Source organism: Scomber japonicus, chromosome 3, assembly GCF_027409825.1.
Source record: "Scomber japonicus isolate fScoJap1 chromosome 3, fScoJap1.pri, whole genome shotgun sequence".
Taxonomy (NCBI): Eukaryota; Metazoa; Chordata; class Actinopteri; order Scombriformes; family Scombridae; genus Scomber; species Scomber japonicus.
In genome coordinates, this window is record NC_070580.1 from 32,518,324 (window position 1) to 32,590,412 (window position 72,089).

Below are 72,089 nucleotides of genomic sequence, written 5' to 3' on the forward strand. Positions count from 1 at the left end.
ACTTTGAGGCAAAAACAGAGGGGTTTATTAAATAATAAAAAATACCAACAAAATATAAAAATCCAGAGCGCCCTGTTGGTCGAGTGTTTAGAGCGCACGCCACATAATCAAAGTGTCCTTGGTTCGAATCAAGCTGGGGACCTTGGCTGCAAGTCATACCTCTCTCTTTCTCCCTGTTTCCTGTCGGCATCTCCGAAGCAAAAATCCCCAAATAAATCATTAAAAAATATAAAAATCAAATTTAAAACATACACAATGTTACGTTAGCGCCAATATGCAGAGAAAAAGTATTCCCCATTAGTGTCAGGCTGTCAGCTTTTTGGTATCAGTCTGCTTTTGGGTGCAGCTAAGTGCAAAAAACAAAACAAAAAGCAAACAAAATAACGAAGAAGAAGAAGAAAGAAAAGAAATGAAAAGGAATAGGGAAAACTACACAAAGGGGCTTTACACAAGTTTCTCTCGGGCCATTAAATTTCAAAGCCTACAATCCAGTCTCAATTACCAGATGCAACACCCTCCACACCCCAAGAATAGGTGGCCGAGCAGGTGATTTCAGCCCAAGTGTTACATTAGCAGAGGAGCAGAGGCAGGTCGCAGGTTTGACAGATGAGGAAGATGATTCCTCTGCAATGACACGAAAACAACACTACAAGCAACAAGGAGGGACATAAAGAGGAAGATTATAGTCTTTCCATGGAAACCTCTAGTTTATTTAGGTAATATCCATAATAGTGTCCAAGCACCAAAATAAACCAAACAATGGCAAAATACACAGCTGACAATTTTAATGGTTTAACTTGTTACATTAAGTTTGCAGATAACCAAACCAGTGCCTATATGACCATATTAATAGGACTTACAATGAGCCATGTATAGATGCATTTTGTGTTTGATGTTAAAATGCATTGAGATGCTGTGAATTAATACATGAATTGTCCCAACGCTCCAAGGCTCAAGCTACATATAGATTAGTTGAATGCTTGGATAAACCTTTTTCTTTATGTATTTTAAGTAAAAAAGTACATTTTCTCTCTCCATGACTCACACACTCAAATTCCCCTTTCCTTTCTGACTCTTTTTAACAAGCAGTCGTCTCCCTCTCTTTGTGTCTTTTTTCTGCTCTCTGATAAGCACCCGTGTCTCTCTCACTTTCTCTCAGCTCTTTTATTAGCAGCAGTGTCTTTGATCTGAGTGAAGGAGGCTTTAACTCTACTGTCTCATGGACCGCTTTGAGCCTCTGACCACACAGACACAAAGAACATAACTCCCGTCACACAGCTCTCACTGAATATGTTGTGTGTAAACAGTGTAAAGGGATTTGTTCAGGGAGGGGGAGGACTCTGCAGTTTTATTGGTGTTTTAAGTTGTAAACAGAGTGTGACCTGACCTACCAGCCCAGTCCTAAACATTGTCAGCGTGGCTTGTACATAAGTCAATTGCAAAGGGTCGTTGGCAAGCGGCAACTACCACAACTTGAGTGTGAAGCTAATGTGGAAATACCTTAGTAAGTATAATGCTACTGCCAGCCGCTATACTGTATGCTTCATCTGACTCCCATTCAAAATGCATCAACTTCTCTCTAAAAACACAAAGTCGACACTTTAAGTCAATCACTAAATTCTGGCCCTCTGGGGCTGTGTTCGAAACCGCATACTACATACTACACACTTCTATACTACATACTTCTATACTACATACTTCTATACTACACACTACACACTAAAGGACCAGATAGTAAGCAGACCGTTTACACTGTAATAAACTACACGATAACCCACAATGCATTTGGTTCTTCCCGAGCTGAAATCATCAGGCTGAAGCTGATTTCATTTTAGCTCTAACTCTGTAAATAAACCACTTTATCCACATTTCTAACCTTTTTACAAAGAAAGTAAAGTAGCCCTTTAGATCCACAATGTGACGCTAATTTGTCCAAATAACACCTGTTTAAAGTTTTGTTCCTGTGAATTCAGAGTTAGCCGTAGCGCGTAACGCACTTGCCTTTTATTATTAAGAAAACCATAACGATATAATTGGTGCTTTTATTTTGAAAACAGGAAGCAAACATACCCTTGTTGCATCCTTGGGTAATTTGAGTGTGAGTAGTCAGCTCTTGATGCATACTCTGCATTTCTGGAGACTCTAGTAAACCATCCAGGAACTTCTCACATACTCTAAATCACATACTACGTAGCTGAAACACACTACATACTTCAAATGACGTCAGAGTTAGTACGAGTAGTAGGAAAGTATGAGGTTTTGAACAGACCCAAAGTGTGCTGCTGGTTATTTTTGGAAATGATTGATCCATTAACAAGATTTGATGACTTACAGTAGCTTTGATGTCTGATATGTGGGCGCTGATTGACAGTTTGCTCACCTCCTGCACTCCCCAGTTCTAACCTTAGACCCAAGCGTGCAGTGCTCGATATTCCAGGTAAGCAAACATTAAATTCAGGCTGAGATAGTGAGTTGAATTGAGTGTGAGTGTGAAAGGTAAGAACTTGCACTCCTAATTTGGAAGATCCTGCCTCCAAACAGAAAGGATGGTGCCCACTATAAGCAGCTTTAAACTGACTCCAATGCAAAACAATAAGATGCATCACACGTTTTCAACATTAAAAGAGTAAAGCAACAACTGCCCTAAATAAACTGAAACAACTTGTGTGGAAAAATACATTTATTACAACAAAATAACCTTCAGATTCAACATGATGCATTACTTCAAAGCTTCGAGTAATGTCAGAAAAAACTGTTTAATTCATCAGTGATTAGCTGAGTAGCACCAGGTGTGAAGCACCACTTATCTTAAGCAAAAAACCCAACCCTCATGATTGCTACTCTTACTCTCAACTCAACTCTTTCACATATATTTAAAAGATTTATAACATAATGTGAAAGACTCCTAGCCCACAGTGTAGAGTTATAGTTATCTACAGTATTATGTGTCCACCTTATAGATGTGGATTGGGTTTCTTTGTGTATAGTAAAGGTCACATTTGCTCATCAGTTCAACAAAAACAGACCCTTTTTACAGCAGATATTCTAACTTGTCAAAGCAGGAAAAGCGGTTGTTCAGGAGCTTGTTATGGTAGCTTGTCATCCGTCTGTTTTGTTTTTAGCTTAACAAGGAGGGTCACTAGTTGGAAGTTATCTTTCTGAACACCAAGATTGTTAGTGAAACAGTGAAACTCTCCAAATGTGAACCAAAGAGATAAATAACTTGAATAAAGACAGTAGCCTACTAACAGCCTGCACTCTGTTCAGTACTATTGAATAATAGATGAAATATAAATTCATTAAGAGCAATGTACTGCAGCTAACACTCTATAAACATGACACACCAGGTCTCTCTTTTTGAAGATCTTCCCTCCTTTATCAGTTATCACAGAGCTGGTAAAGGTTCTGAGTCCTGGAGGAGATGGTGCATCTTTAGGGCAGCGAGCGTGGAGGTTGATCGTTGCTGAGCTCCTGCAGAGGTGTGCACACTGAGATGTGAAAAAATCTGGAGTACAGAGAAATACAACTTCAAGGGAGGAGGTCAAACGAGTTGAAGGAGTGAACAGCCTTTTTGAGCCTCAGATGAAGAGAATGCTGAAAAATCTACGTTTCACGCTTTGTACTCGACAGTAGGGCTCGACTTGTGGGAGTAATTAGGACTGCAGCTTTTCTTTTGAAGTGAGCTCGAAGAAACAGTCGAGTAGAGAAGCTGCTGCTGCTTGTGAGGGCTGCGCAGCGATGGAGATATGAGGAGGAGTAAGGATGGGGGGGGGGGGGGGGGGGGAGTGAAGCTTGGAGGTGAGAGCTGGTTTCATGCAATCGTGTAATTTGCCCCCAAACGAATGCATTAAAAAAATAAGCTATATTGACTCTGGGCAGCAGGAGGTTTTCACAGATAAGTTACATCATGAAAGAATAGGATCGTAAGATATCAGAAGGTTATTAGGAATGCTCTGTGTTTTTGATCCAGACTGTGGAGCCCAAAGACTAACAATTAATTGTCCATCACCATAATTGATGATTTCTTTCTCTGTGGGGCGGCTGTGGCTCAGGAGGTTCGAATTGGCAGTTCGATTCCCGGCTCCACCAGTCCACATGTCCTTGGGCAAGATACTTAACCGTGAATTGCTCCCCATGGCTTCGCTGACGATGTGTGAATGTATGAATGTGTGTGAATGAGTGAATGTGACCTTTGAGTGGACAAAAAGACTAGAAAAGCGCTATTCTTCCACCTAAGGAACATTTCCAGACTCCGTCCTTCACTCTCTGACTCAGTCGCTGAGACTCTCATACATGCATCACCTCACGTCTGGACTATTGTAATGCCATCTTGTTTGGGGTCCCCAATAAAACGCTGGACAGGCTCCAACATGTCCAAAACTCAGCTGCCAGGGTTCTCACTCGAACTAAACCCTGGCAGCACATCACCCCCACACTCAAACAGCTGCACTGGCTGCCAATTAAGTTCTGTATCACTTTTAAACTTCTTCTCCTCACCTATAAATCTCTCCATGCCGTTGCACCCCAGTACTTAACAGACCTCCTCCATGTTTACCACCCTCCTGTCCATCCTCCGCACCAGAAGGCAAACCATTGGGAGCATGGCCTTCAGTGTGGTAGCTCCTACACTGTGGAACTTGCTCCCTCCTAACATTAGCCAAGGACCAACTCTGGGCTCTTTTAAATCATTGTTGAAATCATTGTTCCTGCAGGGTTTTGCCAGCTAAATATGTGTTTTGTCTGTGTGTCATTGTGAAGCGACCTTGGGTTTCATGAAAGGCGCTATACAAAATAAAGTTAAAGTTATTATTATGTACTGTAAGGGCAGTCCATTTACCATTCTCTCTCGATTGGTCGGTCAGCTTTTTCATTTTTAATTTCGTAGACATCATGACTGATTCATGCTTTAACACTGAGCTGCTATTAACTTTTTTCTTTAGTTTTTTTAATTGCTATGTTTAGTAGGGTTTTCATATTGTTGCTGTCATATATCATTATATTAACAGGTACTAAAGAAAGTGACCACAATAGTCCAATCCTTACTGCCCTCCACTGTTAGAATGGATTTAAAGATTTTACTGCATTGAATATTCAGGCTCCTTCCTATATTCGTGGAAGTGGAACTCCTTATGAGCCTGACCGCTGCCTGAGATCCTCCAGCAGGACCCAACTTATGGCTCCAAAATCTCAACATATCACTTTGAGGGAAGTGGGCCTTTGTTGTGGGACTCGCTGTCTGGAGATCCCAGGCAGGCAAACTCAGTGTCATCATTAAAATCTCTTCTTAAGGCTCACTTTTTGTTTCGTTTGGCTTTTTCTTAACTGATGGTATTTGTTGTGTTATTTAATGATGATATATCGTCCATATTTTTACCTTGGATCTTTTACTTCATCTGTTTTTTATTGTAAAGCACTTTGTAACTATGTTTTGAAAGATGTCATCTAAATAAAGTTCTTCTTATTACTTTTATTATCATATATTGATAATTTTCTGTTTATATTCAGGAAAAAAAACTTTTGAATATGTATTGGAAATGAATCCCAAACATTTGAGAGAGGTGAGCCAATCATATATATCAGCCACATCTGTGTTGGCAAGGAGGAAAGCTTTCAAGGTTTTTACGAAATTTCCTAAGAAGACGAAGAAGAAATAGAAGAAGGACAAAGATGACGTCCTGTTACACCTTCATCAAAGGAAAATCTTTAAGAGACGTACTTGGAGATATCCTTACTCACCCCCATCAGCTCTGATAAGCTTCCTTCCTCCCCTTTTGCCAGAGTAAAATTTTTTTGGGCTCTAACAGCTGCCAAGATGCCGGCGAGCCGTAAACAGAAGCCCAGCTTTACCGGCGTCCCTTTGGAAACCTGCGAATGATGTCACAGATGCTGCTTCCACGGACACAACTTATTATTTTGGAATGAGTCTCATGTTATTTGTTAGCTGAAAGTCTGCCATGTCTATGTTCTGAGTCCCCAGGATGCCTTCTCGCACAAATAGTAACTCTGGCGAGGTGAAAGCCAATATCCTGGGCTAAATTGGACAGAGACTGGGACAATGTCCAGGTCTGGAGGTGGTATCTGGTGGGGGAATAGGGAGAATATGAGGCTAATTTGCATGTAATGTTCCTAAATCCAATTTGTCTGTCTCATCTGCTTGTGGAAATAACGGGACACACAGATGACTAACGGTGACTGAAATCTGCCAGTTATATCTGAGGTTGTTCTGTCTTTCTTTGACGAGCAGTAACCAAAATCATTTTGTTCTTGGAAGATTATTATGAGGCGACGTTGACAAAAGCAGAGTGAAAATTGCAAGAGAAAATGGTGATAGACACGTGGGAGTTAATGCATGAAGGAGACCAAGTTATACTATATACTTATATACGACGAAGGATGAGTTCTTCAGAAGGATTGACCTTCAAAATAAGAGTTCTCTACTTCCCCTTTTGCCAGCCTGACTGTTGAGAGCCTCATCTAGTTATGAAAATGTATCAATCTTTGAAAATAATATAACAATAATAATAATAAGTTGAGTTACCATAAAGTTAAATTAATGTTAAATATAAAGCATCATATCTATTGTTAAAATTCACAGAATGAGCTTGATTTTATTATCATTAATGCAGTTAAGACAGTGGACGTGCATTAAAGTGTGCAAACTAAAGTGTTGAAGAATAAAATTTTATGGTCTGTAATGCTGGAAAGCTTTTAACATTTTTTTTATTATTATTTTTGATCATTTAAAAACGATAAGTATGGTTTTGCAAATCACATTTCTTTCCAGTCTATGCTCATACTGCTCACATCCAGCTTCAGCCTCTCTTACATACATTCATTTCCTCATAGATGATTGCACCAGAGAGTTGTGCTAACACATTTGACACTTTCATCTTTAGCCTCAGTGTCAGCTCTACTAGACTATTAAAATAGAGAAACTATTACTAGATTCTGGCTATAATTATTATTTTTTTTCTTATCAACAAATCCCATAAAAAGACTAAAACCAACAATGAAAAAATAAATCTGTGCCAAAGTGCTCCATTGTTATACAAAAACTATTAAAAACACATCATTAAGCCACACTGGTGCATGTTCATTCATTATCATAAATACACACACTGTAGCTTTGACTCAATCCCACATATGTTATGCTACCAGAAGATTCCCCAGAGTTCCCAGTGTTCCCATGTCTGTCTCCGTCTGTGTTAATGTTTTGTTTGTGCATGTGTGTGTGTGTGTGTGTGTGTGTGTGTGTGTTGGCTCAGGTGTGATTCCCCCTTCCTCGTTCTCTTGGCTCCCGCCTTTCCTCATCCCTCACACCTGTCTGCAGTCGGCTCATCACCTCTCCCAGTCTGCTAAACCATGCCTCTCATCAGTTCATCAGCTTCTATACCCCAGCTCTTCCCAGATTGTTATTTCAACCACAGGGGTAGCAAAGATGATTTAATATATTCCTACTTATTCAGTTTCCTTGTGTCTCGCGTGCTAAATTGTTTCCCTGGTGTCCCAGGATCGTTACTTGGCTGCCCGTCCTCCTGCTTGTCCGTCTGCCCGTCAACCACTTCGAAGCCTTCAGGATATCCCTGCCTGTCCCTCATTCCTTCCCGCTCTCTCTTCTCCAGCCACAAGCCAATATTTCCTTCCTCATTCCCTGCCACCAGCCTCTCACCCAGATCCTCCTCTATCATAAAAAAAACTATTTTCTTACCACACATTTCTCTCTGTGTCCTGCTGCTGGAAATAGTCACTACATCACTAAATTTAGATTAATCTGCAGCTGAAAATAGTGCACAGTGTGCACCTGTTTTAACCTTTGTGTCGTCCTCCCGGGTCAAATTGACCCCATCTCTTTTGACTGTTCCTTCTTTCCTTCCTTCCTTTCCTTTCCTTTCCTTCCTCCCTCCTTCTCTCCTTCCTCCCTTCTTTCTTTCCTGTGTCCTTCTTTCCTTCCTCCCTCGCTCCTACCTTCCTTCCTTCCTTCCCTTCCTCCTTCCTTTCCTTTCCTTCCTCCCTCCCTTTTTTCCTCTGTCTCTCTTTCCCTTCCTCCCTCCCTCCTACCTTCATTCCTTCCCTCCTTTCCGTCCTCCTTCCCTCTCCCATCCATTCTTCCTTCCTTCCTCCCTTCCTTGTTTCCTTTCCTTCCTTCCCTCCTTTCCTTCCTTCTTCCCTCCTCCCTTCCTGACTCAAGGACAACAGGAGGGTTAATACAATTACTAAGCCTCTTTAGAGAATGAAAACTATATATCTCATTTACATTTAGATGTACTTCCTCAGTAGGAACTTGTGTGCTCATCAGTTAAATAAAACTAGATTTGGCTTAATTAGTCTCATTTTATATAATTTGTTGTTGGTGTTATTCTCATCTCCTTATTTTCTGTAAAGTAATATCAGGATGTTTCTTTGATCAGCTGCTTGTTGCTGCTCAGCATGCCGACCAGATTTCCTTGAAATCATTCAAGCAAATGGAAATAAATTACAGCGACACTTTGAGGCTGATCATGGCCAAACTGATCCCCAGGCTATGGATATGGTGGAAGGGACAGGGAGAGAGAGAGAGAGTGTGTGTGTGTGTGTGTGTGTGTGTGTGTGTGTGTGTGTGTGTGTGTGTGTGTGTGTGTGTGTGTGTGTGTGTGTGTGTGTGTCCGTCTGTCTGTCATTTGTCAGGAGTCTAGTTGGCACAACCAGCAGCCGCCCAGCGACAGGTGTGTCTGTTTAGTGCTTACACACACGCACACACTAATTAAAACCCTGGCTCAACGTCTACTTGGTTTAATCTGCTCCCTGGAAGCTTGCCGTGGCAGCCAGAGACTTCCAAGGTTGTCTGTGTGTCTGTGTGTGTGTGTCTGTGTGTGTGTGTGTGTGTGTGCACGGTGATCACTGATGTGTGCCAGTGTATATACAAATGTGTGTTTCCGCTTGTTTCTGCTGCCCTCTGGATAACATTTGTCACCAGTTTTGACAGTGTTTACAATAACGGAGCTCATTATTTACATTTTTTATGACAGATTTGATTAAGAAACACGACTTTACATTACTGATTTTTATCTTAATGTTTATTATTTATGCTAATTAATAATTACTGTCATATTATTAAATTGCAGGGGAACCCGGAGAGAAAAGGAAAAGGCTGTTTGTGATGCTGCAGACCAACCCGAGTCCCTCCAAGTCTTAACTAAAGAATCATAACATTTTAATTATCATAATTCAATTTTCTCCATGATTAATTTCCTTAAAAGCACACTGACAAATTCCTAATAAGTTCTGAATAATAAAATGTCTCTAAATACATCACTGTCAATTTCATTTCACTCAGGCAGGTTCAATGATATGAACATTCGTCTGTAAAACCGCTGCTGAAGTCTTTTTTTTAAATGACATGTTGATCCTTAATGAGAGAAAAGAGGACATGAAAGAAGAAGACAAAATGCAGGGGAAAGAATCAGGCAGCTGATAGAAGAAGAAAATGAAGGGAGAGGAAAAAGGATTGAAGATACGGTTGAAGTGGAACAAAGAAGAGAGGAAGAAAAGATTGGAAAAACAGGAAAGAGGACGCAAAGAAAATAAGATGGAAGAGGAGATCAAAAGAGACGAGACGAGAGGTGAGAAACAACAGATGAGTCAGGCAGGAGGAAGGAGGAGAGAAGTTTTTAATGTTCCTCGGATGATAGTCTTCCCTGGAAAATTTGAGAGAGAGAGAGAGAGAGAGAGAGCAAGAGAGAGAGAGGGAAGAGTAAGATTTATGAGTGAGAGGGAGCTCCTGATAACACAAACACATAAGCCAATTTGCCACACTGATAGCGGAGAGGGAATTCAATAAAAGCTCCTCACTTAAAATGTGAAGGATGGAGACATATTGGAGAAAAGAAGGGAACATGAAATGAAAGAGGGGGAGAGAAGAAACGAAAAAAAGGTTCAAAAGGGGAGACGATGGGGAGGAGAGGAAAGGATTGCAGCACAAACAACCAACCAAAGCAAAAAAAAACTGAATCACTTTGTGTGCTCTGAATCAACCTGACAGCAAACCTATATGTCAGCAAACAGAGCAAATCCGTCGCTTTGACTTTTTCAACATTTCGTGAACCCCTCCCACCTTTAATCTCTTTTTATTGGCTAAAGTCAACACGGTAAGGTCAGTCCAACTTCACCTGCCAATTCAATCCACTCTAAAATATGTTGGGAGACCCTGAAGGTTGCAAAAACACCTTCACAGCAACTCTCAGACATTGTAAAGTTGGATTCATCAAACATGAAATATCTGATTTTTTTTGACAACTTGAAGAAAGCATAACAGCATTAAGCATAAAGTTTTATATTATCATCACCTCTTGGGTTGATATGTTGAATTTAGGAAGCATCCAGCAGTTACATTATCATTCATTTGGAGTTGTGTTTCCATCAGGGTTATTATAGTTTTGAAATTTTCATGAGGTTATATTGGTATTTGGTTTTTCAGTTTAGTTTTAGTTGGTTTAAAAAGTGTTTTATTTTTCTTTTGAGGAATTGACCAGTTATAGTTTTTTAGTTTTAGATTTTCAGGTATTTGGAGGAAAGCCTTGACTTTTTAAAGAAGCTGAGGATAATAAAAAAAGATGATGCATGACACTAAATATGGTTTAGCAAGTCATTGTTGGTACCATATGTGTGCTAAGCCATTTTATTATTTTATCCTTGCACTTCATTAGAGATGCTCACTAATTATCACCTGGAGCTAAATCAAAAGCAAAACCTTAAATGGTCTCTGCAACAACGAAAACAAATGTATCTGCAAATGTTTAGTTTTAGTTCATTTAGCATTGTTCATTGTTTTTATGTCAGTTAATGAAATAAAAATGCTAATTTCAGTTTTAGTCTTAGCTACCTCTTAACTATACTCTCTCTCTAACTTAAGGCTGGTTTCTGCTTCTGCGTAGGAGCGACGCCGTTGCTAAGCAGTCGTTGTCCTTTCGAAGTTCTGTGTCGAGGGAAAGTGTTGCTACGGGGTGTGACTGTGTGTGTGTGTGACTGTGTGTGTGTGTGTGTGGTTTCAGAGGAGTCTCTATCTGTATCCTTGTTTATCTTCCGGTCACGGTAGCATGTAGCATTGCGCTATGTGCTCTGATAACAGAAAGCACATACCTTTTGTTCATTATTAATAAATAAAGCAACTGCCGGAGGAACTGACGCTTTGACCGGACCAATCACAGCCCTTGTGGTCCGCGTTGCCGTGACGCGTAGTTAGGATTTTTTGGAGGTGCACGTCAGGCTACGGCGTAGGGGTCCGTGTCAACGCAGAGGGCTACACGTAGTAGTCGGTCCGACGCAGAAGCATAAATCAGCCTTTAAGCAGATAAATGCTGCACTGCGTTCACAAGCTAATTGCTAACTGTGTCTATTTTCCATTTGGTGGTGAGCAGGAAGTGTACAATGAGTTGTTAGAGCTTTTTCTCTGAAAACAGCTTCCTGCTCTCAGTGTTAAAACGACACTATGAGAGCGCTGAGAGTGAACCAGAACAGTAAAACACAATACGCTGAGACTCACTATGAAGCTCAGTAAAGCTGAAGGGCAGCTGCTGTCATATTAGTTATTGTCATTAAAGACATTGTTGTTATAGAAAATATTCATTAGAGCTGCTTAAATCTTGTTTTTATGTTATTTTTACACCAACTCACTCAGGGGATTAAGACTCACTCAGATATTCACTTTAAATTGTTAAAGTTTGCAGTTGAATTCATATAACAGTAACTGATTAATCATCTCCACATCTCAGAACAATTACATTCAACAGACAGTAATTATCTTTAATCTATACACCACTAGAAACAAGAAGTACGTTTCCTCCTGAGTACAGTCTGATGTTGGTATTCAGTGCAGCAAAATCAAAAATCAAAAATCCATAATTATACCAATGTTCATCATCAAGACTTTAAGAAGACTCACTCCATACTAAGCAGGTCAACATATTGTTCTTATTGCTTTCTTTCCAATCTTTCTAACCCTAAACAGCACAGTATCGCCCTCTATGTGATGACCAGGCAAGCACAAGATAATGCTATATTTTATTCTTATTTAACCTTTATTTAACCCATTAAGATTGAGGATCAAGCTGAGGGGGCAGCAGCAGCACACGACGTAATATAAATCACAAGATATACAAAAACAACATGGACGAGAACTAAGCAGAGATAAAAAAAAAAGTACTCAAGATAAAATATTACAACATATAAAGGTGCAGATGTTTGGTGATAAAACAGACAACACTGTCCAATGGTTTCACGTTCCTTTAGTAACAGTGGAGGATGAAATGATGTTCCTCTATAAGCACCGTTAAACCAATATGAATCTTAATAGTGTCCATTTCAGATTGTTTAAATAACAATTGTGCCGTATGAATCCTGTCCACTGGGATGCAGATAAAGATGTGCTAATGTGGTGTTTCCATGCTGACTGCACAGAATAGTATTGATTAGGACCGTTCTTTATCAATAAACCATATTTATTGGACACCACTCATCTGGCCACTGCAGGTCTGTTTAAAAGTATAGTCCCTGTTGTCCTTGAAGCCACAACTCAGATCAATTTTTACTGAATTTCTCCTTTTTTTTTAATCTACAGTGTTTTCCACAAAGTTTTTATTTTGTGTTCCCATCCACCCACTCAGAGGCTTGAAGGAACATTTCTGATTTATCTGCAAGGACCTTTTTTTTTTTAAATCTCTTTTCAATTATATAGATTTTAACAATATGTTTGAAAAAAGCCTAAAATACAACATTATTCAAGAAAGAAAGGAAACAATTGGTGCTGATGAGAAAACTACAGTAATTAAGCAAATTCAGATGTTATGCAAGAACTACAATACATTAAAACCATAGACTGTATAAAAGAAATGGACGTAACTTCCGTGACATCACCCATTGGTTTGTGGACTGCTGTTCGGAAGCTAATAGTTTCGAATCTAGGCAGCGCCATCTTGAACATTTCAGGTGCATGCTGGGAAAAATAAAAACACGGATTCTACTTGTATGGGCATGAGGCGGGGCCATGGGGGGAGCAGGGAGGTTGCTATGGTTGCGAGGGCTGGATCTCGAGGACATTGGTCAATCAACCTGTCAATCAGGACGTAGCCACGCCCTAATGCATACCCTGCATTATCGTCAAATATGAAATCAGGGAGGCCAAAATTTCACAAATGAACATCATACTGCATTGAAGAAGGCTTTAAACTAGCGATTGAGACCATAAACACATTTTGAAAACGTTTACTGAGGTTAGAAATCAAGTGAGAAGTTGGTGAATTCTCCATTGACTTGTATAGAGACGGTCGCCCCCTGGTGGCCTTTTGATAGAATGCAGTTCTAAGTTACCTCCGCGTTGGCCTCATTTCAGAGGACCGGAACTCCCCGCCTGATTAAAAACACAAATAATTGTTTAATTATCAGAAACACTGGATCATGTGTTACCAAAGTCTGGCTGAGCTGCATTATAAACGTCGGACGTGCAATAGTCAAAATGCTGCTGAGTTTCTATTTACGTTTTTTCTTTATTTGTTTTCCATGAGGACGAGTACGAAACAGCCTGAGGAGACCATGTGGGACAAAAAGAGAGTTAATGAAGGCAAAGCAGAGGAGGAGGAGGAGGAGAGAAGCTGGGGTGTTACATCGAGTCAGGAGAGGAGGACGAGGGATGTTCTGCGGGAGGAAGATGAGGAGGAAAGCAGCAGAATGGATTAAGGAGAGGATTTGGTGTGTGTGTGTGTGTGTGTGTGTGTGTGTGTGTGTGTGTGTGTGTGTGTGTGTGTGTGTGTGTGTGTGTGTGTGTGTGTGTGTGTGTGTGTGTGTGTGTGTGCTTGTGTGCAACCAAGAGAGAAAAAGAAAAGCTGTTTTCCATTGAGGTAAAGATTCACGCTGTGTTTCCAGGATCCTCATACTCTTTATTTTGTCTAGCTGAGCGGTTGTCACTAAAATCGCCCGTCAATCAAAAAACAAACCTGCTGTCAGGAGAACAAACATGTAGCGTCACTCTTATGCATTTTTTTACAGTTTGTGATCACTCTGAATATTTATTACCTGAATCACACATATGACATCAGAGCTGAGTGCAGAGTGTTTGAAGTGACCAGAAACATAACACACACATCACATTTGGTTACATGGTTGGGTTATCTTTTTAACAGGAAGGCAGCTGACAAGTGGACTGTAGCTGAATTGCTTTATGTGAGTGTTTAAAGCTAAGAAGAACATGAAAGAGGGCTGGAAAGATCGGACGAGAGACGGTAAAATCTCAAACAGAAGAAAACAGACTCTTCCTAGTTCTGCATTCAGCAGGAGCAGCTGTCAAAGAGAAGAGAAGAGAAGAGAAGAGCTGGAGCAGCAAATTATTTTGTTGAAGTGAAAAGTTTGATCGCCTCAAGTCACCTGACTGGAGGTAAAGGTAAAATATAAATAAATAGTGAGAGTACGCCTGAAACATTGTCTTTCTGTTTGAACTGTTGTAAAGCTTCATATCTGAACTTCATTAAAATAATAAATAATAGCTTTTGATGCTTTTTCTGTGGTCCTACATTTTCTTCCAGCTCATTGTTGAGGTTTTGAACTGTGTTGAGTTGGACTCTGTGTGAGAAGCCCCATGGAGTAAATCCTCAGTGGATGAATAATAATTAACCACCATGTCAGGTTATTGCAGTCAGAAAGATCAGTATAGATAACATGAATGATGAAAATCCAGCACTTACATCCTCAGTCCAATCTGTTATCAGACTAATGATCTACTTGAACTATATGCAATGCTCAATTTAATGAAGTTACTGCAGCTTTGTCCCATATCTGTCACTTCTTAGTTATGTTTGTGAATGTATGTTGTTGTTTGTACTTCTGTGAAGACTTGACCTGATTATTTCATGAGGACTTCAGGGGCTCTTACAACACAGATTTGCTTCACATAATTAAACTACAGAGAAATCAGATGCAGTGTTTCTTAAAAATTCATCATTATTTTGTCATGTGGTTTTGAATTATGTTTATGCTGGGAGAATCGACTTTAGCTAACATGGCGGCTAAAAGCATCTTACTAGAAATTCTTTGACTGAATTACACCTAAGTGTGATAAGTCATTATACTATAAGGTCTAAAGTTAGTTGTTCTGGTCTCATAAACAGCTACAGTGAGATGTTTCCTGTTATCTTTATGATATTTACTTGTGTGTCACACAGCTTTTATTCTTTGGATAATATAGATTACAAGGTCCATATATATTTTTATACATATTTAGAGTGGCTGGATACAGAATGCACAATTCTTTTAAAGGACAGGTTCACAGGTCAGGTGTCCATATGAACACTGAACAAGGTTTTCCTCAATGTAATCATTCCTTCTGTTCATACTGGCTATTGAAAGATCCTCTTCAAATGTGCTTTTAATGTAAGTGTAAAATCCAGAGTGTGTTCACTAGAGTGTGACCCTGTCGTCGTCACGGGTCAAATTGACCCCGTCTGTTTTAACTGTTCCTTCTTTCCTCCCTTCCCTCCTTCCTTCCGTCTGTCCTTCCTCCCTCCTTCTCTCTTTCTTTCCGTCCTTCCTCTTTTACTTCCTTCCTCCCTTCCTTCTTTCCTTCATCCTCCCTCCTGTCCTTCTTTCTTCCTTCCTCCTTTCATTCCTTCTTCCTTCCCTCCTTTCCTTCCTTCCTGCCTTCCATCCTTCCTCTCTTCCATCCTTCCTCCCTTCCTTCCTTGACTCGAGGACTCTTTATGTTTCCCTGTGGTGGAAGTATGGTAACAAAAAGAGGGACTTCAGTACTAAAAAGACTGAAACGTTAACAGATATCTACTTGATTTGACTCATTTGGACGGCTGAAGCTTCATATTAGCTTCAGATTAACTTTTATATACATTTTCGCACAGAAGGAGGACTGTGGATTTCGTCTCCCATCACTTACATTGCAAGTGCATTATGAAGGAATCGTCTAAAGGTCAGTATGAACAGGAGGAATGATTACAGCAGGAAAAATCTACTCCCATGTTGATTTGGGGAATTGACTGTTCTTATACATCAGACTTGAAATTATGACCCTGCTTTAAACCTTGTAGCCCCTTCCACACTATGCTCCTCCTAAAAGGATGGGATAAGAGACATTATCGATTGGTGAGTTCGACTGGTCTATTGAAGGTCACTCTGTCTATTTGAACGTCATTATAGTTGTTGCTAGGGAAGTAACTATATGGTAGCTATAGTGTTGCTCCTTTCTATTATGGAGACCCCTTGTCTGCATTTCTGTACAATTGTGCACCTGTTGCTCTCTCTCTGCCTCATCTCTCATCTCCAAAGGAAACAGTTTGTACATATGCTTTCGGGAACCTGAAGGTCTGCATGCTCTCCATTTATTTTCTACCAGTCTGTGCACAGTATGATTAAATGTACAATTTGCTGTCTACTTGTCCTGTAAAAATCATGTATCTCCAAAATGCCAACTTTTTAAGATAATCCAATTTTTTTCAAATGCCTTATTTACCCCAGAAATAGGAGTACTTCTAGTGAATCTAGTAATCTAAAAGACCCACATTTTGGAGACACTCTGTTTTCATTAGATAGCAACAAAGTGATACCAATAGTAAGTTACCCATTTGGGCAGATTGACCAGTATGATACTGATATACCAGACTGATGAGCTGCTTTAACTCCCAAATATTTGCACTGTGTGATTTTTAGGCATTTGTGGTGGATTTGTCCCATATCTGTTACTTCCAAGTTACAGTCTATTCTGCAGTCTGTGTGCATTGACTGGCTTTATTGTAGCGTACTGTACAGAGACCTTGGATGAAAAGAGTGAGTGTGTGCGAGGATGTAAACAGACGTCGGTAGGGCTGATTGTGTAACAACAACAAAAAAAACCCTACACTCTACTCTCTCTATGGAGTTTCTACTAACCCTGACTGTTCTTGTATTTCTATAACAAGTAGAGAAATTGATAAGCATTTAGGTTTAGGAGTAGATTCAGGAACCTAATTTTTGCTGAAGAGGTGACACTAGATTTTCTTTTTTAATTTAAAAAAAAAAAAATGTTTAATGTTATTTTAGTAACTGATAGTCTTTGTACTTACAGAATCTGTCTCTGTGTCCGCTGAGACCTTGAGGGGCAAGCTATGGTTTAGGAGCAGGCGGGGAGTTCCGGTCCTCTGAAATGAGGCCAACGCGGAAGTAACTTAGAACTGCATTCTATCAAAAGGCCACCAGGGGGCGACCGTTTTGGTGTCAAAAGGACTTCCGTCTCAATACAAGTCATTGTAGAAATGGAGAACTTCTCATTTGATTTCTAACCTCAGTAAACGTTTTCAAAATGTGTTTATGGTCTCAATCGCTAGTTTAAAGCCTTCTTCAATGCAGTATGATGTTCATTTGTGACATTTTGGCCTCCCTGATTTTATATTTGATGATAAAGCAGGGTATGCATTAGGGCGTGGCTACGTCGTGATTGACATGTTGATTGACCAATGTCCTCGAGATCCAGCCCTTGCAACCATAGCAACCTCCCACTCCGCCCATGGCCCCGCCTCATGCCCATATAAGTAGAATCTGTGTTTTTATTTTTCCCAGTATGCACTTGAAATTTTCAAGATGGCGCTGCCTAGATTTGAAACTATTGGCTTCCAAGCAGCAGTCCACAAACCAATGGGTGACGTCACAGATGTTACGTCCATTTCTGTTATACAGTCTATGTTTTGGAGGGAGAACAGGTGGTCCACTAGACTCTCAGCTCCTCCAGTCTGCATGTCGAAGTATCCTTGGTCAAGATACTGAACCGAAATTGCTCCCATTGTCTGCACAAATGGCGTGTGAATGTTAGCGGCCCCCTGTTGGGCAGGTTGGTACCCTGCATCAGTGTATTTATCATGATACAGGTTGATGGTCTACCTGCTGGGCATTTCTGCCTGACGCACCCCCACTGGTGTCTTTAATGCAGGTGTGCTCCTAACACACCAAAAACACCTTTCAGGGCCTAAGCGGGTCATCAGCTGGGGACCACCAGTCATAGATGTTTCGCTCCTTTAACCCCAGTACATCTCCTGGTGGCGGAGCAATGAATGAATGTGTGTGTGAATGGATGAATGTGACTTGTAGTGTACAAATGTGCTTTGAGTGGTCTCTGAGTGCTATTCAAGTACTGCCCATTTACCATTACCATTTACTTCAAAGTTGGCATGTGAGGGTAAAGGGGCACTCCACCAATTTAACATGTCAAAGTCAGTTTATCAGTCACAGTTGGTGCTACTCAGCCTATGAAGACAGGCAGACATGAATGTGGCCTGTGGCTTTGGAGAAAATTTGTGAATGGTAAATGGGCGGCATTTTTATAGCACCTTTCTTATTCTTCTAACCACTCAAAGCACTTTAAATGCCACATTCACCCATTCACACACACACACACACACACATCCATACGCTGATGGCAGACGGTGCCATGCAAAGTGCAAACCTTCACATCAGGAGGAGTTTCTCATTGTTCACACACGCACACCCACACACACACACATACACACACACTCTCTCTCCCACATGTCTGAAGAAGATAACTTACATGATGCTCCTGAAGACGACGCATTTTTAACTGGAAGCCTGTGTCATATGATAGGGAAATTAATATTCAGTGTTTTTGAAGTCTAATCAATAGGTACTAAAAAGTATTTTTATAAAAGAGTATTTTTTGGATCACATTTTAAACTCGTTTTTAGCCCATCACATCTCCCTCATATCCTATTGTCTCCTGTGGAAGATGGGTGTCATTTTTTCTCCCTAAGTATGACAATACATCCTGTTGTTTATAAAGGTGTATATGTACACCCCAGTGTATATGTACAGATTGTCACATTGTGGGCTACTGTACTTTGGGCCTGAAATGTGTGCAACCCACAAAAAATGAACAAGTTTATCTACTAATGGGGCACGGTGAGGCTTGCTTCTTTGAAATCTGCAAGACAGTACGCGCTGTCCATTGAGTACATTTGCCATAATGAATATGCAATATGGGGCGTTTTTAATCCAGTTTGCAAAATATGTTAATTTAGCACACGCATTGTGATTTACCAAACCTGAAGATAATTTTGCTGACGATAACTGCGTCTATAAATAGTACATTTTAAGGGCAGGTATTAACCGGCTGTTAGTGTGGTGAGGAGGAGACGGAGGCGCAATGACAGATACGCAGAGAACTGACCTTTTCCACCTGTGTTAATATTTTTGGAGTGGAATATTTTTGGTTTTACTAACAGCATCGACTTTGTCACAAATACTTTCCCATATGGTGAGTTTTCTGGTAATATTTGATTTGCTATAACTTCATATATTTGTTAACCTCTTCCACTAGAACCTCTAATTACATTTGCTCAAATTTTATTTTGCACTTGCAGGCTTTCTACTCGTCCAAACTCTCAATTAAAACACGCAAAACCCTCATTTAAATACTGCTGTGTGCACCCTGTTGCGCCTGTTGTCATTTATGCAGTTATTTTAGTAGATCACCCGCAAAACGCATGGTAACTAAACACAATTTAGTACCCTTTATTCAGGATCTTAGTAAGTCAGGCCCTTTGAGTGCTTGACAACTTCTGTCTGTTTGCTATTTGCATCAAATGACATAACAATCCCTACTATTAATGGTATACACTGTCTGAGGTGCATACTTTTTCTCTAAAGCCTTTGGCGATGGCTGTTGAGATTTTCACCGCCTTCACAAAAACTTAAAAGTGTAATTATTTAAAATATTATATTATATTGATCAACATGATTTATGCAGACACACAGGCTTGTTTAAGTATCAATAACCTGCATTTTAAAACTTAACCTCTGACTTTGACAACATGAACTGAATGGACAACAAGCTGCATCAGCTATCTCTTTGTTCCCAGCCTGGTCGTTGTTCAGAGGGCCTCCATGATACAAGCTGTGATTGCTTGGAGATTTATGATACACAAAGCTACCAAGCCTCCGGAGGCTGCTGTCATCTTGTTATATGCATCCAGTTTCTTTGTTGATCCAGTCCAGTGTGTCATGAAACCAATGTATTTTACATGAGCGTGAAAATGGGCCGAGGCAAAGACAGCGTTTAGTCTCCGTCCTCAGGGGAAATTCTGAAACGCTGCTCTGCTCTACATTTATATTCTACTCTGGAAGTCCAGGGGGCGATGAGACTGGACATAAACTGCTTACACACACACACACACACACACACACACACACACACAGCACTGCTTGGTGGTCCTCCCTTGCTCCCCCACTATCATTATTCTCATGCTTCTCCTTTATTAGAAAAATGAAATTGGGCTGGCACTGACAAATCCAGAATTGAGGCATTTTATTCTTAATTGAAACGTGATTGTTTATTGGAAGTTAAATGGGTTTTTTGGCTGATGGAAATTTTCACCAATCAATTATTTAGCTATCTAAATTTTCTTTCAATTTTGGGAGATTTTCTATTTTCCCCCCAACAGGAATGAAAATAATACAGTTTATAGTTTTAGCCTGTTAAGTGTTTTGTAGTGGAAGAACAAGCTTCTTCTTCTGGGCGGCAGGTCGGTAAACATATTTAGGAGATGCTCGGAAATATTCATGGCTGTTTCTTCTATACTTTCATGTTGTATAATGGAGAAAACAAATGTTCCTTCAAACAGGAGTGTTACGAAAATTCTCTCAAAGAGACACAGAGTCGCTGGAGTTACGAATGTTTATTTGTCTTGCAGCAAGGATACCCCTTTTCCACCAAAGCAGTTCTAGTGCTGGTGCTGGTTCACAGTCGGTTCAACTACGAACCAGCTGAGAACCAATTTGCTTTTCCACGGCTCGGTGGTTAAGGAGCCACGTCATTACGTCACCATATACCAACGCCAACTTCGAAGCAACAACAACGATGGCAGACTACACATTTGTACAGCTGTTGCTCCTGGCTCTACGAGGCTTCATTGGCATCCAAACATGTTAGATACGACGTATTTGTGCTGCTTGACAGGATTGAGATGGTTATGTTAGCCTTTGTTCACAACGTAAATCAGTCAAATGTTCGTAACGTAAGCGGTTCTTTCCTCTAGTCCAGCAAATACTTGGTGCCACTCTGGAACCGTTTTTTTCTGGCCCAGAGCCGGTTCTTTGTCTGTCGAAACAGGAAAACCGGTTCCAAATTAAGCCATAGCTCTTTTATAGTCTTAATACAGGAAGCTGTGACAGGCGTCCCTTTGATAATACAATGCTAATATCATTTATGACATACTATCAAGATGCAGTCATATGATATTAAATAACAGGAAACACCAGCTGGTCCTGTAACGAAAAGTACATTTCAGTACTTTCAGTCCTGATAAGCAGGAGTTCATATAGAGGACACACAGTTGCTTCATATACAGAGTACAGACTGTACTTTCTTAAGTGTAACTGACGTATCAAAGATAACGAGCAAGGACAATGTTCCTTCAAGATCACATTTTCTCTATATCATTGTACATGTCTTTTTTCTATATATGTTTTTATTATTTGGCCTCGGATTAAGATTTTCCACCAACGTGCGCTCTCGGGAATGTGATGCTTTTCAGCTGTAAACACATATATACACTATATTTCAACATTGTTGAAATATGGCGCGATCACGCACAGATCTCTAGATGTGCTTTGCAAGACCTTGCAGTATTTCAGTGATCACACGATATTTCAACAATGTTTACAACTTTAGCAGTTAGCAGCAGAGTAAAAGCCATCAGGTAAGTGTTATTTTAATTAACTCCTGGTGTACTTACAAACTTTCCAAAGCATCGATTTATGAGTAAAGACTCTATTTGTACTACTGTAGAAGTTTGATAACAATCCAGACATTATTAGTGGGGTCATTTACCAGATACACTGGTGGTCCCGTTAGCGCCTGTACTCCACTATTTTCCGACCAAATGAAAATAAATGGTTGAGGTGGGGTTTACATAGACCTCATGGTGCATATGACGCTAGGTCGAAATTACGCCGAACTATCGCTTTAAGACATACTTACAAATTGTGGACTTACTTATACATATGACATACTTATACTTATTACCGTAACTATATGAATATCTGCTCCCACCTATTTCATGTCTCAGCATCCCCTCCAGCCAGTGCTGTCGAGCTCCGGCCAGGTTGATGGTCAGAGTGGGACGACAGCTCTCCACCACCATGACGGCCTGAGACAGCAGCTCGTCAGACAGGCGCACCACGACCTGGACACACACACACACACACAGACACAGACACACACACACACACAGCAACGTCAGCATCATCAAGTTACGCTTCCTTTCTCTAGACTGCTGGAATGAATCTGAGCACAGGCGGAGAAGCTGTAACACATGACATGAAACACCAGTGCAAACATAAAGGAGATCATCATCATATTCATCAGTGTCAGTTTAAACAGACACTTCCTTCATCTTTGTATGAGTCCATTGTGTTTGTATTATTTGCACTAAAGCCATAATTACAGCGCAAACAAATGGATCAAATAACCGCTACTGTTCTCATTAATGGTTTTATAGCCGTCTCAGGTTTGTGTGTCAATATGTCCGATAGCTGAGAGTACAGAGGACTCGGAGGTGTGTTTTATAAACGTATGAATAACTTGCACACATCCTTTATTTGTGGACTCAGCATCAAATTTCTGTTTTTAATCCATTTTGAGAGAATATATTAGAGGATTATGGTAAAAATGTCTAAGTGGTGTAACCATACCAGACTGAATAACTTCTGGGATTAACGCAGTTCCCAAATAGGAAAAAATGATTTTCCTATTTTAGTACTTGTTGTAATTTAAGTATATTGGAAGTATTTAACTCTAGATTATATAGATTACCATTTGTTAAAATAGGAGGAGCACTCTAGTTCTGAGTGTGAGTGTGTGTGTGTGTGTCTGGGGTTTTTTTGGGTTGATATATTTATTTATTATTATTTGTATATGCATACTTGGGTACATTGATGTAAAGTGTGTATATATGTAATTACATGTTCATACAGCTGCTTCTATGTACAAACGACTATATGTCTAAAAATCTGTATTTCTGATGTAAAAAGTTAAATAACCATAATGGCTGCAATTTCTTATATTTATATTTCTTATGTCTCCATATGTTTTAGGTTTTGAACTCGTCTTCTTCAGCTGAAGGAGAAAAGTTTCTCTTGAGCTCACCTTAAAATCTCAGTCCAATTTAAAAAGCTTGATAAGAAAATAATAATTTTTGGACAAATGGATGAATTCTTTGAGCTCCAGTAATAAATGTGCTGATTCTCAACACTGCAGAACAGGAATGTTTTTTGTTTTGGCCTTTTCAGAGACCTGCAGAGAGGGGTTAGTCTCACACACATAGTCACAAAGACACACACACACACACACACACACACAGAGAGAGACACACACACACACACACACAGAGAGAGACACACAGAGAGAGAGAGAGGCACACACACAGAGAGAGAGAGACACACACACACAGAGAGAGAGAGACACACAGACACACACACACACACACACAGAGAGAGACACACACAGAGAGAGAGAGAGACACACACACAGAGAGAGAGAGACACACACACACAGAGAGAGAGAAAGAGAGACACACACACACACAGAGAAAGAGAGAGAGAGACACACACACACACAGAGAAAGAGAGAGAGAGAGACACACACACAGAGAGACAGACACACACACACAATAGACCACTCCCGTGTCTTTGTTGTTAGGGGGAGGAGACCCTTGTTTGCTTTCTACTGGAGCGTCGTGTCATGTGACGGCAGAGTCAACATCCTGCTGGCGCATTAACTAAAACTAACAGACCTGCAAACACTACGAGAGCCCGCTCCTCGTTCAGAAGAACCTGATTCTGTTTGAAGACCTGATTCCTGATGATTTGTTTATTTACTGGGAGGTGATGAAGTCTGTAGTAGTAAAGGCTCGTAACTCCCTAAATGTGTTTTTAAACTAAGACCTGAAGCAGACAGTTAAACAGGTTTAGTTCTTCAGGCTCGGTCGTTGTTTATGTCGGTGTAAAAACAAACTGGGTTAATGAGGGTTTCTTGTGTCTCCATGTGGTTTAGTTTAAATCTAAAGGGTTAAAACTAGTGCAGTCAAACGATTAATTTTTTTAATCGAGATTAATCGCAGAAAAATCTCTCTCGAGATTAATCGCAGAAAAATCTCTCTCGAGATTAATCTCTCTCTCGATTAATCGCAGATTAATCTCTCTCGAGATTAATCTCTCTCTCGATTAATCGCAGATTAATCTCTCTCTCGATTAATCGCAGATTAATCTCTCTCGAGATTAATCTCTCTCTCGATTAATCGCAGATTAATCTCTCTCTCGATTAATCGCAGATTAATCTCTCTCTCGATTAATCGCAGATTAATCTCTCTCTCGATTAATCTCTCTCGAGATTAATCTCTCTCGAGATTAATCGATTAATCGCAGATTAATCGAGATTAATCTCTCTCTCGATTAATCGCAGATTAATCTCTCTCTCGATTAATCGCAGATTAATCTCTCTCTCGATTAATCTCTCTCTCGATTAATCGCAGATTAATCTCTCTATCGATTAATCGCAGATTAATCTCTCTCGAGATTAATCTCTCTCTCGATTAATCGCAGATTAATCTCTCTATCGAGATTAATCTCTCTCTCGATTAATCGCAGATTAATCTCTCTCGAGATTAATCTCTCGATTAATCGCAGATTAATCTCTCTCGAGATTAATCTCTCTCTCGATTAATCGCAGATTAATCTCTCTCGAGATTAATCTCTCTCTCGATTAATCGCAGATTAATCTCTCTCGAGATTAATCTCTCTCTCGATTAATCGCAGATTACTCTCTCTCGATTAATCGCAGATTACTCTCTCGATTAATCGCAGATTTCTCTCTCTCTCTCTCTCTCTCTCTCTCTCTCTCTCTCTCTCTCTCTCTCTCTCTCTCTCTCTCTCTCTCTCTCTCTCTCTCTCTCTCTCTCTCTCTCTCTCTCTCTCTCTCTCTCTCTCTCTCTCTCTCTCTCTCTCTCTCTCTCTCTCTCTCTCTCTCTCTCTCTCTCTCTCTCTTAAAAATAAAGCTCAAAAAAAGAGGCGCAATCTCCTTCTTTTCAGGTAATGCTTAAATGAAAATATTTAGTTTTTGAAGCTGGACAAAAAAAAATTACCACAATCTGGACCCTTTTTCTGAACATGTGGGAGAAGAAACAACTTAAATCAGAGGTGTCAAACTCATCTTCATTCAAGGGCCACATACAACCCAATTTGATCTGATGTGGGTCGGATTAAAAAGAAGGAAGGAAGGAAGGAAGTAAATACAGATGGAAGGAAGGAAGAGAAGACAGGAAAGAAAGAAAGGAAAGATGGAAGGAAAGACAGACGGAAGGAAGAGACGACAGGAAGCAAAGCGGGCCGGATTAGACTCCTTGACGGGCCGCATGTTTGACACCCCCGACTTAAATCCTCCAGTAAAATAAAAGTGACATTAACGTCTTTTTGTACAACATCATCTAATAAGTGAATTGTTTCCTGTCTCACAATGAAGTAAAAAAATCTATTTTTATTTTGTTATTTTCATTTTTCTCCCTTACTAGGATGTGGTGAGGGGTTTTTTGGTATATGATGAAAAACTATAAATAAAAACCAAAAGCTTCCTCCCTCCCACTCTTCTCTTTTTACACACAGATTAAAGTCTGGATGATTATTCAGCTCCAGTCTGAGCTCACCTCTCCCACGCAGCCTTCCTTCTGCAGGTATTTACGCACGGCAGCCCAGACTTGACTTTTAGGGAGCACGTTGCCGCCCGTCACATCCTCGAAGTTCTCATAGGAGGCAAACTTCTTCAGGACGCACTCCATGATCCCGACCGCCTGCAAGAGGACAGAAACATCATCATCATCACCATCATTATCATCATCATCCCGACCGCCTGCAGCATGACAGAAACACCGCCATCATCACCATCATCACCATCTCAATCATCACCATCATCATCATCCCGACCGCCTGCAGGACGACAGAAACATCACCATCATCATCACCACCATCATCACCACCATCACTATCATCATCATCACCATCATCATCTCAATCATCACCATCATTACATCATCCCATCACCACCACCACCACCATCATCATCATCACCATCACCATCATCATCTCAATCATCACCATCACATCATCATCATCCCGACCGACTGCAGCATGACAGAAACACCACCATCACCATCATCATCTCAATCATCACCATCATCACTATCATCATCATCATCATCACCACCACCATCATCACACCATCATCACCACCATCATCATCTCAATCATCACCATCATTACATCATCCCATCATCATCACCACCACCACCATCATCACCATCACATCATCATCATCCCGACCGCCTGCAGCATGACAGAAACACCACCATCACCATCATCATCACCATCATCATCTCAATCATCACCATCATTACCATCATCACTATCATCATCATCATCATCCCGACTGCCTGCAGGACAACAGAAACATCACCACCATTATCATCGCCATCATCACCATCATCATCATCATCATCATCATCATCATCATCACCACCACCATCATCATCATCTCAATCATCACAACCAGCATCATCAGCATCATGATCATCACCACCATCACCATCCTCATCACCATCACCACCGTCATCATCATCATCTCAATCATCACCATTATTACCATCATTACCATCATCACCATCATCATCATCCCGACCGCCTGCAGGACGACAGAAACATCACCACCATCATCATCACCACCATCACTATCATCATCACCACCATCACTATCATCATCATCACCATCATCATCTCAATCATCACCATCATTACATCATCCCATCATCACCACCACCACCACCACCATCATCACCATCGCCACCACTATCACCATCATCACCATCACCATCATCATCTCAATCATCACCATCATCACCACCATCACCATCATCACACCATCATCACCATCATCTCAATCATCACCATCATTACATCATCATCATCATCCCGACCGCCTGCAGCATGACAGAAACACCACCATCACCATCATCACCATCATCATCATCATCACCACCATCATCACCACCATCATCATCATCATCACCACCACCACCACTATCATCATCTCAATCATCACCATCATTACCATCATCACTATCATCATCATCATCATCCCGACCGCCTGCAGGACGACAGAAACATCACCATCATTATCATCGCCATCATCATCACATCACCACCACCATCATTATCACCATCATCATCATCATTATCATCGCCATCACCATCATCATCATCATCATCATCACATCACCACCACCACCACCATCATCTCAATCATCACCATCATCACAACCAGCATCATCAGCATCATGATCATCACCATCATCACCACCATCACCATCCTCACCATCATCACTGTCATCATCATCATCATCTCAATCATCACCATTATTACAATCATTACCATCTTCACCATCATCATCCCGACCGCCTGCAGGACGACAGAAACATCGCCATCATCACCATCATCATCATCATCATCATCATCACCATCATCCCGACCGCCTACAGGACTACAGAAACATCACCATCATCACATCACCACCACCACACCATCGTCATCATCACAACCAGCATCATCAGCATCATGATCATCATCACCACCATCACCATCATCACCGTCGTCATCACCATCATCACCATCACCACCATCATCACCGTCGTCATCACCATCATGATCATCATCATCACTGTGACGGCCCTGGGCCTCCTTAGTAAAGGGGATAGTCACCACCATCACCATCATCACTGTCGTCATCACCAACATCATCATCACCATCGGTCTTTGATCTTGACGTACCTGTTCGAGGAAGAGTCCCGATCCCTCTCTGTACTTCTCCAGCACGCTCCTCGGCTCAGGCTGAGCGTACTCAAACTGCGGCTCGTACTTGTAGTCCGACTGGAAGAACGCCTGCTTCTCCTGCTCCAAGTTCAGAGGCCGCAGTGCGACCAGCAGACAGGGCCTGGCGGATCCGGGCATCGTCGTGCTCCCCGTCCCCTTAGCGATGTGCGGCAGGGACGTGGCCGGTCTCATTTGGCCCCTGCCGGCTCGGAGCCCCAGGGAGTAGTTGACGGAGCAGGTGCTCTCGCTGCGGCGCATCCAGCCGCCCGCTCCCAGGCTGGGGCTGGTAAGGCTGCGAGCCGGAGGCGAAGGGGCCGCCGAACCGCTGCGCCACGGAGGCTGCACGATCCGCCTGTCCGCCATCTGCTCCTGAGACCCCCGCAGGCGCTGGGGGGTCATCTCCAGGCTGAGAGGGCGGCGGAGGGGCGGTCTGGGTGTGGCGCCGCCTTTTAATGACGATGACCTCCTCTCTACTAGCTGGCCGCTGCTGTTGGTCTGGGCAGGAAGTCCGTTGTGGGACACTTTCTCTTTCTCTTTCTCCTTCTTGGCGACATTGCTCCTTCTGGCCGGCGGTCTGGGATTGGTGGCAGTGGTTTTGGGGACTCGGTTGCCCGGTTCCCTGCTGCTCCCGACGCTCTTACCCTCAACCTGATCCATGAAGACTTCTCCTGAGTCCAACACCATCACCACGCCTCAGACTGCAGCTAGCTCCGACCCCAACGCTGAGAACAGAGAAGAAAGATGAACGTAAACAACTCCAAGAGGGACACCAGAGACCATGATTTTTGTTTTTTTTACATTGTGTTTATTGAGGATTTTCGATAGTACAACAACATGAACACAATCCGAGTTTGAGTTAGCGCCTCCACGCTAAACACCCAGGTGCAGCCAAGCCAGCCTCAGCTCCACCAAAGGACCATTTTGGAGTGTGGGAGTCGCAGCAGAGCCGTGATTGATTCCCAGTTAAGACACTCTGGTAAGAAATGCTTTACATTATGGGCTTAAAACTGCCTTGAAATGTAAAATAACAGGATTTTAAACATGCAATTCAAAACGCGATTAACTATGGAAATTCTGCGATTAATCTCGATTAAAAAATAATAATTGTTTGACAGCCCTAATCACGATATTTTTAACCAAATACCTCAATATCAATATTGTGACAATATTGTAGAGATGACTATTGGTGCTTTCACAAAATATTTACACAATGAGATTTTTGATAAGTTATCATCAGTAATGTGGATATAATGACTAATTGGATAAAGGCAGATAATAAAACAGTGATTTTAAAGCTCAATATATCAAAATGTATTTATTATAAACCTTCAACCCAGATGGAATTCAGTGAGAATTGCTGGCCGGCAAATCAAGAGTAAAGTTTTGTCATGGCTGCTTCGGTGCAGTGAGTTCATGTGTGTGTGTGTGTCTGACTGATGGAGCCATTAGTGAAGGGCAGAGAGCTTATATTCTTGTCGTTTGTTTACTTATGTGCCTTTATACATCTGTCATCTGTGTGCGTATCTTTGAGACTGTGTATGAGAGAATGTATGTGTGTGTATATATATATATATATATATATATATATATGTTGTTTGTCCATGCGCAATAATGGAGGGTTTTTTGACAGAGCTCTTGCTGTTGATCATTAGCGCAGTGTGATTTTTGTAGGATTTACATGACAACAGCTTTGCTCTCAGTTTTGCAGATATGTTGTGTCTGACGTTCATAAAATTTAAAAAGACAATATAATTTGTGTTGCCTTTAGACAATATCATAAATTTCACCTGATAGAAAACATGTCAATTAAATTATACAGCTGATTTCTATTAAAAAGCTATCACTTACTCTCGCAGTTTTTAAATCTTGAAAAAATTCATCATAGATATGTAGTTTCAATTTTCAAAAGGCCAAATTATTTTCTAATACAACTGGGCAGCATAGATTTTAGCAAATGTTACTAAAACAGGAGGAAATAGTGTATTTGTATTGGACTATTATCTGTGGCGTATTATGTGGGAATATAAAAATACTATACAGTTGCCATGTGCTATGATAATGAAGGCACATACCACTGCAGCCGTGTGATGCACAGAGGAGTAAGATATATCAGGCTTTAGACATACAGACGTTACGTGTTAGTTGGATCCATTCTTTGATAGTTTGGGTCTTTTCATGGGATTTGTTGACAATATCGATATAGACCATAAAAAGACTTTTCCTTTCAGTCAACCTGTATATTTGAAATCTACCTGCTGAATTCATTACAGTTTAAGCCTGTTCAAAAACCTCCTGGATTTTTTTGAGTCTCCTGCTGAATTACAGGATGGCAGCTGCAGCATTAACTGGAAACCTGCACCAGGCTCGTACTATCATGTCTGTTTGCTGCTGCTCCACGAGATAGAAAGCATGGTGAAACAGTTGAAAAAGTGATATCTCACAATATCTGATAATATAACTTTCTATGTTGTGTGGGTGTTCATTTTGAACCCTTTGAAGAAAAACTCAAGTTCTTATTCTTTATTTGCTCTTTATCTTGCAGAGCAATTACCACGGCTTGTGTCTGAAGCCAATGTGGTACTTAAAAGTTTAAATCTCTAAGAATTTAATTTAAATAAATGTTTATTAAGTCATTATCTATCACTGAATGAAGTAACACAATGGTGATTGAGCTTACTTTGCCCACTTGCATTTGTAGTATTATGGTTATTACAAACTGGGTGTCGGTAGCGACTTTCCTGCCATGCACCCAAATCACAAGCAGCAAAATTAGTGATGCACTTTCCATTCCCGGTAGTGGATCCACCAGGCAACCCTAACCTTAACCCTCACACATACCCCTTTTCCACCGAGCTGGAGCCTGACTAAGCTCCGGTTCTTTGCTTTTCCACCGCCAAAGCTCCAGCCCGGAGCCTCAGAACGAGTGCCAGAGCAAGCACCAACTCTTTGCCGGTGTAAAGCAAGAACTGATTATGTCAGCGGACTGGGGACGGGGCTAACGTTTATTAGCAGACTAACAGGGTTAACGTTCATTAGCTGACTAGCGTGGCTAACTGTCATTTACAGAAGGTTAAAGATTTGTTGATTAAAAGTACTATTTTTATAATTTTTTTGCCAGAGCTGTCGTCGTCTTCTTCTTCTTCTTTTCTTGGTGAATCATGGTGAATCATGGAAGTGCTTCAAAGGCGCGCGCTGGCTCCGTTATACAGTGACGTAATCACGTGGCTCCTTGCCGGTGGACAAGCAACAGGTTCGTAAGAGGTGCTTAGATTAGCACCAACTGAGCACTGGCTCTAGCACTAGCTCCGAACCAGCACTGGCTCCAGCTTGGTGGAAAAGGGGTAAACAGCGACTATGGATAGAGCCATAGCGAGGTTACATGGCTGTCTGTCTCTCTCTTCTTCTTCATACTGTCTATAACTGTCTGTAACATGAATATATAATTATCTGCAGGTCTGTGTGTCTGACAAATGTGAGTAGTGGACTGAAGGGTCAGCACAATTGTCTGGTGTGGGAACCCTACTTTATAAAATATCCTTAAAATAGAGGTGTAATAAAAACAGCAAATGTCCAAAATACTAATACCAAATAATATTGCTGTCAGAAAACAGCTACACTGTTCAGATCAGTGTTTCCCCTGTAGTCATTCTTCAGCTGCACACTACTGCTGCTAAAATGTCACACTATCATTAGTATCAATGGGCTACTGATGACTTTTCAATCCCACACTGTGCAAGCACAATAACGCCCTATATTATCATGGGATTGTTTTGAGTCATTAACTATACTGCATCAAACCCAATAATCCTCCCTCTCCCTTATTCTTCAAAGGACATCTACATGAAAGGTGCTGTTATAAGAAAAGCTCATTTACAGCAGTGTGCAATGTGTGTGGTTGAGCAGCAAAAAATTATGATGGATTGCAAGAGGAGCAGAGAATACGAAAATGTATACGTCCTTTTCAAACGATGTTACCGTCACTGCTCACATACTTCCATGCGTCCTTTACGTTGGCATGGATGTTTACCAATACATCCACCAGGGGGCAGCCCACAGTCAAAAGTTTATGACAACAACAAACTCAAAAACAAACATGTCGACTGTGGAGGAGATATTGATAATGTTCCTCTTGCATAAAAGACAAAAACCATATGTTTAAAGTTTCTAACCAACTCGCACAACCTTTCCTCAAAAAGTTCCTCCATTGTTATTTCTTCTTCATGTCTCACTAGAGCTACGTATCAAGTAGTGACAGCAACACTGCCCCCCATGGTTTCTGGTGGTACTGCTCTGTTTGGGCCGTATCCGTAAGCTTTATGGAAAAGTGCAAAAATACGGACGAAATGAACGCAGAGCACGGACAGAAGGCTCCGTCTGTGTCCGTATTTAACGTTGAGCATAAATGGGCCTTAAGTCGTCAATCTGGCAATAAATGTACAGCACAGGCTACAGTGTGTTAGTTAATTAATGCTGCAGCTTCTGTGGTCTATTGTTTCCCCAACTGCTGGAAAAGTGAACAAAATGCTGCTAGATGCTGACTCTTTTATAATTTACATTTGAATAACAGATTGTGCCTTTACAAAAAAAAGCAGAACAGTAATTAACCTAAATACAGGTGAAAGTTCTTTTTCTTTATACTTTCTCTTGCTTTGGATATGTTAATTTATCTTGATCACCTGACACCTGGGCTGCTTTTATGTTTCTCTTTCCTCCTTGAACACTTTCTTTCCATCTAAAATCAGCTGCACCTTCTTTACTTTCTCCTTGTTTTTCTTTCAACACCATTACATCCTGCAGTTCTTCCTCACATGTGTTTCTTTTCCTCTAATTTCTTTACTCTCTCTGGAAATATAACAAACCCTGCTTTTCAAATCTGATTGAGCATAAAGCAGAATTTTAACTTGTATGGTGTTAATTACAGCAATTAAAGACAAACAACACAGTGGGAGTGCATCAGCAGTCAAGCTAACTCCAAACGATCAAGCTTCAAGCAACATTAACATTACTATAAAGCAGCAACGCCACATAAACTGGACGGTTAAACAATACCAATTAAAAAACAAACAAAAAACTTTAGCTTCACTGAAGAGTTTTGGTTAGATACTTACTTCATTGCCTTTGTCTGACATGTGACGCTGCAGTCATATATGATCCTCTGAACTCTGAGTCAATCATCTGTCTTAAACAGCTGAGCAGGTTGACCCAAATACAGATACTGCAGGTTGATTGAAGCTGAAGAAAAAGTTATTTGTTCTTGGACGGAGCAGACAAAAACAAAAACTGGCAAAAACACCACAATCCAAAAACCACAAATCTGTGACAATCTGTCTCATGAAAGCAGCTCCAGTCCGTCTGCCAGCGCCAGCACTGAGGAAACATTTGTTTTGAACACCCATGAAGCACAGGTGAGTGGTGTTTATTGGTCCCTTCTTGTTAACAGCAACACCTGCCCATGTCTCATACTGTATGAGGACACAATGTCCAAACAGAATCAACGCCTTTCCTAAAAGCTACAACAGAAACTAGAGTAGGAAGTCAGTCTGAGTCAGTAACAACCGCAAAGTGATAAAAGTAAATACTATTTTAGAATTTAAGAGGTGGGTAAAAGGCATTTATGTGCATTCAATGTCCACTACAACCCTGTGTATTACTTATACACAGGGTTGAGGGTCTCTCTACAGGAGATTTAGGGGGGAAATTGCGAAATGGGAGCTCAGTGGGAGAGGGAGGAAAATATGGGATAAACACAGGAAAAACAGAGTCAACACCTGCCCAGTTAACACAATTTAGCCAATATGGGTCATTGTTAACCCAAGTGTACAGTACTCAGTGTTCCCAGTAAACTAGAGATTGCACAGAGCGTGAAAAGAAACATCCTGCGCTCCTTATCTGAAATGGCCTGAGGCCAAACAGAAAAGATGGCACCAACAAAAAGCTGCAACTCTGAGCCTAAAATCTCCTCCAATGCAATACAATGACTGATGTCACATCCTATTTAGTCCATCTTTAGTCTATATGATTACATTGTACCAGCCTACAACACTGGCTGTAATCTGAGCAGTCATGAATAAAGCTCTGCAGTGAAAACATGGACAACATTTAGCTCAGCGTGACGCCAGACGATAAAAGAAAATAACATGGAGATTTAATTGAGACACCCAGCACCGCCTCAGTGATGCGCCACACAATCAGTGACATGTACAATCATTAATTTCTTGACTAAAGTGTTTTAGTCCCAGAGCACCAAGTCACAATATTCTTAATTAACCTTTAGATTGGGAAGGCTGTGTTCAACAAGTAGTGATGGCAAATTAAATGAACAAGATAATTAAATGTAATTATATCCTTTGTGCAGTGTTGTTACTGTTCAACATCTTACTTTGTCTCCTTCATCTTGTCATTTTTCCCCTCATGATCCAAATGATTCCTACATTCTGTCTATCCTGCCACAAAAAGGTGGTATAGTATATTAGTATATTTACAGTTTTTGTATTTCTTTGTGCTACTTTCTCTCCTTTTTCACAGTCTGTCCTGTATTTCTTATTATTTTCTTGCGTTCTCAATCCTGGCTTTCCTTACAAAATGGGATTTTTGGCTTGTAGGACTTTTGCTTTGTGAGATGTCACACAGAGTTGGAAACTTAATTTTGTTTAAAACCTTTCTGGATGAAACCCCAGAGGCCTCCACCTCTGAAGAGGACCCATGCTGTGTCAGAAGACGACATGGCAATGACATTTCACATTCTTTGGACTCATCTAAGCCCCTAAACCTCAGAAACACAGACACAAAGGATAAAAAAACCCTTTCCCTGGGAAAGACTTTAGGTATGAGATGTGATTACACTCCTCATCAGAGATTAAACATTCATGCTATTGTATCCTCTCTACTGCTCTCCCTCCCTCCCTCTCTCGCTCTCTGCGTTAACACAGTCACAAATCACACCTCCCCCTTCTTTCTTTATCTCTATCTCTTGAGGGAGCCTCTCATGAGATAGTAGAAATACTACTCTTCACCTGCTTTCTTGCAGAATTCAGAAATCTGCAAAAAATCTAATCACTGAGTTATCCATTTACAGATTAAATGCATTAATTTGTGGTGTGATCGTTCTGTCATCCAGCTGTCACGTTTTTGAACACTTAAAGTATACATTTAGTTTCATATCAGCATCATATTCTTGTTTAACTTTGTGTGCCTTTAGTAGTAGTATTGGAAATTAGTTTTTTTACTAGGAATTTTATGCAACTGAGTTACATTTCCAAAGTAACCTTCCCAACCCTTCTTGAGACACACGCTATGTCCTGCAGTTTTTCCACCTAACTGACACTAAATGATGGATCAAGATGAGTTCAAAGAAACCAAAACATGAGCTGGCTCTAGAAAAGATTCAGCTGACTCCAGCATGACACCACAGGTCATCTGAACAAACCCGGTGACCAACTCCGTCTCTGCCCGTCGCCCTCATGAGGCAGAAACAGAAAGCCGTGCCGCACCACCTCCACTGAGTCATTGTTTGGGAATCAGCCAAGGACATCATGCTGAGTCAGTGTGTGGGCGCAGCTGAGGAAAATACACTAAAGTCATTGCCCAGTTCAGAGGAGCCACTGTAGAGACAGATATGTGTGCATCATGGTAAAATATGAGAACAACAAGAGAGAGACGAAAAGTCAACAGTTGTACCAAATGAGGATGTCGTAACAAGCCCTTTTAAGGAGTTGTTGTTACCATATCATATCGAAAAGGAGATCAGATGTTAGGTTTCCAGGAAATCTGATGTCGGCTGATCAGTAAGGCATGGACAAAAAGCCTATCAGCGGTGATCTTGATTGGTCTGGTTAAAAAAACCTGAGTCCTCCCAGTCCGAGACCGAGACAAGGCCGAGTAAAAATGTCCTTGATTCCAGGACAAGACCAAGAACCTCAAAAAATGGTCATGAGACTGGTCTCGAGTACTACAACACTACCTAAATTAAAGGAGGTGGAGCCCTTATTAATCAGTGCAAGAATTACATTTAATACCAACAGAAATATGGTCTATTTTTCTTTGAAGTAGATGATTGTTTAAAGTGTTTTTTGCTGATTACTATTTCATTTGGATGTTTGCAGCCAATTTTCGTTGTTGACGTAGTTACAAACTAACCGGTAGCCTGGTTACTAAGCGTCTGCAGATGTGTACCAATATGTCTGAACAGTTACAGCCTCCTGATGTACAGTAGACAGTTCAATAACCTCAAGCTTGTTTTCATTCCACAGGTATGAATCAACACCAGCATGTCATTATGGACTGCAAGACAGCTGACTGACATACTGTACGATGACATTGGCGTGCTTGTCCTTCTACATGTATGATTTAATTTGATAGTTCTCTCTTTTCTCATTTTCTCTTAACCTTGCTCGCTCACTCTATCAATTAGTCTTATTCCCTTTCTGACATTATTTATTTATTTTCATAAATCAATTGCTTCAAAAGGACTAATAGAGTTGAATGGAATTGGAAAAGTAATTATAGGGGCATGGAAACTATGCACATTCAATGTCTTATAGATATTATGGAAACTATCTGCTTTACTTTATGATTATACTGTATGTATTAATTTGTGCATGGGTTCCGTGACATAAGGTTTAGCAAGATGAGCAATTCATTAACATTTTAAAATATTTTCATTTTTGTGCATTGGTACACTTGAGGAAAATTCATCAAATGTCAGGGTGAAAGACATTTGAGGTATTTTCACAGCTATCAAATGTCAAAACGGGTCCACTTTGACCCAAACAGTATGTAAGGGTTAAATAAACACTATATCTCAGTATGTCTCTCTGTCCAGTCTGACAAATTAAACACCTACAAGTCCATGTGTTCTTTTTAAAAACAAGAAGGAGGTGTAGAGGCTCGTGTATGGATGATGTCACATAAAATCTTCATATGATTATGGCTAACATGACAGCACTTCGACAAAGGTGTCAGAGTGACATGCTCTCTGGGGCTCCCGGCGCTTATCTTCAGCTTTCCAGCTGTCAGACGAGACCTGATGGGCCTCTAGGGAGCCAAAGCTCGTTAGGACAAAGTTCAAAAGCCTCACAGAGTCTGTGGTTCAGACTCAGTGCCGTAAAGTAACACACGGACTGAATAGTGATCGTGTTCATTGCTCTAAGAATTCATGATCATCTCTGTTGTATTATTGGAAAGTGTCTCCATTTAATTTCCTGGTTCATTGCTTTTGTTTCCTGAGTTAATGTCTTGTTGTCGTCTCTTCTAAATGAGTGGTTTGTAGTCGTGGGTTCCCGAGCTTGTTAGATGTACCGCGATGACCGATCAAACAGCTCCTGAATCTTCATAATTCGTCAGGCACCTTTGTTGCACTATCACCAAAGCCCTTGTTGCTATTGTCGTACTGGGCTTCAATTTTTTTTTGGTCACTGCTGTAATCTGTTTCTCCAGTTTACACTTAGCAGAAACTCCCTCTTGCCCCGAGTCTGTGAGGAAAAACAACTAAGCTGCCAGTTCTTCTAACGTTTATCACTGTCTTCAGATCAGTAGCAGCACTGTTCACTGCACTGCTGCTCAGAATCCAATTTTGGATTTTCCTTTAATATTCTTGATGGAAACAGAAATAATCCAAACTTTTCTGTTGCAAAAAGTTATTTTTCTGCATCAAGCTCAATATTTTCAATATTTTTCAGTCATTTTGATAAGTTTATATAAGGCTATCACTACCTAAATGAGACCAATATATCTAATATCTCTCTGTAGTCTATGCATCCATTTATCCACTCCTCCATCAACTGTCCACTCAAACATCCATTAATCTCTCCATCTATCTATAACTCTCTTCCTTTTCTTTGCTTTTTTAATCTAGTCTCCTCTAAACCTTCCATCTGCCATCTACCCATTCATCCATCACACCGACAGTCTCTGGAGTGCGAGTGTATTTATCCTCACCTTTCTAACTCTAATTATCCACACAGTCCAGACCCCAAAGCACCAGAGCTGTTTGTTAGCAGGACAGACAGATATTAGACTGAATTAAATGAAAGACCTCATCCCATTGTACATCACCAGATCCATTATGGCCTCTGTAAATAAAGAGATGTACAGTTCTGCTCATTACAATTTAATTCAGTGCAGTTCAAATCAATTAACACCTTAATGTCTAATATGGGGAATTGGTTTGTGGAGTATTCATAGTACAAACACAATAAAATATTCATTAATGATACTTAAGAGTCTACAGTAATGCAAGCAGCTCTGTGAGGCTGTTGTTTTAGACACAGCAGTGCTCTGAGCTAAATGCCAACATCAGCATGTAAACATGGTCATAATTATAATTTGAGCATGTGGATTTTTATATGATATAATGCTTATCATGCTCACTATCTTTGTCTAGCATTTTAGCATAAAAACATTGTAGGTAGAATATGTAGAATGAGCAGAACAACGCCATCTAATGTCTCGAGATCGTAGTCGCAACAACCAAAAAGTAATTCCAGCAGTCGGGTTGCCAGGTCCGGTGCCGGATTTTATTTTAGCTCTAACTCTGTAAATATACCACTTTATCCACATGTCTAACCTTTTTAGGTGAGAAAGTAGCCCTTTAGATCCACAATGTGACGCTAATTTGTCCAAATAACATCTGTTTAAAGTTTTGTTCCTGCGAATTCGGAGCCACTCAAGTTACCCGTAGCGAGTAACGCACTTCCGGTCATTTTCACAAAATAAAACACCCGTTGCCTTTTATTATTAAGAAAACCATAACGATAGAGTTGGTGCTTTTATTTTGAAAACAGGAAGCGAACATACCCTCGCTGTAACTGACTTGAAACCACCGAGGTACATTACATTGTAACGCCAGTGGGAGTAGCAGCCATATATGTCTTTATATGTCTATGCTCTATGTTTATATGTCTTTATATGTCTATGGTAGCAGCAATGTCTCTGCATGTACTGCCTAATCCTAAACACCGATTGGCTTGTGTGTGGTGTCGTCAGAAGCAGGAGAGGCTCACGGTCGTAAACATCTAGTCACGTGTAGTCTGAGATGGACGTGCAGGTCAGGAAATGACGTAAACGGACCGTATATGGTTTGTTATTTGTGTTATTACATTGCGTGTTGGACTAAATACATGGACATATTGAGGAAAGTATTCCGGTTTTATGAAAACGGATTTCATATTTCACAAGAATGGATACTTGGCGAGCTGTACAGAAAGTCCTGTGTCATAAGATGATCGTTGTGGATAAAGGGAAGACTTTGAAGGTATGTAGCATTATAGCTTTTCTTACTTAGCTGAGTGGCTAGCCGAGCTAATCGCTAATACTATTACGGCTGTGAGCAACCATATAAGTCGTGAGTGGTCTTGAATGAATCAGAACAATCTAAGCTTTCCAACAATGTACGGCATGAGTATATATGTTTAAGGGTTGGTGTTTAAAACATTCAGAAGAACGTGTGGCTACTTCCTAACATCCGTCCCGTCCCGTGAACGGAACAGCGTGCGTTAAGAGGTTAATGATCAAATATCAAAATCCGAATAGCGTCAGAAAGTCAACCCACTCTCCACATTTCCATTGCTACCGTTTTGATACTTCATGGTACACAAACAAATAGCATCTCATATGAAAGCTAAGACCCTGGCGAGTTCAACAGTACCACTATTATTGCGCTAAAAACTCAGTGAACCAGCAGCATACAAAGGTAAACAACCACTTATTTACAGCGACTAACAGATATTCTGTCTTACCTTCGAAGTTTTGTGATGAAAAGTTGTACTTGAGAGCAAAAAACGCTGGTTTTAGTAAGTCCAACACGGCTCTGCTTGTTTACAACTCCATTTCACCCAGTGCCAGCCTACAGTACCTGCACCGGAACAACTGACAACCCTGGCAACCCGCACTTCCGGCCGCTAAATGGCTGGTACAATGTACACAAAACGTGTCAGAACGTCATTGTCGAACCCATCAAAACATTTTAAAAATATTAATTCAGACTAAATTTTTTTTTTTTATGGAAAAGCAATACTTTCATTCTGTACCCCTCAAAACGCCCCGTGGCTGTATTATTTTGAAAAAAATATAGCTTTTAATAAATATTCTACATATTCAACCTTTAACACAAACAAAACTGAGGCTGATGCATATGTATGGTCTTATCAAAAAGAAACAATGCACATACTGTAGATACACGACTTTGTTCATATGAAAAAGTATCACTGCATATATCAGTAACACACTTACTCTTATTTTATACATGCATGAATGAATTCTCACAAACAAAAATCAGACAGAGCTCCTGTAAAGGCTCATTCTCAAACCACACACATCCAACAGGCAACTGAACCACTTATAAATGCAAAACTAGGGAAATCCACTTTATTCAAAGCTTGGGCAGGTTCCTGGAAGTGCATGCATCCATGTATGTTCAGCAAGGCAGATTGGGATCAAGGTGTGCCCCTTTGTAACTGTAGCAAGGTCAGCCAAGCTCTACGCTCCCTCCGCTACAGGTGGAAGTTAAAGAAAAGAAAAATGCTAACCTTACTGTAGCGCTGGAGTGGGAGACCAAAGTCAATAGCACCTGTCAATAACATGTGGTCAAAAAACATCAGTATTCAAGTGCGTGCTGTTGAGATATAAATGTGTGGACCCATTGCCATCTGTTGCACAGTGCCACTGGCATAAAAACAAACACTTATTAAAGGATAATTCCAGATTATAAAGCTGGTTGTGAAGAGATAAAATTGATTAGCCTTCCCTGTCTGACAGACGTCATCATCATTGTTACTTATTTATCTACAAAACCATCAATGGGAAAATTGACATCTTCTGTCTCCTCCCTGCTGCTTTGGCACTGCTCCATATTTCAATATCTCCAGTGACGGGTTGATGCTTCAGGAACACTGAATCAGAGCTGATCTAGGAAAGATTGTCACTGCTGTTAGCGCAGCAATCTCATGAAATAATCTTCAGTGTCGCCTGAAAATCAAAACACGTTTACTTCTCTGTAACTTGAAGAATATTCTCAATAATCATTCTCTGCACATTGCACACTGTCAAGGCTCTGTGTTTCTGGTTTATTAATGTGTTTGTCCATCCTTACAATGACAAGCAATGAAAATAAAACTCCAGATATGATGAACTGGCGCAACAAGTGAACACAAGACTATGTACAAAAGCTTTGCCGGTTGTAACTTAAGACTACAATATGGTTGCTGGAGAAAGGGTCAATTGGTCACCAGATCAATAAGGTTTATTCTTGTGGGAACATAAATGTCAAATTAAAATGTAACACCACTGCAGCCGTTAAATGAAGTAAACAGGATCTGCACACTGTGTCGATAACTCACAATAAATCTAACTGAGATGTTCATCAGGCAAACAGTAAATAACGTCATGAGTGGAAAGCAATAAAAACACACATACATACACAGGTGATTTAAATCTGCATAATAGGATAACCTTGTATCCATACTGAAACCAATCAGGATGAGATTGAAGAACAGTTTTATTTACTGATTGATTGCAGACTGGCAATTTATTGTCATACAATTGCTACAGTTGTCATTTATGTGAGGTTATGGTGTAGCATAAAGATTTCCCATTATGTAACCCAGGCTCATTATTCTCATTTCCACACATATGAACACACTGTCTGCACAAAGAGAAGTGAAGTGTTGTTCCTAATAGAAAATAGAATAGACAAGGATGGCATTGGCAAAGGCATTGAGGAGATGTGCTTCACATTAAGACATTACAACCCAGAATAAAAGTGTAGAAGAATATTGTTGTTTATATACATTTCGCCCTCCATGCATCTTTCTCTGGACAAAAGTGTTGGAAGGACAAACAGAATAACAGCCTGGCTACAGACATCATCATCATCATCATCCAAAAAAAGTTCTTAGCTCATCGTTATCTACGAATTCCTGTACAGACACAGTGATCCATCATCGCTTGTCCAAAATTAAATGTGCTCTGTGGGGCATTTTAAAATCAATAGTGGAAGGAGTACATGTTGATCATGTTTCCCCCTCTTAACGGAGGAAGGATGAAAAGGAGGGAAAGAAAGTTTTGAGGAACACAAACTATCTACACTCAGAGCAAATCAATCATCTCTGCTGTTATCCCATTTACTGAACTTAATTACACCATGTACCAAGTGCTAATGAGACAATTATGTACCTGTGCTTAACAATGATCCACACAGCACCTTTTAAAGGATTTTAAATGATTTCATTCATCTTTGGTGACATTGCGAGTCCTCTCTGTGCTTATCTTCACAGTTCCACCTGAGGTCATTTGGTAAAAGATGAAACGGCTTCTTGTTTGACGTGAGCATTGTTTTTTAAATGCAAATCTTGACATCCTGAATAGTTCACTGCTTCCATTCTCTCCTGGAGGATTAGCTCTGCCGCTGGGACTGCACGGCTAATTTGACAAATGACAAAAGATGGAGATGTTACCATGCAACTGTAACACACTGACAGTCCCATCACTCTACGCTATCACAGGTTTGACATAGACCTGTATAAGTGAGTGACGGGCAGTCGTGGTGCACCTGGATTGATCTCTATATGGCTTTGCTTGTTAGCTCTCTGAGTTTAACCAGATATGTTTCTATTCTAACATGCTGCAGATGATTAAACCATCATCAATCATGCTTTCATCTTTAAAAACTCTACTACTCACTATCAGATTTCTCCTTCTGCTGTTCTGCACAGTAACCAGTCTCTCCAAATCCATTGTGTTCGATCCAGGCGGGGAGTTCTGGTCCTCTGAAATGAGGCCAATGCGGAAGTAACTTAGAGCTGCATTCTATCAAAAGGCCACCAGGGGGCGACCACTTTGGTGTCAAAAGGACTTCCGTCTCTATACAAGTCAATGGAGAATTCACCAACTTCTCACTTGATTTCTAACCTCAGTAAACGTTTTCAAAATGTGTTTATGGTCTCAATCGCTAGTTTAAAGCCTTCTTCAATGCAGTATGATGTTCATTTGGGACATTTTGGCCTCCCTGATTTTATATTAGACGATAAAGCAGGGTATGCATTAGGGTGTGGCTATGTCGTGATTGACAGGTTGATTGACCAATGTCCTCGAGATCCAGCCCTCGCAACCAATAGCAACCTCCCCGCTCCGCCCATGGCCCCGCCTCATGCCCATATAAGTAGACTCCATGTTTTTATTTTTCCCAGCATGCACCTGAAATTTTCAAGATGGTGCTGCCCAGATTCGAAACTATTGGCTTCCGAGCAGCAGTCCACAAACCAATGGGTGACATCACGGATGTTACGTTCCTTTTCTTTTATACAGTCTATGGTTCGATCATAGCAGAAAATGCAGATCTTCTCAATGACTGTCTAATATGTAATATGATAAGCTTGAGGTTGCAATGCCATGCAGTGCAACATCACTGATGGCTCCTAGATGCTGTCTCCAGTTGACCCCCATTCAAAAAGCATCAAATTTGACATACATGAGAAAGTGGTACAGATTTGCACAGGTATTATTAAGTCTGAGGAGCTGAAATTGGGTTATTTGGAAAATAGGTGCATGTGCTGTCATGAGCCTGCAGTGAGAAATTACCAGGATATTGAAATCATTATGTTGACCTGTTTGGTGTGTTATTTGTGCACGGATCGGCAAAAGCCTCCATATTGGGTCATGCATAGTCATATTTTTAACATTCAGAGCACACTAATGTTGGACTGGACTATTTGCATTATGTGTTTGGTGTATTGGCCTTTTGTGTGTTGCTGCTGGTATGGTCCGCTGCAGATGGAGGGGCGGCATAACTGCTTTTCACCTAGAGCGGTTGAAGTGTGTGTGTGCCGGTCCTGATCCTCATGATATTACAGTCTGGTGTGATATGTGGTGAACTATAGCATATCAACACATCCATCAAAGGTTCATACTTCCATTTCCTCACATACATACAAAATATGTTACACCACAAGAGCATGTTAATACCGAACGTGGGTGTATGTGCCTGTGTAGTATTCAATATTTAATATGTCCTCCAGCTCATGTTGATGTTTCCCTTTGAAATCCCAGTTCATCAATACAGACACTCTCATTTTTAATATTTTCCCTTCTTGTAAATCCTTTTTTTTCCTTTTTTTTGTGTTGTTGAATTGAATATTCTATTTTGACTTCATTATTGTTCTCACATACAGATAACGGCTGAAAAATACAGCATCTGGACTAAGTGCCCATGTGGTTACTTTCCACCCACACACACACACACACACGCCTACACACACATGGCAGGATTATTCCCCCCCACATGGTTAGTTAAAAGTTAAAGCAAAAGTAATCAGATATAAAACAATACCTCATGGCAGCTCTTTTATTCTAATAATGATAGAAATCTTGATAACTGACATGTTTTGTAGTCTAAAAAAGGGGTCAAAAATCAGCAGTTGTCAACAGTTTTATTTCATTATCAATACTATTTCAATATTGCGCACATGTTACACCAGCACTAAGCGTTTCATGCCTCCGCTTTGTACAAATCCATCTGAGACTTGTGATGTAATGTGATAAGAAATGCATTTGTTCTGAGTGGTCTTTTATTTGAATATATCAAATATTTAGGTGTTGAAATCAGACAAATGAGACAAAGCCACTGCAAACATGAGACCATTTGTCGTCCTGGTATTTGATTAAAATGGATCATTCTCTGAGCTGTGATTATTCTGATTAAAATAATCAAGTACAGGCTTCGATGTAACAGCTTCAAGAGCCACGACTGGTTTTTTATACAAGTATTTAATGAGAATGTGTAATGCATCTTGAATAAAACAAACAATTGAATGTTTCTGTCTTTCCCGATCGGCAGAGCTGCTTCTCATTTAGCTATTAGAGGCTAAAGTAGTTTGCCTGATTAGTCGAGTGTTTACCAGTCGGGTCTGATTCCTGACAGAGCCGCAGTATCCATCCACATATCCATTTTAATTAACACTTCATCACGATTAGCTTTGTGATCAGCACCACAGCGGGCTACGGCGAACCCTCACACACACACACACACACACACACATATTCATGCACACACTCCTGTCAGTGACTGAAGAGCCTACAGAGGCAGTGTATTAAAATATTTTCCATCAGCGTGCCCACAGCAAAACATGAAAACATAATGGAGGTCAGCTGATCCCGCTACACTCTACAAAAACTGATGTGTAGCCTCTGCGCTGCACAGTGAAAGAGTTATTTTGCTCCCAGTTTGAACAAGACAGAGGACAGAAAGGTTTTGACTAAGGACTCAGATTTGATGTCTGTGCTCAAACTCTCAAATATAAAACCACATTTCTGTATTCACTAAATGTTAAGGATGTGCAAGGAACATCAGTAGAGATGTAGTGTTTTATTTCTGGATATGCTCCTTGTCCAAACACTGCTGAACAATATCTAAAAAAAATATACAAACAGATTTAGCAAAAGGTTCATTTAGCTTTGACCCTCCCTTTCTGGATCGATGTATTAAATGTAATAGAGTATTTTAAACGTGCACATGCAGCTGATGCCTCTTTCACACATGATGACACACATAATTTAAACAAGACATCAATGACAGATTTCCACTGTGATCCACTTGAGGAAGTACATTAGGCAATTAAATCATCACAGTGGAAAAACTATGCAACTCAAAATCCACACACACACACACACACACACACACACACACACATACACACTCACACACACACACACACAGAGGCTGCAACTTGTTTTTTGCAACAGGTTAAAAATAGATTTTTGTTGTGCAGCAGACAAAACATCTTAATATTAATTTATCTTAATAAAAAATAATACTGATAAAATTAAAAAATAAACTTTCATTATAAATTCATGTTGATGCCCCCCTGCAGGTTTTGTGGAAACTGACTCCAGACTTGATTTCACATTATTTCTAATCCATTGAATCATAAAATGATTTATTAATTCTTGAAACGTTATTATATCTATCAAAGCAAAATCACACAGAGCACTCACTCAAATTTCAATCACATACTGTACTATATATCACTATTTCAGTATAAAATTACTTCATTTATGGTGGTTTTATTTATTTCACCCAGCTCTGTATAGATCACTATCAAATGACAGCTCCTAGTTTGATACTGAAAAGATAGATTTAAGGTGCAGTATCACTTTAACAGTTGAAAATGTTCCTCGATGTGTTTACATGCAGTGACTCAGCTCTGCAGTAATTGAAATGCTACAGAAGGCACACACACACACACACACAGACACACATTCATGCACACACACACACACACACACACACACACACAAAGAAACACTGATGAAGGAGGGAGCAGTGGTAATACATCTTACACATACAAGAACTCTATTACACTGTCTGCCTGCAATTAGAGTCAAGGTGATGAAGCACACACACACACACACACACTAACATACACACACTCTCACACACTCACATACACACACATGCACACACACAGTGATCAGTCTATTTGTCAGCGAGTTAGTTAACCTCATTTGCTTTGCTGAGAAGAACTCTCCACGGTCCCTTCTCAATCAAAAAGCATCGATCTGCTTGTGTGTGTGGACGCATGACATTTCTACAGTCGTCTTTCTGTCTACTATCTATGCATTTGAATGGAAGTGTGTGTGTGTACATGTATGTGTGTATACATATGTGTGTGTGTCTGTGAGTGTGTGCACAGTCTTTACAGCCTACGATCTGTTGGCGCTCTGGCTGAATTACGGAGGAATGCAGTACAGTATGACTTTAAAGCTGGAATCAATGTTTTTCATGTAATATGAAAAGGGGGAAACCATAGCGATGAGTCCAACTCTGCTTAGCCTCGTTTAGCTCATTTCTTCTTTTGATTTTAAATCATATTTGTTGAGTAGCGCTTTGTTTGCCAAAAGTATTTTCAGACTAAGATGATAGAAAAAACCTTCTTAACCTTTGTGTCGTACTCCCGGGTCAAATTGACCCCGTCTGTTTTGACTGTTCCTTCCTTCCTTCTTTCTTTCCTCTGTCCTTCTTTCCTTCCTTCCTCCCTCCTTCCTTCTTTCCTCCTGTCCATCCTTCCTTCTTTCCTTCCTTCCTTCTTTCCTTTCCTCCCTTCCCTCCTTCCTCTCTTCCGCCTTTCCTTCCTTCTTCCTCCCTCCCTCCCTTCCTTCTTTCCTTTCCTCCCTTCCCTCATTTCTCTCTCCCTCCTTTCCTTCATTCTTCCTCCCTCCCTCCCTTCCTTCCTTCCTTCCTCCCTTCCTTCTTTCCTTTCCTCCCTTCCTTCTTCCCTTTCCTCCCTTCCCTCATTTCTCTCTCCCTCCTTTCCTTCATTCTTCCTCCCTTCCATCCTTTCTTCCTTCCTTCTTCCTCCCTCCCTTCCTTCCTTCCCTCCTTTCCTTCATTCTTCCTCCCTTCCCATCCTTCCTTCCTTCTCCCTCCCTCCCTCCCTTCCCTCCTTCCTTCCTCCCTTCCTTCTTTCCTTTCCTCCCTTCCCTCCTTCCCTTCCTTCTTCCTTCCTTCCTTCCTTCATTGACTCGAAGACAACAGGAGGGTTAAGCTTTAAAGGTGTTACCCAAAAGCTTTATAGCTGAGGAAGCTCTTATAAATCATAGATTGAGTGACTTCTACCCACTTTTAAAACATCTTAAGAAGCTCCGCAACTTGCAGGAGGAACCCAAAACTACATGTTTTACATTTTTAAGTCTATACTTTTTTCATGATCACTGATGTTCTTTGTTAAGTGACGTTTGATGCAATACAAGTGATGCTGATGTTTACATTAGAAAGTAAAACTAAACCAACACAATTCAACAACTGATTTTGTGTCATCATCATCCTTCTCTGTCTTTTCTTTCGTAGCTTCTTCTTTCCGTTGTATTTACACTTTGTATATTTGCCTCATGTTTACATACAGTCTGACAGAAATGATGACAAAACAACACATATTTATGACACTTATAAAAAAAGCCACAATTAAATCAGCCTCCACACAGTAAGTATAAAGACTTTAGACTCTTTATTGCACATTAAGCGTTGTTTTCATACTTAATGTATTTGTTTATATTCAATGTATAGCCAAGATGTCAGACACTTAAATATGCAAATTTACTTGAAATGAATACATCTTCATTACCACAGACAGCCAAAGAGGCTCTTTAATGTTATACATTTGCTTTAAGAAGTGCTTTGGGAAACGTGTCTAGAAGTTTAAAAGCATTTATAGAAACAGTCTTCAGAAACTTCTAAGATCAGTGCTTTTTAGTCTCATCATTATCATCATCCCTGTTTCTAACACCAACCTGTCCAGACCAGAGCTTAAAGGAGACTTACATTCATGTTGCTCTGTGTCTGTTGGATGAGTACTGTAGTCTAATATTTGACTTCAACTTGCTTCCAAACTACTTGTGATATCACCAAATCATGCTGATACATAGACATATTAAACAGATTGAAATGAGCCACTAGGACTCATGCGTCAATAAACACCCAAGAGGGGGGAACACACAACACGTTCATCTGTAAGTCAGACTGTATTGATATAGAAATGAATGCAGAAATAATCTGTTCTGTTCTGTTCTGGTTGAATTATGTCTCAAACATGTAGTCGTTGCGGATTCCCCTTTAACATGAAGTCAAGAGGGAGTTGAACCTGTTACTCAGTCAGTGTCGAGAGCCTTCTTCTGCTCATTGATCCTCACAGCTCCACTGACTTTCTGTTCAGCTTCAAACTTCTGAGAAAGGCTTTGTGTGTGTGTTTGTTCACTGCCATTAATGCCGATGCTAATTGCTAGCAGAGAGAATAATGAAGTAGTTCTCTGTGTGTGTGTGTGCTTGTGTGTGTGTGTGCACTCTCCATCTTTCTGCTGTCGTTAGCACTGATGCTAATTGCTAGCACACAGAATAATGAGGTGCTTCTAGTGTGTGCGTACGTGTGTGTGTGGGTGCACCATCAGTCACCGTCTTGTCGTTAGCACTGATGCTAATTGCTAACAGGCAGTGTAATGGAGTGGTCCCTCCGGAGCGTTCAACAACCTCACACTCAATACAGCCGACACACACCACTCACACCGGCTTGTGTGTGTGCGTGTTTGTTAATGGCCTCGCTATCAGTACAAGCAGATGAGGAAAATAGTCCAGTAAAGATATTTGTCCTCTCTGTCAGACATAAAGTTCAAGAGTGAAGTCAATGTGAGCGCTTACTTATTTGTGTGTGTGTGTGTGTGTGTGTGTGTGTGCGTGTGCAGCTGATAGACATTTCTAAATATGCAAATATCCAAATTTGACCTGTATTTATAACGAAATTAAAAAACAGTATGACACAAAAGTTTCAGGAACTATAAAACCAGAAGATATAAACTCAATATTGACTGTTATACACTCGCATTGTGCTGCTATGAAAAAGTGAGTTGATGCTTTTTTCTTTTTCTTTTTTTCTTTTTTTCATGTGAATTGGCATAGAGACTAATTATCAGTCAGAATATGAACAGTATGTGAAGGGTTAAGGCCCTTTTCGACACAAAGGTTTCAGGAACTATAAAACCAGAAGATATAATCTCTGCTATGAAAAATAGAAGAAAAGAGTGTTTTCATACGCACAGTTCACGCTTTTTCCCCAGATATTAACCTATGCAGTCAACATCCCTTTATCCCCTCTAAATATATATATATATGAATTTATTACAATAAATTTATACTTTGCCCATATTTGTGAAAGTTGGGGAGAAACTCTGGTTTTAGGATGTGGGAATAACTTTGTCTTCACAATTTTGCACAAATGAAAGTGATTATAGTGATTAGACGAGGTGGAATAAAGGGATGATAGTTGTAAAATTTCATGACCTGGTCCTTTGTACTCCAATTATATTGAATTTATTATCATTAATTTATTGTTCGGCTTACCTGCTCAGGGACTACGGGCGGAAAATAGCAATTTTGTGTAAAACCTGGTACTCTCTCTCTCCTTGTATTATAAAAAGTCAGAGTTTTATTGTTGTAAAAAATAAAATAACATTACATTACATCTTTATTATGATACTTTTTTGTACATAACTGTTTTTAAACTTCTCAACCTGTACCTTTCCTGATACTGTTTTATTTATTTCTCTATATTTTTTATATATACTTGAATAACAATGCATGCTGAGAGACTGCAAAGTTCAAATCTCATCACCTAGTAGCCTTTAACCTGTTGCTCTGTGAGTGTGACGGGAAAATCTGTGAACCTTGAGCCATAAATTATGCAAATAAGACAGATGATGGATGAATAAACAGCAGTGGTATTTGATCCGCAGTCTTTGCTCAGAAGAAAACAACCACGAGTGATTCTGTTGTTCAGATGTATTTACTGTGGAGTGACTCTTAGATTTAATGAATGAATAAAAGTGACAAATGCAGAGGAGAGAAACAGAGACTGAAGCATCCACAGCACCTCTCTTTTTTAACTGTACACCATCTGCTGAGTGTGTTATGGTTATTTATTTCTGCTTTAGACTTTATGTGCCATCAAAACTACTTTAAATCAATGTTTTATTTCCCTCCTTTACTCCCTCTCTCATTCACTCCTTTACTTTCTCTGTCTGGCTCATTCTTTCTCTCTACTCTTTTGCAATATCTCCTTTTTTTAGCGTTAAACAAACAAGAAGAAATGTCCTCCCTCCCATCATCCTGATATATATACAGAGTACTTCCTTGTTTTTATGAATGAAACAGTGCACAAGTTCTAGGGGGGCGCACATGAATGAGTGTTCAAAGTTAAACCAGATTGATTGATGGAGGAAAATAACCCATCAAGAGTTCAACTAGTTCACAACAATTACAACTCAAGGTTCACTTACTAACTACTTTCCACAGCTTTCAAACCAAGTTTATTCTTGACTTTGGGAAAACAAGCTTGATAAATGATTCCAACTCAAAGGTTTTAAGAACAGTCTTCATCTGCAACTGAGGGCCCTATTTTAATGATCTACAGCGCATGGCATGAAGCGTGTAGAGCAAGTGTCTTTGGGGCGTGTCCAAATCCACTTGTGCTATTTTAACAGCGGGAAAATGGTCACTGCTCCAGGTGCATGGTCTAAAAGGGATGGACTTAAGTCCCCTCATTAATCATAGGCGTGTTTTGGGTGTAACACACGGTCTCCCGTTCCCTTTAATATCAAGGAGCGCTGTCACCTTGGCGGATTGCTATTATAACAGCGCATTTACCCAGCTATGTGTTTCAATAATATAACATGAGTTACTTTTACTGAAAGGAAAGTTGGCTGATGAGCTGCTAACCTCACATTTAATTCATATAAAGGAAGAATATATGTTGTCCTCCACCAGATTGTTTTTAACTAAAACATCTGGTATATTTTCATTAAAATGAGGCCTATTGATCATAATATTGTGGTAATAATTTGAAATGAAGTTGGCTGAAATGGTCTAAAACAGATAATTTGTGGGTGATAATTTACACCTTATGCTTTATAAACAGTCAAAAGTTGCACAGTCGATTGGAAGACAGCAGGAAGGGTTAAATCACAATATGAGCAAACAGAAACCATGGATGAAATAACATCTTGCAGCATGAATTTGTACAGACAACTTGTTCATAACACCTGACCAAACTCTATCTGCTAAAGTCAGCTAAAGAAGTAAAGAAAAGCTAGTAAGAAGATATTGAGTTGGAAAAGTTTGTAATGTTTGGCAAAGTCAAGACTGAGCTTTCATGTTGACCTTTTTTAACATTTCACTTTTACACAACAGCTCATGAGAGACCCAAGACAACCTGAGAGATACTGAACCAATTCAAGCTCTGTTGTCCAAACTAGCCAATAGTCAATTTTCAAGTTTTTATGAGGTTCCAATAAGTGCAGAAGCCACTGACTTGTAACTTTGATTTGAGTAAAAATGAGCTTCAGAAAAATAAAATGACTGTTTGGAGCATTCAGTGCAACATGTGAATATGTGTATCAGCACAAATATGAATATTGAGTTGGTGGCATACTGGCTTGTTTCCAAATATAAGAATGAAACTTTAGATCAGACCACAGCGCAAAAAACATAATGAAGTTATCTGGAACGTAAAATATGATCAATACAGAGCAGAACATGTGATCTAATATCTGGTAAAAGTGCAGACGCTGGAGCTGCTGACACTTCAGTCTGCTGCCCGTGGTGTCGATGTGCTGTCAGAGCTTTAAATTACAAACATCAAACCACACGTCAATTAGTGTTATGCACTGTTTGGCCGAACGTTTCCAGAGGGGCGAAATGTATCTCATCTGCACATCCATCTGTAATCATGACCAGACAAAAAAGCACATTAGCACGCAGGATATTCTGGTTCTGGATGTTTTTGTGTGGACCTGAAATATTTACCCTGTTCTTTTTTAACCCTCCTGTTGTCCTCGAGTCAAGAAAGGGGGGAAGGAAGGAAGGAGGGAAGGAAAGGAGGGAGGAAGGAATGGAGGAAAGGAAGGAAGGAGAAAGGAAAAGAGGAAGATGATTTATAAGATCTTCCTCAGCTATAAAGCTTTTGGGTAACACCTTTAAAGCTTAACCCTCCTGTTGTCTTCGAGTCAATGAAGGAAGGAAGGAAGGAGGGAAGGAAGGAGGGAGGGAGGAAATGAAGGAAGTAAGAAGGAAGGAGGGAAGGAAGAAATTAAGTAAATGAGGGAGGAAGGAAGGGAAAGATTCAAGATATTCAATAATGTCAACATTTAAATGATCAATCTGCAGTAGCTGTGTAGAGTATGTGTGTATTTATAAGTGCATCTTGTTCATGCCTGGGAATGATAAAGGATTTTATTTTAACAGTAATAAAACAGTAAAGTCATCTTCAGGGTCTTCTGTCTTGTTCATTTTTATTTTTTGGGCCACCTTGCTGCAAAAAATGAGCTTCAGCTTAGAATCTGCAGCAGAGAATAACTTTCAAGATTGCAATAATTATTCATTTTCAGACTGTTGATTGCTTTTTCTAATGTGCTTTTGGGCAGGTTGGTGTGTTTGTGAGGAACGTCTTTATAATAATCAACTAAATGTCTGAATTTCTATCAAGTTACTGAAGTTTTCACAAATGCAAACTGATGAAAACAAAAGTTCATACTGAACATACTTGCAAAACGCTGACTGATAATGTATTTAATCAGTTTTCTTATACCTGCTCGTAGCAACTAAAACATGCTGATTATTTTTTTTCATGGTTCTGTTGAGGCAGCTCGGTGCATGTTAGGAAAAGGATTGCTGTCTGAAATAAAAAAATGCTGATGAAGAACACCTCCTTTGAACTTCTGTGTGGTTCAAAATATGTAACTGACTTCCTGGACTGGAAAGACGTTGCTAGCAAACATGGATTTTCTCCAAAATCAATCAATCAATCAATCATCAAAGGAGATAGGGTTGAGTTGTGTCATGATGCTGAGGTTTCTAAAAAAGGATGATTCATACAAAAGAAACACATTTTCTCACTTATCTCAAGTGATATCTATCCAATCTACATATCTATAAATAATGTTAAAAGTGTGTTAAGTTAAGTGGACACAGTCTTATTATCATTGGTGTAGTCATGGTAACACTACAGTCCTGCTGTCAATCCATTACCTATATGGTAATCCCTGCCTGCAATCAGGTGAAACCCAGATCATGAAAATGTCCTAAATCTATACAAAAGGGGGTTACAGCTCTGACATGGATGGAAGCTGTTAAATATTTTTTTTCTTTGTAAGCCTGTAATCATTTAAATCAGTGATTCACATCAGAAGATAAAGCCTCTAACCAGCAATCAAGAGTTCTGTGCTCAGTGAATAGCGAACCATTATGTCAAACATCAGTCTAATATTCACACAGAGCACAGAATAAATTAAACTTTGTTAGCTCTGACCTGACAGCTGACACACTGAATGACACCAGTGAAATCAATGCACATATATATATATATAGTACATATAAATTATGCATCTGTATTAACATACAAGCACACACATCTACAGTTTAAAAGCTATTTTAAACGAAGCCCAGCCTACAGCACCATGGAGATGAGAAGGTGTAAAAGGAGAAAATGAATATGTTGCCTACAGTAAATGAGAGATGCAGAGATTGATTGTGTGTGTGTGTGTGTGTGTGTGTGTGTGTGTGTGTGTGTGTGTGTGTGTGTGTGTGTGTGTGTGTGTGTGTTAAATACATCACCTCTGAATGATAATAATGAAAAAAAAGGCTGATGCACGAATAGTAATCGATCAAAGAGACGCAAATAAATGAGTAGAAATCAAGAGAATTAAAAGAGTGAGAGGAAGAGGAGGTTTGTGTGCTCTTAAATGCTGAGACTATGTGTGTGCATGTGTGTGTGTGTGTGTGTGTGTGTGTGTGTGTGTGTGTGTGTGTGTGTGTCCCTCAGAGACCTCGAGACAGAAAATGAATGGTGAGTAAATGTGTTTAGCTCCTGTGCTCTGACTGCAGTGTCAGCTCAACATCAATCAACTACTCACACACATTCACACACACACACACACACACACACACATACACACATACACACACACTCACACAATGCATACACACAAATGGGTACGTGTGTGTTTCTGAGTGGAACATCCAGAATTAATCACAGCCTCTTGGCCTCTCTGGTCCTGAAGTGTCTAAACAGACTAACAGATGATTTACCATGAACACACACACACACACACACACACACACACACACACACACGCACACTCTTACTTAGTATATGATACTTCAAGCACGTATGAGGGCCTTCTTTCAACACATTTTCTCACCACCACAGCTACTTATAGAAAATAAAGTCAGGTCTAGCCATGACTGGTATGTTGATTTCATGCAACATGCATTGCATCCAGATTCACATTGGTCATGGTGTGTTTCCACAAGCCCAGTTTAGCCCAGTTTAGCCCACTTTTTGGACACTGTGCTGCACAAAGCTCCTAAACGTGTGTTCTCACAGCAGGGGATAACCACACCGAACCAGGCTGTTGTGGTCTTGCTTGCACCCTTGAAGATCCTCTTCTTTGTGTCTTACCTGAATTATTGGCCACCAGAGAGTTCTGTCTTTAAAAATCTCTATATTTTTAGCTTTAAATTTTATTCATATGTTCCTGTTTGTACTAATCACTTTTGGAGCTGTTAAAAATACTATGAAGAAAATCGAACCTTTCCTACTACTGCTGCATCACATTAAAAGCTTTTCAATTGCAAACCAGCTGGAGGTTTCTATTGTGAAGCCGCTGTAGGAAATCTAAAATCTACTGCACTACTATTTGGTATTTGTCACCCACTTTGCAGCCACTATTCTTCACAAAAATATGTCTATCAAACAAAATATGGACATATTCTTTGCTGCTTAGTCAATCTTAAATATTGCGGGTGAGATTGTAAATAAAAAAAAAAAAGGAGGAAGAGCCATGCTGAGCTGTTAGATGAAGAGCTGCAGGCGACGGACTCTACTGCAGTTTGTCTGAACCACCATGTATCCAACACGTCATCAAAGTAAACAACGCCTTGCTTTGCCATGCTGTGCTTTAGAAAAACCATTTGTGTTGTGTCAGCATGTCTCGACTGGGGGGTCGGGGTTGCTCGCAGCTTAGCCTGGCGTGAGTGTCCCCACATCCATCAATTCTTGCGAAGGACACCAAATTCTTAAAGTGGTCAGTGTTCACTGTGGGTAAACTCCCACTGGTCAAAATCTAACATTTTCGATAGCATGAGTAGCAGATCTACTTCCTTTGCCTCATACAGCTGTGTGAATGCCAGGTCCAGTCAGCATGCAGTCTTATGAAGGTCAATGTCCATGAAGATCTTTGTATTGTAAATTTTTAATATTTTAGAATGAGTAAAGTGCCGTCCACATTAAGAATGATAACTACAACAGTAACTATAACGATAATGATGTGAGCATCCACACTTATGAACTATAACGTCCTGTAAACACCGGTGCCATTGAGTATTTCGGGACACTAGTTGCTGTGATGTTTCAGTATTTACACACCAAAATGCACCGACCAACAGCAGCAGATGTTGAGGTGCGATGTGCAAAAGCGCACTGCTCTGCTTGTGAGCACAGACCTGAAGCCTAAAAGATCCGCTAACTTTGTTGTTTTTTTACATAATAATAGAGAGCGAAGTTCCAGTAATTTTGTATAATAAAGAGGGACAGGCGGGGAGTTCCGGTCCTCTGAAATGAGGCCAACGCAGAAGTAACTTAGAACTGCATTCTATCAAAAGGCCACCAGGGGGCGACCGTCTCTATACAAGTCAATGGAGAATTCACCAACTTCTCACTTGATTTCTAACCTCAGTAAACGTTTTCAAAATGTGTTTATGGTCTCAATCGCTAGTTTAAAGCCTTCTTCAATGCAGTATGATGTTCATTTGGGACATTTTGGCCGCCCTGATTTTATATTTGACGATAAAGCAGGGTATGCATTAGGGCGTGGCTACGTCATGATTGACGGGTTGATTGACCAATGTCCTCAAGATCCAGCCCTCGCAACCATAGCAACCTCCCTGGTCCACCCATGGCCCTGCCTCATGCCCATATAAGTAGAATCCATGTTTTATATTTTTCCCGACATGCACCTGAAATTTTCAAGATGACGCTGCCCAGATCCGAAACTATTGGAAAAGAGTTGCCATAACCAAAGTTTATCCCAAAACTAAGTCTTTACCTTGACACAGAGCTTGTTAAAAGTGAGGTCCACAACATCTCCTCACTCTCATCATCTAAAGCTCAAATTGCACCTCAGAAAGATATAAGAGCACCGAACATACACACAGCAGGCTATCCATCTTCCTTTAGCTGTTATCCCCGGCCTGTTGCTTTATGAAGACTAATGCAGCATGTAACTCTCCACAGAGGACAGACACACACAAACATACCTGTTATCACCTTTACGTTATATGTTCTGACATCATCAAAATGTACGACACTAGACTAGTCAAATCTAGCACAAAACAAATATGTATGGATTATTTTTCCTTTTTCCAAGTGAAAATATCCTAGTGTGCTATTTTGTTTTTTTGTACATATTTTTTAAGAAGTAATGTAGCTAAGGGCTTTTCTTCTGACATGGTGCGGTGTGAATAATGAGTTTAATCTCCAGCTGATCTGTGGCTGTACTATTCAGCTCCCACTGTATTTATGTGTGACTGGATGAGCCTGAAGCTGAATGGAGCTGACACAGAGAGAACAAAAAATGGGTGTAATGTTTAATGTTCCCTTACCTTTCAAGAAAGAAAGGTAAATACATCACAGTATGCTCAAAGGCATCCTATCAAAAGTTTAGCATCCTTTATTACCCTGCAACGGTTGTATCTATCAATACGCTGACTGTGTAGGCTATATCTTAATATAATACTCAGTGTTTTGGAAGAGGCAGTTTATATTTGACCCATATTAGAAATATTTCAAGCTGAAGTTTATAATTTCAACTTCCCACTGTTCTGCTAGAAGGCATCTGAAGTTGTAGCATCATTACAGGTGTTTTACTAACCAGGCAGTTTCTCAATATCACAAACGTGTCGAATATCATCATTAATAAACCAGCAAATTCTATTTTACTATTTTGTATAAAACCATGCAAAGTTTTCGAGGAAGGACTTTTACATTTACACAGTACTGGTGGTGCCTCATCTAAAACCTTCCACATCAATCAACTCTGAAGCCATGCTTGATGTGACAATGCCCAATCCTCCAGACGAGGACATACAACAAAAAGGTATTTGTGAGGGTTACTTGGTTGGGATGAGCGCCATCATCACTCTCTCACAGTCTGCATAAACTCGTCATATTCCAGGAGTTACCAATGCAGCTGCGCAATTATCAAACACATTGACCGGGTCGGCATGCCCTGGTTCAAATCCATTTCAGTGACCCTGAATCATCGGTGAGCTGAATTTATATTGGAATGGGTAAAATGAGAGTAATTACTCTACTGTGCTCTTGGTGTATTGATCTCAATAGGCGGATAGACCTTGCCCCCCCCCCCCCCCCCCCCCTTTTGTAACTTGTAATTGTAGACTGTACTGTGAAGCTTTTAATGGAAAGATGAAAGACTTGACATCATGCCAGTTGGAGAAGATAGATCTATTTTGTATTGTTGGAGAGTTGTGTGCTCAGCTCCCTCATATTCTCGATATTCTGCCAGTACTTGCAATCTTGCACAAACAATTCAGGTTGTTGTCGCAGTTGTTGGAGCTGAATACACAATTTACATGCATGAAGGAGGGGTAACTGTCAGGGGAGACTGGTTCTGGCCGGTAAAGGTGTGAAGACATATGCATAAAAATGCCATTAGAATACTAATGAATGAATGCTTTATGGGGTTAAAGAGAAAGAAGATTTACTTTTGGTAGAACAATAACCAAAAAATATGATTTGATTAAATAAAAGTTAATGTACAGATTTAATAGTACTAAGAATGAAGACATAGAAACAACTTGCCTGTAATTGTTTGTAGATATCTCTCTAACTCTATCTCGAATATATCTCTCTAACTTTTTCTACACACTGCAGTTTTGCCACTGTTTGCGGTAGTGCAATGTAATTCAGAGTCACTGTTAATGTTTGGCATGCAGGGTGGAGACTTCATGCTGGCCACAAATATAATACTACTGTCAAAATTGCACTCTTTTTTCTTAAATATATGAAACTCTGAAGAGACACAATCCACTTTTTATAGAACACACACTGTATGGGAAAGGAACCGAGCTGACATTTTAATCCTCTTGCATCAAAAGGGCCATGTTGTTGTCCCTGGCGATGCAATGTTTTATACCTTAGTCAACCATGATTTTGGTTATATAGTCTGACTGCTGCGCTTTTCATTCTGTAGGCCAATCTACACAGTACTGCACATAAACAACCAAAGAACAAGATTCAAGAGACATTGTTCATATTGTGCCTGTTGACCAGTGGGAAACTGACAAAAGTTCACCTCTACAAGTAAAGAAAACTCCTCCACCAAACAACACAGAAACAACATCAAAAGTGAAACAAGAGTAGAAAAACAAGCAAAAAAGAGTTGGAAAAGTCACTCTCTCCGACATGCTCTCAGCAGCACTGATCACACTCACTCAGAGCATGCACTCGGAGAAAAATGGGTAAGTCTGCATTCTGGGACCGCACTGTTCTAGTGGGATAATAGGGTACTATCAGCCCTTTAAGATATGATGATAGTCACTGACTGTTAAGGGCTTTTCAAGTGAGGAGAAGGATTTAAAAAAATGTTCTATTTCACAGGGAGCTATAGTGCAAAGCTAAAATGGGTGAAATATGGTCTCTTTTTGTGGTTTTTGCAAATGCCGCTGCATTTTGGATCAGATGGAGAGTTTTTAGAGACTTGTTGGGACACTGTGAACATAAGGAATTGTAACAATCAAGCCTTGATGTAAGAAATGAATGGACTAGATTTTCTGCATCTTTTTGAGACAGGATGTGCCCGATTTTTGCTACATGGATCAAAACATTTTTTTTTTAATGTGGGAGTTAAATGACATCCTGATCAAAGTTGTCTCCTAGATTTCTTACAATAGTGCTGGAGGTCAGGGTAATGCCATCCAGAGTAGCTATATCATTAGACAGTGTGTTTAAAGTGTTTAAGGCCAAGCACAGTAACTTGTAACTTAACCTTTGTGTCGTCCTCCCAGGTCAAATTGACCCCGTATGTTTTGACTCTTCCTTCCTTCCTTCCTTCCTTCCTCCTTATCTCTTTCTTTCTTTCCTCTCTCTTTCCTCCCTTCCTTCTTTCCTTCCTCCATCCCCCTTCCTTACTTCCTTTCTCCCTCCTACCTACCTTCCTTCCTTCCTCCCTCCTTTCCTTCCTTCTTCCTCTCTCCTTTCCTTCCTTCATTCCTTCTTCTACCCTCCCTTCCTTCCTCCCTTCTTCCTCTTTCCTTTCCTTCCTTCCTTCCTCCCTTCTTCCTCTCTCCTTTCCTTCCTTCATTCCTTCTTCCTCCCTCCCTTCCTTCTTCCTCTCTCCTTTCCTTTCCTTTCCTTCCTTCCTTCCTTCCTTCCTTCCTTGACTCGAGGACAACAGGAGGGTTAACCAATTTAGCTAAGCGATTGGTTTCATCTGGCTTGATTTATAACATATTTTTGGGTATCATCTGCATAACTATGACATTTTATGGACTGTTTCCTAATAATATCACCTAAAGAATGCATATCAAAAAGGTGAATAGTATTGGTCCAAGCACTGAACCTTGTGGAAGTCCTGGAGGATTCATCATTATTATATACATACTGCAATCAAGCTCATAAATAGGACTTACACCAGCATAATGCACATCCTGTATTGCCAATTAAATGTCCCGATCTCTGTAATAGGATGTGATAGTCAAAGGCGTCAAAAGGAGCACTGAAGTCCTTTGTCCGATGCAATTAGGAGGCCATTTGTAAGTTTCACCATTGTTGTCTCTGTGTGAAGCCTGACTGAATTTAGAGCAGTGCTTCAACACATTACAGATATTAAAACTGACATGTAATGGCCTCAAATATGTGTAGAAACCTTCTAAATTGACTAAAAAAGCTTTTGTAGTTCTGTAATTGTGCCTTTACATTTACATTTGACCCACATTCTTCAACATCACTCTATATTCATATAAGAAACACTAACTTATTTATGAGGACATCTATAGTCCTTCAACAATTAACTGTTTCAAAACGAGATCATTTACATTTCACATTTCACATTTTAAATATTAATATATAACGTTATGGTTTTCTACTCCATTACTGCACAAAACATTCCTTGATGTTTTACATGAGACATGGACAAGTTGGATGAATATGTAAGTAGTAATTTCAAGCCAATCAAGATGTTTTTCTAACTTTAACTAAAAATTTATTTTAACACAAGCCGTGCTCTTTCCCTAATCCTAACCAAATTGTGATTGTGCCTAATCCTAACTAAACCTTAACCTCACTGGTCTCAGTACTGTGCAATAGTCACCATTAGATTTGTTGTTTTAGCAATGCTATAATGACCATATATAATTATTTCCCAATCTCTTTCTTAGAATACAACTAGGAAATACAGCAAATGTGTAAATGTATTAAAAACAGAAAAACAATAGCTCCTATAGGTTAAAGTGGTAAGTATTTAGTGTGACTTCCCTTTACACTTGAGGAATATCAGGCTGGAACCTTAATTAATAATAATATTTAACAATTAATATTTTGTCTACATATTTCCTGTATTCTCTGTTTGTATGGTTGTGGTAGCTGTGGTAGACTTTTGCACAGTACTGTATATAAAGGTTTTCTTCCTGAACTCCCATGCATTCAAAAAATAAGATGCCAATTTCAACAACCATCTCAGTTACTTTGAGTAGTTTGGACCATAGACTGTATAGAAGAAATGGACGTAACATCCGTGACGTCGCCCATTGGTTTGTGGACTGCTGCTCGGAAGCCAATAGTTTCGAATCTAGGCAGCGCCATCTAGAAAATTACAGGTGCATGCTGGGAAAAATAAAAACACGGATTCTACTTATATGGGCATGAGGCGGGACCATGGGCGGACTGGGGAGGTTGCTATGGTTGCGAGGGCTGGATCTTGAGGACATTGGTCAATCAACCTGTCAATCAGGACGTAGCCACGCCCTAATGCATACCCTGCTTTATCATCAAATATAATATCAGGGAGGCCAAAATGTCCCAAATGAACATCATACTGCATTGAAGAAGGCTTTAAACTAGCGATTGAGACCATAAACACATTTTGAAAACGTTTACTGAGGTTAGAAATCAAGTGAGAAGTTGGTGAATTCTCCATTGACTTGTATAGAGACGGAAGTCTCTATACACCAAAGCAGTCGCCCCCTGGTGGCCTTTTGATAGAATGCAGTTCTAAGTTACTTCCGCGTTGGCCTCATTTCAGAGGACCGGAACTCCCCGCCTGGTTTGGATCCAGCAACTCAGTGGTATCCTTTATATAATTAAAAAACAAAAAGGTGGCCACCATCCCTGTTTTTTTTAAAGTCCATACTAACATTCGCTCTTGGGAAATACTAACATGCTAAACCAAGATGATGATCACATTAACATCCCTGCTTAGTATCATTGTTAGCATTGTCAGTGTGAGCCTTACTGCCTCATAAAACACTTGTAGTAATAAGAAAAAAAGTTCCTGATGGTGGCACCAGAGGAAAAGCCATTTCAGAACATTTCAGACTGACAACTTGACAGGCTCGTCTACCTCAACTTTCTCAGACTCAATTTTCATAAGGCAGTTTTTTTTTTGCGTGGGGGGTTCAACGAAGCAACATTTAAGACTTGTCAGCACAACTCGGATAGTAAACCTTTTTCTGTGGTTTGTTGAAAGTTCTCGGCTCACTAAAATAACTTGCTTTATAGCACAGATGCCATTTCTAAGTTGGTGAATGCCTTGATAACATCTAGAGACACACACATGCACACACACATGCAACGTGATTAAGAACAAATTAGTGGTTTACACAAGTCTTCTGATTCAGGCATTGTTTTAATTTTTCTACAAAAAAAATGTGGCTTCATATAAATGCTAACAAACGCAGTGAGAATATAAACTCAATGACGTCAGTATGAACTTTGAATATATTTAACTATTGTTTGTTCAGACACACACTGGCCTCATTTCCTGCAATTTGAACTTCTAAGTTGTTTTCTATTATGTTTTTTAATCTGAAGGAGTCTGAGCCAAATTGATGTATTAAAACGGCTGTATAAATAAAAAGTTGATCCATGACAATAAAGGAGGAACTTAATTTCTTTCTTTCTTTTTTTTTTTTTTTTAAACACACCAGGGAGGTTTTTCCACTTTGCATAAGCTGCATTTACCGTATACACCCAGTTAGTATTTAGAGGGAACTGAAAAGACAAAAGAGGTCTCATCATCTTATCGTCTGATTATATAATAAACAAAGAGCAGAAAAAAGACAATAGTCTTTTTATTCTCTGAACTAAGAATAAGCTGGCGAGTTGCCACCTCTTTAGTTTGATGCTATTCTTCTGCTTTTTTTCCCCTTTTTCTTTGCTCTAATCCACTTTGTCTCTTCCAGTGTTGAAGGTAACACATCACAGCATGATGCTATAATAATAATTACTGTTACACCCAACAAGTTAATATGACCAAATATATCCTTTGACCATGTGACAATCGGCAGTAATCAGCAGGGCGACACCATTTGTCCAAAAATGTTACACTTTACTGTTTAAAAAATAATGACGTGACAATGCTGTGGTTAAGGTCAGGTTAGGGTGAGGACACAAACCATTTGTTTAGGTCTAAGGAAAGATCATGGTTTGGATTAAATTGATGTCTTCACTGACCCACAGAACCAACCAACACCGTTACGTAGACAATGACATCATCACAAAATGTCGGCTCTCTGGCTAGATACAGTAACTAGGTAGAAATGACAAAATAAATTTGTTGTGTCCATGGTTTTAGCAACTTTTTTTAACCAGATTTTTGGCAAAGGTGTTTTTCATAATGTACTTTTTTACATCTTCTTTAAAGTCACACTACTTTCGTTGTCATGGCTACAATAATAACCAGAGGTTAATAACTGTTGTCCTCTAACCTGAGGACGATCATCGTTATGGTTTTTTAAAAATATGTCCCAACTTGCAGGCAGAGTCCACCATTGGGTCATACCATCCCCCCCCCCCCTTTATCCAAATGAGGAGAACTGCTGTCCTATTTATACAGTCCCAGTCAAATATTTGGACACACCTCCCATTTATGACTGACAATACAATCAGACTCAAAAGCAAGACTCAACTTTAAAAAAAACAGTTCAAATCCAAAGAGTTTAATATAAAGCAGGTTCGGTACACAGGTAGGCAGAGGTATCAGAAACAAAAGGCAGAAGACAAAAAACTAAATTGGGTCAAATACGCAAAGACGCAAACTGGCAGAGACAAAGGGGAGCACGCAGACTAAATACACAAAGAAAGGATAATTCAACACAGGTGACAATAATCAGGACGGGGCAGCTAATCACTCACAAGGCGGGAAACACAGGAGGACAGGAAGTGAAGATTTCTGAAATGAAAGAAAAGGTGATTACAAAATAAAACAGGAAATAACCAAGAATGCACAAACTGAGGAGCTAGATGTTACAACATGAGTGACAAGGTGTAACCAAATATTTGACTGGTTGCTAGACATCACCTGAACTGACCTACTCATTATTACTACGGCTGCTTGATATTATCTGCCACTCAAACATCACTATATGTCTTTTTTAGCAGCTGACTTTAAGACCTATTTTGCTATTTTTCACTGGAGAGCAGGCTCCTAGATTTCAAACAGAAATATACATTATCACAAATATATATAAATAATGACTACATTCATTTTTAATTCTGAATTGGGCAATTTTTCATATATGGCCCTAAAATCTGTTACACATATTATGTGGTTGCCCTGGCAACTCCGTGACCATGACATCCTAGCTGCTGCTCACACTCAGCTGCTCTATTAGAGCCTGACTTTCTTTATGTGTTGGACCATTGTCCGACCTTCACCTGCGAGAGCAAATCATCACGTTAGGATTGTCTCTGTGTGTGTTTGTGTGTGTGTGTGTGTGTGTGTGTGTGTGTGTGTGTGTGTGTGTGTCTCTAAGCTTTGATAGAAAGGTCAAGCAGTTGACTTGGATGTGAATGTCGGTGGCAGCTTGTCCCTTCTCCTCTCCTCACCTTGTCACCACATCTTTCATTCCAGCCTCTCTCTGTCTATCTCTCTCTTTCCGTCTCTCTCTATCTCTCTCTCTCTTTCTGTCAAATCCTCTCTTGTTCTACATCTTTTCTTTGGTCGTTCCAGAGTGGCGGTCTGCCCTCTATTTCACCTCCTTCTAAGAGCTTCCAGATTGTCTCTCGCTCTCACACACACATTACTTCAGAGGACATTACATTGACTTACATTCATTTCTTGCAGACTTATCCTAACCTTATAGACAACCACCACATGCATGACCCTAATCTTAACCTTACGATAACCCTTAACTTACCTTTAAACCAAGTTTTCACCCTAGAATTAATGATCTACTTTAGGGAGGCTTGTTTTTGTCCCCATAAGCGGGGTTAGTCCTCACAACATGAAGAATACCTGGACCACTCACACACACACACACACACACACACACACACACACACACACACACACACACACACACACACACACACACACACACACACACTTAAGTGTAACCTTATCAGCTCTGAGGTATATTGAAGATAAATTCTTTCTTTTTGTGACTCTCCTCTCTCTCTAACAACACAATTCTTTTCTTAGTTTCAATTTAGCCAGACTTGATTGTTGCTTGTGATTTGTCCGTCTATTGCTGCCGGACCAGCTCGCACATGAAGAAAGAAGAAAATCTTGCGAGTGGAGGCGGGTGGCTATAGATATAAGAGAAGATTTCTTTAAGATTCTTTTATTAGTCCCATGAAGGGGAAATTTATAATATTTTGCAGCAGACTGCCAAAAATGTACCCAAGTATTAATAACACCTGCAACAGATGCAAAAAAAAAATCACCTGCTAACCACACCCATATGTTCTGGTCCCACCAGTTTTCGATCCTCTGTGTCTGTTAGCATCTGTCAATTCTCATCCTGATATAGTTCTAATAAAGACATTTTTTCCTTCAGTTTCGCTCTGCCATGTTGCTTTCTCTTTGTTTGGGTCCACCTACTCTGCAATCCATGACAGCAGCAAAGTGGCAAGTGAAAAAATGGGTCAGTAAAAATAAATAATAAAAATACAAGTACAATTTGGAGAGTTTTAATTAGTAAACTGCATCCATGCACCGTGTTTCTGCTCAATAACTGAAACTAAGCAGGTGTTGGGCTTGGTTAGATATGAGACCTCCTCTGGGAAAACTAAGCTGCTGCTGCTGGATGTGGTGTTGGTGGGCCAATCTTCCCTCTGGTTCAATAAAATCCCAAATGCCCCACTGCAGTGACGGAGACACTGTGCTGTAGGAGATGACACTCTGAGCAAACTGAGGTTCTGACTCACTATGGTCATTAAAGATCCCACTTACTGGCACTTATAGCAAAGAGTAGGTGGTTCCCTGGTGTCCTGGCAAAATCCCCAAACTGGCTCTCTCCATGTGGCCACCTCGCCATCCCACAGCGTAATTGGCTCAATGATTCGCTCACTTTCCACCTCGAGCTGATGTGTGGTGAGCTGTCTGGCACAAAGTGGCTGCTGTGCACACAGTTGGGTGCTGTACACTGATGATAGTTGAGGTGAGTTTCTCTCCTCTTCACTGTGAAGCACTTTAGGTATCAAGATAAAGTGTAATATAAGTGTAATCTATTATTATTGTTATTAGTAGTAGTAGTATTCTGCTGGTACGCTGATCATGTTTATTTAAAAACTCAATTTAAGTAAATTAAACCTTCAAGACTTAACCTTCCTGTTGTCCTCGAATCAAGGAAGGAAGGGAGGGAGCAGGAAGGAAAGGAAAGGAAAGGAGGGAGAAAGGGAGGAACGAAGAAGGAAGGAAAGGAGGGAAGGAAGGAAGGAAAGGAGGAAGGGAGGGAGGGAGGAAAGAAGGAAGGAGGGAGGGATAGAGAAAGGAAAAGAGGAAGGAAGGAAAGAAAGAGAAGGAGGGAAGGAGGGAGGAAAGAAGGAATGAAGGAACAAAGGAAGGAAGGGAAGAAGGAAGAAGGGAAGGAAAGGAAGGAAGGAGGGAAGGAAAGAAGGACAGAAGGAAGGGAGGAAAGAAGGAACAGTCAAAACAGACGGGGTCAATTTTACCCGGGAGGACGACACAAAGGTTAAAAGCAGGTGAAATATGTTCTGAAATGGCCTGAAAATGAAAACTACACATTTTTGAAGTGATTAAAATATATGTTCTACATATTTTTACTTGAGTTAGTCGATAAGAGGAACAGTTCACAGAAACCAACAGAGCCACACATGAACTGACTGACTGATTGACTCACTCGATCCATCTGGTTTCACACAGCTGCTGCTCGTTTCTTCATCCTGAGAGACGATGAGGAGACGTAAGATGTCATTTATTCTCACAGTAATAGCCTCTGCTCAACATAAAGGGCCGGGGAGGAAAAAAAATGATGTGGCTGTGCAGTCGGGGAGGGAAATGACTGCTTTTATCTACATTATATAGTATGTGCAGGGTCTGCTGTAGACAAGAGAGTGGGCACAGAAAAAAAGGAGGGTACGGAAATCACATGAGAGGAAACCAAGGAGGAACAAAACTATTAGTCTCAGGTGAAACTAGAGGCGGTAATGTGTAAAATAAAACTCTTCCATTTAAGTAAAAAAACAACTATGAAATTTTAATACTTAACTCTTAAACATGCCTTACTAGTTATGTCATTTGCACCTAAAGTAAGGAAGGAAGGAAGGAAAGAAGGAAGGAAGGAAGGAAAGGAGGAAGGAAGGGAAGCAAGGGAGGAAGAAGGAAGGAAAGGAAGGAGGGAGGAAGGAAGGAAGGTAGGAAGGAAAGGAGGGAAGAAGGAAGGAAAGGAGGAAGGAAGGGAAGGAAGGGAGGAAGAAGGAAGGAAAGGAAGGAGAGAGGAAAGGGAGGAGGGAGGAAGAAGGAAGGGAGGGAGGGAGGGAGGAAGGAAGGAAGGGAGGGAGGGAGGGAGGAAAGAAGGAAGGAAGGAAGGAAGGAATGAAGGAAGAAAGAAAGAAAGGACAGATGAAGGAAGGAAGAAAGGACAGAAGGAGGGAACATTTACCCTAACAGCTGAACTTAGATCTGAGGAAGGAAGGAAGGAAGGAAGGAAGGAAGGAAGGAAGGAGGGAGGAAGGACGGAAGGACAGATGAAGAAGGAAGGAAGGAAGGAAGGAAGGAAGGAAGGAAGGAAGGAAGGAAGGACGGACCCGGGAGGACAACAGGAAGATTAAAGAGTCTGTATCTCCTGGTGCACGTTGTCTGTTTAAGGGTTAAAGGCCCCCCCTCACTCTCTCCTAGCTGCATGTTTTAGCTGAATGCAGAATGATATATGTGGAAAGGTAGACAATATAAGAGGATGTTTTTGCTTGAATCTATCAGAGAGGGAAAGGTATTTTTTTGTGATTAAATGGAATTGATGTTATTTCATAGAAAAGGATAGGTGAGGGTTGGTTCATGGATGTTTACCAACTACCTTGTGTTGTAAGTTTGAATCTTTATGCTTAGTTAATTGAATTTCACTCTCTCGACTTTATAGAGCAGATCAGTTATTATTCAGCACCTTGGTAACCAGTGAAACTATATAATCTTTCACCTCGAGTTTGTTCATGTGGTTTTAAATTGCTTTCATTTTATTCTTTTTGAATACCTACTGGTGAGGTTACAAGCAAGTAGGACCCACAAATCCTTGTTAATATAGATTTAATACTCCACTTGATTATCATTATTATAAATATATATTACCTTTGATACTAAAATGGCATCTGATAGCCTCCATACAGATGCCATTTCAATGCTTTAAAAAAAGGCTTTTTCTATACACAAGAGGCATTTCAGACACATTTCAGTCGCCTGTCACCAGCATGACTGACTGAAAATGTATATTTCTATTTTAGTCGTCTGCACAGGCTATTTAACGGTCTGAGTTTGACTGACTGAGGAGACAGTGTTACACAATCAGGAGGGGGAGGCAATGACAGCAGGCGTTTCACACTGATGCCATTTGATGCCATTTAAAGCAGGTGACTTTTGTCTGACTTGTATATATGAGTGTACTGGACAGTCACATTTCAGTATAATAAGGATTTTCAACAACAGCTTATTTCACATGGCTGAGGCTGTGGGATAACAAGCCTTAACAGCATCTGAAAGAAATGGCAAATTAAAGCAAATTAAATAAATGAGTGGTTGATAACAGTATTTCTGTTAAAAGATATACTCAGAGCAACAAATTAGTGACTTTTGTTTGATCATTTAGAGCAGGGGTGTCAAACATGCGGCCCGGCTTTTTTCCTTACTTTGTTCCTTCCTTCCACCTGTCCTTCCTTCCTCCCTTTCTTCCTTCTTTCCTTCCATCTGTCTGTCCGTCCTTCCTTCTGTCTGTCCTTCCTACCTTTCTTCCCTCCTTCCTTTTGTCTGTCCTTCCTACCTTTCTTCCCTCCTTCCTTTTGTCTGTCCTTCCTTCCTTCCTTCCTTCCTTCCTTTCTTCCTTCTTTCCTTCCATCTGTCTGTCCGTCCTTCCTTCTGTCTGTCCTTCCTCCCTTCCTTCCTCCCTTCAGTCTGTCCTTCCTTCCTTCCTTCCTTCCTTCCTTCCTCCCTTCCTTCCCTTCCTTCCCTTCCTTCCCTTCCTTCCATATTTTTAATGATCCGGCCCACATGAGATCAAATTGGTCTGTATGTGGCCCTTGAATGAAAATGAGTTTGACACCTCTGATTTACAGCATCATACTGCACCAGAGCATGAAACGAAGCTACCAGCAGCAAGAGGGATGACTTTAAAACACACACACATACACATAGTCTACTGTTTTTACTGTCAGATCCCCCTTCTGTTGACCTCATCGTGTTGAACTTGCAGACTACTGATCAATAATCCCCTCCTATCACATTTATCAATACTCCCCACTGCTTGATAACATCATCAGATTCACTGATCGATACCCGGCATTGTTGTATCAAATTATAGCTCTTCGTTATCAATACCCAGGAGTGTGTGTATTCAATTAGATGGCAGGGGAGGATCGATACCCGGCAGCTCCAGCAGCCACTCGTGAAGCCTCATCAATGCCAGCCACCGTCCTGACAAATGATAACGCGCACAGATCAATAGGTTATATTGGTAATAACTTCTGGTGTGGGTGTTACCCCTGGTTCAGCAGACGGAGTCACATGCTGAGAGACTTTAAGGTTACAGATTTTAATCCAGCTACAGTTTGAGTCTGTCTTCATTTATTTCATAGTTTTAGTTGCATATAAGTTATTTCAGAATATTATTTTTTATGTGCATTTTTCATTTTTCTATCCACAGTCTCCTTGGCCCAATATTGATACAGTTGCCATGGTTACATTTTTTTTTTTTTTTGCCGTTTTTTGTCCGAGCTGTTTTTTTTTTTTTTGCCACTTTTTGTCTAACTTTCAATGGGATTGTAGTTGAATTTACTCCATAAATATGTTTTCCTTACATAAATGTGGAGACTGAAAGTAATTAATAAATAAACAGCATTAAAAATTAGAAATATTTTTGGGAGGGTGGAGGATACTGGAGCATTTGTGATGCCATATGTGTATGCATGTTGATTTTCACCTAATATTAAAACAGTAGTTCATTGTTTATGTGTTAACTTTTTATTAGTTGATTATCCAAATGTTCCTTTAAGCACCATTTTTTTTAGTAACAGGTTTATTTTGTTTGAGATTATATGGCTTGCTAGAATATGAGGGAATGTGTTTGAGTCATATAGAGGAATAATAATGGATATTTTAAATTTTTTGTTCTTGTATGGAGAAGGTTTGGGCCCTTTGAGTTTGATGTCATCCTGTGTGGCTTATGCTTACGTGTAGAAAGACAAAGAAGAAGAAGAATGTGTTACAAAACTCAATGTGTACAGCAGTCTCCTGTGAGTGTCTGTCCATCCTGCACCCAAAAAGTTGGGATAATAACTTTATTTGCAGTTTTTTGGTCTCTATAAAGTATTTTACACTACAAACTAAAACCAACAGACAAGTATCAATTAGAAAATAATAACTGTAAGTGAACTGGCCTACATCTGTCACATCATCTAAAAATCTTACTTTTTAAAATCAACCACAGTCTGATATGTAAATGAGCCAATGTTTTCACTAGTCTGTGTCATGGGAATGAAAACATCCCTGGTAGTAAAACGTGCATGACAAAGCTTCACACGTCGCCTGGTTCACATGATGAAAACAAGGAAATGTTGGTTATCTCTTTTTCACTGAAATGAGATAAGGATGCCAAGAAATAATATTTTCCATCAGAATAAAGTCACAACTTCCGAGAATACTCAGCATACAGGAGTACTGGGAGTACTGGGAATGGGGTTGGGAAATACTTTAATTGAGTCACTCTCTGCCTCAGTTTCTATGAGATTAGTAAGAGACAGCCTTCTTACGGTCCTGTCTGCCATGACATCTTTAAATATCCTGTTGTCCTGACATGTAGCCACCAGTCTGCAGACATTGTGGACACAGAAACATGTAAAAAGAGATTATGTTTAGTAAGAGAGTAACCCTTTCTTACTGCAGAGATCAGATAGTCCGCAGGTTCTGACCAATAAGAGAAAGTCAACCCTTGAACAACAGGTTAGCTCCACCTCTTACTTGATTCACTTGATCTGAGACCAACCAAGAAATGCACATTGTTGTTTTTCACACTAAGATACGATTAGATTCACTGTCAAAGTAAAACCAAGACATTGACTAACAAATAAGAGCTACAGGAAGAAACACTGAGGATACAGTGAGTACTGGGAAAGTTCATTGGAGCTAACAGAGAAAATACTTTCAGAAATCAAATATAGCGTTTTAGGCTGACAGATTGTTGCATTTTTAGTTTTATCAGTACACCTGCTGTGTTTCTATCTTCACTCAGAGAGAAAATGTCTTCCCAATCAGAAGAGGATCCATCCTGTCCCATCTGCTCAGAAATATTCAAAGATCCTGTAGTCCTGACGTGCAGCCACAGCTTCTGTAAAGACTGTCTGCAGAACTGGTGGAGAGGGAAACAAACACAGTAGTGTCCTCTTTGTAAGAGAAAATCATCTATATACAAACCACCTGTTGGTTTGGTGTTAAACCTGTGAGAGGCCTTCTTACTGGAGCGGTCTGAAAATCTCTGCAGTCTGCACTCTGAGAAACTCAATCTCTTCTGGACCGTCAGCAGTCATTCTGTCTCGTCTGCAGAGATTCAAAAATCACTCAAGAAAACACAGAAATCCATGAAGCCCTTAAAGGACAAATTGAAATTCCTCAAAGAAGTTAAAAGAAACTGTGATTAAACAGCAAAACAAATTAAGGTCCAGGCCAGAGACACCGAAGAGAGGCAGATTAAGGAGCAGTTTAAGAGGCATCAGCATTTCCCTCCACCGATCTCTCAGTGAAGAAGAAGAAGAAGAGTTCATTCTGGACTGAAACTGAGGAAAATTGCCATTCTTCGATCCTGACACTAACAGTCACATACACGCCTTCACATACATTTTCACCGAAAGACTGTTAACACTGTCCGTACACACCCACTGAAGAATTGCTTTTCCAT

At 40.1% G+C, this 72,089-nt stretch overlaps 1 protein-coding gene across 1 annotated transcript; it reads right to left on the bottom strand.

The window, feature by feature from the left end:
* Nucleotides 1-3,432: 3,432 nt before the first annotated feature.
* On the bottom strand, nt 3,433-28,616 carry LOC128355370 (microtubule-associated tyrosine carboxypeptidase 1-like). Its single transcript, XM_053315610.1, has 4 exons — nt 27,884-28,616; nt 25,710-25,853; nt 22,064-22,196; nt 3,433-3,488 (listed from the first exon to the last, which is right to left on the bottom strand). Exons 1-4 carry the CDS (start codon nt 28,607-28,609, stop codon nt 3,433-3,435), a joined length of 1,059 nt encoding a protein of 352 aa, XP_053171585.1. The 5' UTR covers nt 28,610-28,616.
* Between the last annotated feature and the right edge of the window lie 43,473 nt (nt 28,617-72,089).

Bases quoted from the DNA above. Each gene is read 5' to 3' on its own strand.
- LOC128355370 (XM_053315610.1), bottom strand. From the start codon at position 28,609: ATGGTGTTGGACTCAGGAGAAGTCTTCATGGATCAGGTTGAGGGTAAG. The intron at 25,854-27,883 runs GTACGTCAAGAT...GTCCTCTTGCAG, and splicing joins CGGGACTCTTCCTCGAACAG to GCGGTCGGGATCATGGAGTG. The intron at 22,197-25,709 runs GTGAGCTCAGAC...GTGTGTGTCCAG, and splicing joins AGGAAGGCTGCGTGGGAGAG to GTCGTGGTGCGCCTGTCTGA.